The sequence below is a fragment of the Platichthys flesus genome, chromosome 17 (assembly GCF_949316205.1).
Source record: "Platichthys flesus chromosome 17, fPlaFle2.1, whole genome shotgun sequence".
Classification (NCBI taxonomy): Eukaryota; Metazoa; Chordata; class Actinopteri; order Pleuronectiformes; family Pleuronectidae; genus Platichthys; species Platichthys flesus.
Genome location: NC_084961.1, coordinates 19,493,450 through 19,565,538, shown reverse-complemented (window position 1 = coordinate 19,565,538; position 72,089 = coordinate 19,493,450). Strand labels below are relative to the sequence as shown.

Sequence of the window (72,089 nt, the reverse complement as noted above, 5' to 3'; positions counted from 1 at the left end):
AAGTGCAAAAGCCTCTAGATCAGTGATGTTTGATGGCTTCCATGCTGCAACTGCCTTCTTTAAATCCCACCATGGATTTTCAATCAAATTTGAATCTGGTGACTGTGAATGCCACTCCAGGACGTTCCAGGATCTTTTTCTCAACCAAGCTTTGGTGGATTTGGAGATTTTTCTTTGGATCATTGTCTTGCTGGAAAGTCCAATGATCACCAAGGTTTAATTTGTCAACAGAAGGAATCACATTCCTCTTTAAAATGGCCTGGTATTTCTGTGAATCCATGATGCCATGTACACAATAAAGGCTAGTTCCTGCCGCAGAAAAACAGCCCAACATCATCTTTGACCAACCTCCATGCTGGACTGTGGGAATGGTATTCTTCTGGTCATAAGCTTGGCCTTTCACATGCCAGACATACCGCTGGTCCATACGTTCAAACAGTTCCAGTTTGGTTTCATCAGTCCATAGAACTGTCACCCAAAAGTCTGTAGGCTTATCCAAATTCCTCCTGGCATATTCTAGTCGACTTTTGATGTTGCTTGTGGTCAAGAGCTGAGTGCGTCTTTGAGCCGGCCATTAAGTCCTTTATTATTCAGTGCATGTCTTATAGTTGCCACTGCAGCACTTGTACCAGCCTTCATCAGGTCATCCTGTAGGTGTCTTGTAGTCACACAGGGGTTTATCTGAGTTGTTCTGACTAAGTTGCTAGGGTCCTTGATGAAATGCTGGGTTTTCTTCCACGGCCAGGCATGTTTGAAGCTGCTCCATCAGTTGTAAACTTCCTTATAATGTTACCAATTGTGTCTCTTGGAATATAATTTTTTGGGGAATTCTTCTTCTACCCAAGGCCTTTCAGGTGTGATGAAATAATCTCCTCTCTCAGCTTTTGTGTAAGATCCTTTGTCTTTCTCATGATTGCAACTCACCTTGAATACCTTCATGGGTGGGGTTTATATAAGCATCACAGCTGAAGCAAATGAAGGATCAGTATAGAGTTCCCAAAGGCTTAATAATGTTTCAACTCAACTTTAGGACAAAAAAAACTGTCAGACAGCTTTAAAAACAACAATTTTATATAGGGGTTGAATAATTGTGACATGGCTATCTTAACAAAATATACTGCTACACACAAATACTACATCATGCATTTTCCGTGTTGATTTTCTGTATCACTCAACTCATGAAGAAGGCATCCGAAGCAGAATCTTGATCAAAGAACAAGATTCTGTCTACTTTAATTGATAAATCCTTAAAATCTTTGTGGGGTTGAATATTTCTGATTGCAACTGTATATGAAATCCCAGAATGTTTAAAGCTTTGAATTGAATCTGCCCTGCTTCTTGCTCATATAGAATTGTTTTTTTTAAAATAACACTAATGAAATTAAGAGATTTTTTAGTGCACTGATATTTTACCAATTAAATCACAGCACCGATATCATTAGTACCAAAGTGATCTACCTCAGAAAACAATGTTGGGGCTGCTCTTACTACAGAGAAACAAATTAACTCAATTATTTCTGGTAATTACATCTTTGGCCAAATAAGGGCAAATTCAAACACTGAAGGACACATATACTATATATATATAAATGTATTTTGTGTATTTGCATTTTGTTAAGCGAAAACAAATTTCACAAAGACTTTAAATATTTAAATATCACAAACATAGCACATAGATTACATTTAGGATTCCCACTAAAGGCAGCATTGATCCTATGCAGCCTGATTTACCAGGACTTTACCCATTGATCAGCCCCTACTGGTGGGAAGGGGCTGCGGGGTCCCAATGAAACCAGTACATTGATCCAGAGAAACAGAGAGAGATTAGACAGATGTGAAAGTGAACATTGATCTCCAGCTGCATCCAAAGGGCACTCCTGTCCTTATAGGGTGAGGGAGATCCATCCCCCCTACTCTTACTCCCCTCCTTCTCCCACTCCTTCACTTTGCTCGCTGGACCATGCATCAGTATTGTGTTCCTCTGACCATGTGCTGCTCTCTCACAGTGAATGAGCTTTCGTTCAGTGGGAGGCACCACCCAAAACAGCAACAACACAGAGCTGTGTACCGCACATCTGCCTACACTGTAAAGATTGTTAACCTTTACCTCGTGCTTCATCTTTGAACAAATAAAACACCTGCTTCATCGATAAAGTGGAGTGTTTTCATGTCTGTTGTAGCGCAGTGGTATTCCCTCCATATAAGAAGGAACCACATGTGACTACAGTGCATGCACCATTTCTCATCAGTTGCACACATGTCAAACTGAAATAAATGAGCCAAATAGTAGTACTGGGCAGCCGAGGAGTCCCATATGCTTCAGTCTAGAGCGAAGGAAGTACAGCCTATAAATGGGCAGCACAACCCACTCCTCTAAACCTTGGTTATGGGGTAAAGAGACATTCACCTCAGGGACTGCAGTAAATATGTTACCCCACTACACTGTAGCAAGATGGCTCCAATGCATCAACCTCTGCCACATGCATCTCTGCAGAAAATGAGGATCAGGAAAAAACTTTTGCTTTCATTTGTTAGTTCCTCTTCCTCCTTGCAGGATTATTTGATGCAATCATTAAAAGTGAACAATAATATAGAAGCAAAAAAATACACTTTGAACAAGTTCAGCAGCTCCCATTCATCATGTTATGGACACAAACATTTACATATTAATATTTAATGTAGGGTGCCATAGTAGTAGTGAATGGGACAATCATCTTCTCCAACCCTCGGAGTAGGTAATGAAATAGTAGAAGGTGGACCATACCTGTTTGCCAGATGTACAGGGGTTTATTTTCCACTGCGGTTTGTGCATTCAGCTCCCAGATGGAGAAAAAGAGCAGTGCTAACCTCCAGAGAGAGAGGAGAGGTGCCCCACTCAAGACTGCCGGTGTCCCCACAGCTCTTTCGGTCAGCCCCATGGCCACCGCACGGCAACTACTGTAGTTCCCACTGCAGTCAGTAGGAAAAAAGCAAGCCTGTCCACGAGGAAGAGAGCTGGACTTAAGTGTGTTTTCTGCTTTGTCCACACCAGCGAGTCCAAGAAGTAATCCCGGATGAACAGGGCTGAAGTCTCCTCTCGCTCTCCTCTTCCTCTCTGTTTCTCTGTCTCTCTTGGCTCCTCAATGAGAAAGAACGAGGTCTAGCAGCAATAAAGCAGGGAACAATAGATCCCTAAGCCCAGCCTGCTGCTGCTGCTGTATGTCGGGTTGATGCAGCACCTCCCTCTCTCCCTCTCTGACAAGGCAGACACATGCACACACGCCCACCCTCTCTACTCCCCCTCCCTCTCAATTTTCTCTCATCTCTATCTCAAAGGAAGTTGTTCTGTTGTCTGACTGAGGTAGGCAGTCGGATCAACAAGGTGAAGGTGTGGAAGTGTATAAGTTGGTGAACTAGTGCCTTAAAATACTGTAAAATGTAATAATAAAGAAATAATTAAATCCTTATCTGGGGATAGAATTGGGATAAAACGGGATTCCACAGGGCTCTGGCCTCGGTCCACTGCTCTTAAGTTTATATTGTAAATTAATTATTTGCCAATATGTTAAAGAGCAGTTGTTAATGTCTGAACATCACATTGTTATATGGATTTGAGGGCACCACAGTATATCCCAAGTTTCTGACCTCTCATTGCAAAACTAAACAAATTGTCAAACTGTTGCAATTGCAATTAAATTCAGAAAACCATGGCATTGTTTTTTCATCCAAGGACCATCCCTCTGCAGAACTCAGTGCTCAAGTTTGAGATTTAAACTGGCATTACATTCAGTAGAGTCCATACATCCACACAAGACCTATAGCACTCACTTATAAAACCATATTTAAATTCACTAGATGAAGATTTGTATTTGGATCTGTCCTAAACTGAAATCCATGATATATCTAAAAATATGTAAATCCTAAATCCTTTCCCTGTTCCAGATCCACACCAAAATGATAGGTTATTCCCTTATAGATACTGCATCCCTTCACCAAGTTTCGTGCAAATCCATTATTTGTATGTGTAATCTTGCTCACAAATAAACGTACAAACCAAACAACAAACAAAAAGATCTGTGAAAACATAAATCCCTTGGCGGAGGTAAATATTATCCAATTTTTCTGTCTTTGACAGCTTTGAATCCAAATTTCAATTAAGGCTGTGGTTCAGGGGTTAGAGCGTTCGTCTTGTAACAATAAGGTTGGCAGTTTGCTCTACATAGATGCACTGTATGATTGTGTATGTGAACGGGTTAATGGCCAAAACTGTGCTGTAAAACGGTTTGAGTGGTCATCAAGACCAGTAAAGGGCTATATAAAGACAAACCAGATAAAAGACAGACCAAAACATTAGATTTTTCATTTTTTCTGGTGCTACAACCAGCAAATTCAAATAAATCCAGCATAATTTAACTTTAGTATGACATAGATAATAGATATTTTTGTTTATATAAAATCTCATTTCAATTGGAATGCAAATGACACTAGTACACTTGCACTGCTTGCCTCGGTATCCTATTAATGCGAAAGTCCACTTTTGCCTGATCTCTATTATAAAGGTTGTGAGTGTAAAATTAACATGACCCATAGTCAGACTTAATTTGATTGATGAAAACCCATGGTCATTTATGGATTGCAACAGCAGACTCAAGATTTGTTCGCAGTTTTTTTCATACCCTTAGTCAGTCAAAGTGTGAGCATTGTATGATTTTACTTGCTAAAAACAGTAACTATACAATCTATCAATTGGATTAGGCAACTTAAACATTGGTTAAGGTGCAGGTGGTTTTAGGGAAGGTTCACACAGCTTTTTATCTTCTATAGAAATCCCAGGTTTAGCGCTGACAGTACCCAAAGTACTTGGCACAAAAAAAGTTAAATTATTTTCAAGAGTTTTGGAACATCCTCAACAACTAATCAATTTCAATTAACATTTTCAACACTGTCTACAATGCCAGACGGAAAACTGATCAACAATGAAAAGTAACCTTGATCAGTAACCTTTGAAATCAAGTACACAAAGGTATATTGCCACATCTGCTGGAATGTTAAATGAGGTGTCTTGTGTCAGTCAATTTTCTAATGGTTCACAACAAAGTTTTACTGAAGTGCCGGAAGATGGCTCTTGTAACTTAGCAACAATAAGCGCTTGAGAAAAGCATTCAAAAAATTGAGGTCAAAATTGAGGTCACGGTCCAGAGTAAGAACAGCTGCTCGTGGACACAGTGCCTATGGTTGCCCTTAAGTTTCTATCAAAACTTTCTGTTGCAAATGATTGGGTTGTTATGCATTTGTTTTTATTAAGGGCGTATCTGCTGAAGAGGATCAAACATTTGTAAAATATAATATATTGAGGTACTTTTATGAATATAAATATCAACCAGTGTTTTGACGTTATGGAACTGTGGTTATGGTAAAATCAGTAAATCCTGACATCCCTACATGAGACACAGACTGGTGCTGCTCTTGGTTCTGCCTTGTAACCATAAGAAGAGAATGATCACAGTTCAACTGACTGGGACAGGAGGAACTCATGATAAACTGCAGGCAAGGAAAATGGACGGGGAAGTGGACTACACTCGACCCAACCCAGACCATTAGGTACATATGGACTATGTTTGTCACTCTGAGTGGTGAAATACTAACCCAATCAGAACCATTAACACATAATGGCCTTAACTTAATGAATGTTCTAAAATCCCAACATAATCTTATACCTACAAAAGGAAAACTGTATTAGTAACTGTATTTCAAAGGGATGTTATTTAACTATTGTCCTGTGCTTATTTAATTTTTAATGAGACAACCAGCCTGAAATCCTCTTATTATAGATTTAATGATTCCCTGTGCTGCTGTATGATGCTGACATACACACAATTCCCTCTCCCATTCAGTACAAGATGCATGGACAAACAGAATCTTTCATTTCAGTTATTTATGTAATTTCATTGGACAACCTGTAGCATGGACAAGGGATCACATGGGTCATCTCAAGGAGGAAGAAGACAGAGGAAGAAGAAAATGAGCTGGAGTAAGAGCAAGGTGGAAGCAGGGCTTATCTGACCCTGATTAGTGGGAATCTGCTGGATGGGATTACAGTCTCCGTTGCATTTAAGGCAATAAACAGACCGGAAAGGAGGAGTGGGAGAGCTGGTGAAAGTGGAGAATAACCAGTCAAGACCAAAACTGTATGATGACAAACAGTAATAAAGATTATAATGTAAGACTATAAAATATAGAAGCAATAAAAGAAACGTCATGTAAAAATTATCTATGTCTCATTTAAGCTAAACCTTTGGGTTTACTTTTATTTATTATATATATGAAGTACAACATGTGTCCTGGGATTTTTAGAAAGACCCAGTAAAGTAAAATATATTGTTATCATTATTGTTATCATTTTATATATATATATATTGTAATATAGTATACATGCAATGTTTCCCACAGAATTAGACCCTATCAGTGGCTGTTGTTGAAACAGTATATATTTGTTTTGTCACTGCTCCAAATATTTCAATGTTTTGTTCATGTTGACCTGGATCATACATATCTTTTAACAAAGTAAGAAAATAAAGTAGTGTCTGTGACCTGGAAATTTATTCCATGATTTCTCCATTCCTTTTGAATCAAGACATCAGCACATCTTCTCACTGCATCACCCATTCCATCTGGTGCCCTTTCATCATGACATTTCTCCAAGGAGAATAATATGTGCTCCTCAGGTTAAAAAAGTCGTACATTTCCCCGTCTGTGTCTCCTCTCTAACCTCTTTCCATCCACCTCTCCCCCATTTCCTCTGCTCACCAGTGGAGGCAGATGAGCACCCACATTGAGTCGGGTTTTGCCAGAGGTTTCTTTCTTTTTTTTCGCTCCGTTATGGAAGTCTTGATGCATCAAGGAGACAAGAAGGTTGAACAATATACAAATGCTAACAGAGTAGCTTGAGCAATTGCCACACCAAATTCTGGCGATGTGTCCCACAGCCTCAACATATATCTTCCTCTACTTGCATCAACCATTTTAACAGCACATCCATGAAAGGCTAGAATTGCTGTCACTCTCTATGTTACATATAGGTGTTTGCATCCTAATAGATACTGTAGGTAAGCCCAAAGAGTATGCATTTTTAAATCAAGTTGTGTCCCTACGTTTTGCCACTGGTGTAATACACAAAAGAGTTGAATTAGATATGAAAGTCCATGAGCATAGATACTACAATTACCTGTTGGTTGGCCATTTATCTATAATCTGACCTTAACTATTGTTTGGAGAGAATGGAGTATCTGCGGAATGAGACATGCTCTATTTTCATAATGGTGTACAGATGCCCATGGTTCTCATTGGGGAAACTGTTGAGTTGTTCAGGGAGCAAGAGCTGACAGTTTAACACGCCGCAAAGTTAAGGCGGTGCTACCGAGGAAGTTTGCGTAAGATAAATGGGCCGGGCAAAGTGAGGGAAAGCCGGAGACAAGGTACTGGACGAAGTTACGTGAAAGAGCCGCACGCGACGCAGAGGCTGAAAGACTTGGTTCACCGCCTGCTAAAAGATAAGTTAAAGGTCCAATGTATAAGATTCAGTTGAAATCTTTATCAATAAAAACCTTTTTGTGGAGGAAGATTCATCAGGAGGGGTCCTCTCTATGGAGGCCGCCATGTTTCTTGTTGTAGCCCAGACTGGAAAAACTAAGCAGCCTTTGAGTTTTTATGAAAACTGAAGGTTACCACAGGTTCTCTTTCATGTTTGAAAGGGGAAGGTGAGGTGAGGGGTATTCAGCTGCAACATGCAACTTCACCACTTTATGTCACTAGATTCTACACGCTGCAACTTTCAGGAAATTGACCAAGGAAAAGTGTGTGTGAGCCTGTGTTTGTGCGTGCCCCTGACTCAGGGTGCTTCCTTCTCTTCCCTGGTGGCCGCAACGAGGTTCGAGTGAGGAGGGTTAGCGGGACCTGGTGAGGGTGAGACACGGGGAATAAAAAACTAAACCAAATAAATTTAACATATTGATACAGTATTTCTGGTGATTTAAGATGACTTTCAAAATACAGCTAAAGGGATAGTTCACCCAGAACTAAAATCCACAAATTTTCTACTCACCACTATGGTGGTGGAGGGGTGGGTAAAGAGTTGGAGTCCATGGTGTAGCAGCAATTTCTATTTTACTGCTACTGGTGGCTGAGTTGGGTTTGATCCTGACGCATGTATAAAAGATGAGGAGTAGAGGTTTGTCCGGTTGGTCCCTTTGGCCATTTATTGTAGAAAAAAGATGGTTTACAAATTGCTTGAAACAAACTAAATACAGTAAACTAAAGAGTCTCTCGTAGAGCACATTAAACAGCACAAAACATGGTCAAAAAAGTGTTGCCTCGCTCAGCCACGCCCAGATGCTCTTGTGGCTGGCTCTTTAAGCCTTTCCTCTTGGCTCCACCCTTCGCCTCTTAGGTTCCGTTCAGGTGTCCTGTAGGTGGGGTAAAAACACCTACAGACACAGTGTCACTCTCACACACACACACACACACATGCATGGCTAATAAAGAAAGATAACAAAGGTTAATATGGCTCCTACATACCGGCCCCTAATTGTGTTTGTAGAGGCAAAGACAATTATTTAAATTACAAATGAGCCATTTCTACTTGCAGTTTACTTATTTTCAATCATTTGGCAATCTTAAACATAATCTCAAAATATGAACTCAAAGTGAATAAATGAACTTATCTTGAACTCTTTTGGTGTTCAGGATTTTCCTTACAGGAACTGTCATCACCCTCGAGCAGTAAACAGATTTTGGACACTGGCCTCTCCAGTACACTCGTCTTTGTTTGCAGCTTCACCACGCGGACATGGCCTCTGGCATCAGGCTTGGCCTCTAAGACTCTTCCCAGTAGCCAGGAGCTGCGAGGAGCGTTGTTATCTGCTATTAGTACAATGTCGCCTGGGACGAAGTTTCTTCTGGTTCTTGACCACTTTTGTCTTTCCTGGAGGAGGGGGAGGTATTCTAGCAGCCATCTCTTCCAGAATAGTTCAGCTATATACTGGACCTGTCTCCAGCGTCTTCTGTGGTAAAGGTCAGAACTTGAAAAGACTCCAGGGGGCAGAAGTGGGTTAGTTCTGTACAGAAGTATGTGATTGGGAGTTAGGGCTTCTAAATCTTGTGGGTCATCAGATACCTTTGTTATAGGCCGGCTGTTGAGAATTGCCTCTACTTCACAGAAAACAGTGGTTAGGCCTTCATCATCTAAAGTTTGCTGCTTCAATACTGAACATAAGACATGCCTTATCATTCGGATGAGGCGTTCCCAGAACCCACCATGGTGAGAGGCAGTGGGGGGATTGAAGCTCCACTGAACTCCGTCCTTCCTTAGAATTTGTTGGATCTTTCTGTGTTCCATGGCTTGAAGTGCTTCTCTCAGCTCTCTCTCTGCACCTACAAGGTTAGTGCCATGATCTGATCTCATGTGTTGTGCTGTGCCTCTTCGACACAAAAAACGTCTGATGGCATTGATGCAAGAGTCTGTGGTTAAAGAACAGGCCACCTCCAGATGTACTGCTCGGCTGGTCATGCAGGTAAAGATGACGCCATACCTTTTCAACATGCTCCTGCCCCTTCTCACCTCAAAAGGGCCGAAGTAGTCAAGACCAACATTCGTAAATGGTGGCAAGTCTGTGACAAGTCTTTCACCTGGCAGATCAGCCATCTTTTGTTCACCAGGTTTTCCTCTGTTCTTTCTGCAAGTCACACAGTGAGAGAGAACCTTTCGTGCAGCAGTGTTTGCCTTTACAATCCAGTATGTTTTTCGTACCTGGGATAGCATATGGTTCCTTCCTCCATGTCCAGTTTGAGCATGGATGTGGCGTAGGATCAGAGTGGACACGTGGTGGTCTTTGGCCAGAATGGCAGGGTGTTTCCTTTCCTCTGGCATTGCTGATCTCCTTAGACGCCCACCCACTCTGAGGATGCCACCATCCAGCACCGGATCCAGTCTGTAGATGCTGCTGCCTTTTCTCACACAGGATGCTCCCTCTTGCAGCATGCTGATTTCCTGTGGGAAACTTTGTCTCTGCACATAGGTAAGTATTGTATTTTCTGCTCTTTTTAGATCTTCAGCTGTTATTGATTCTTTCATGTCACACTTAACTGACCTTGTGTTTATTCTGGTTGCCTTTTGATACTGACAGTCTTTCTTTGAGTCCTTTCTTTTCTGCACCAAGTTCCTCAATGCATTCTTCACTTTCATTATCCATGCAATAGCTACTCTCAACTTCAGCCAATCTGAAAAGTAATTGAGTAACTTGTCTGTGGGCCTTTCCTCACATGTCTGCATGATGGAATTAACTGTTACAGATTTTCTGACCTCTGGGTCATCCATACAAAGCTGACTCCTGTCTATTGGTTCATTTGGCCAATCCTCTTCTGATGACCAGAGGAACTCTGGTCCACAGATCCATCTTTGATTCCTCATGAACCTCTCTGCACTCACACCTCTAGAGCAGTCGTCAGCAGGGTTTCGCTTTGTGTTAATATGTCTCCACTGAGACACTTGTGTGGCTTCCCTAATCCTAGATGTCCTATTCGCCACATAGGTGTGGAAGCGAGTGTGGTCATTTGAGATGTATTTTAACACAGCTGTACTGTCAGACCAAAACACTGACTTATCTCTTGTTGATGGTAGTTCTGCTTTGAGCATTCTGTCCACTTTGACTGACAAAGCTGCTGCGGCTAGCTCCAGCCTCGGGATGGTCTGCCTTTTTAAGGGAGCTACTCTCGCTTTGCCCATCCTGGCTACATGGACTTTTCCCTTTGCGTTAGTCATTCTGAGATAGCTGGCTGTTCCATAGCCTAGCTCACTGGCATCAGAGAAATGGTGGATCTGGCTGTGCACTGACTCACCAAAATGACTTGGCTTGAAACAGCGTGGTACCTCAAAGCCTTCAAGCATTGACAGACTGCTGTTCCAATTTGTCCACTGCTCCGATAGAGTGTGGGGAATGGTCACGTCCCATCCAAAGTTCTGTCTGCAAAGTTCCTGCAACAACAGTTTAGCTGGCAAAGTAAGTGGACACAGAAAGCCTAAGGGGTCGTATATTGAGCTTACCATGGATAGGATGCCCCTTCTGGTAAGTGCACGTTCACTGATTGTGCTGTTGAACTTAAAGGAGTCACCTTGCACGCTCCATTGAAGTCCTAAGGCTCTCTCCATGGGCAATTGATCTTTGTTCAAGTCCAATTTCTTTACCTCTTTGGCTCTGTCCTCTGGTGGAACAGTAGCAAGGACAGCTCTGCTGTTGCTTATCCACTTTGATAAATGAAATCCTCCTCTGTGACAGACTGTGGTGAGGTTTGAGATCAGCTCTACTGCTTCCTTTTCTGTGGACACAGATTTTAAACAATCATCCACATAAAAGTTCTGCAATATTGTCTTTGTTACCTCGGGAGGGAAGTTGCCTGCATTGTCCTCTGCAGTCTTTCTGAGTGCAAAGTTTGCAATGCTGGGTGAAGAGACCGCTCCAAATAAATGAACAGTCATTCGGAATTCTGCAGGAGCATCATCCACATTTCCTTGTGGCCACCAAAAGAAGCGCAAGAAGTCTGTATCACCTTCTGTGACCTTGACCTGATGGAACATGGCCTGTATGTCTGCCATCAGTGCTACTGGCTCTTTTCGGAAACGTGTGAGCACTCCTATCAGTGTGCTTGTCAGATTTGGGCCTTGGAGTAGTTCAGAGTTGAGGGATGTCCCCTGAAATGTTGCACTGCAATCGAACACTACTCTGATGGTCTTCTTCTTTGGGTGATATACCCCATGATGAGGGATATACCAAACTTTCCCATCAGTTCTGTTCACCTGTGCTGGGGGAACCATTTCAGCATAGCCCTTATGAATGACATCACTCAGGAACTCTCTGTACTCCTTTTGATAATTCAGATCTCTTTTGAACTTCCTTTTCAGATTCAAAAGGCGTTGTTCTGCAATCACACGGTTGTTAGGCATCGTAACTTTATCAGCTTTAAAAGGTAAGTTAATGCAGTAGTGACCCTCTATCACTTTAACAGATTCATTGGCAATGTTCAAGAACTTCTTGTCATCTACTGACATTTCACTCTTTTCATCATATGCTCTCTCAATGAAATCAGTGTTGTATTGACTCACCAGAAGTTGTTGCAGGTTAACCAGGGAGATCCTATTAACAGTCACTGTGGTCTTGTCCACACCTTTACTGCATCCTCCCAATGGACCATTGACTACCCATCCTAGTAGGGTTTTTACAGCATAGGGCCCATCTTCTTGTGAGTTGATCACCTGCCAGGGTTCCATCAAATTTGCTGCATTCATGCCAATTAGTAAATCAATGTCAGAGTCTATTTGTAGTAATTGAACTTCACTGATATAAGGCCATTTCCTTAAATCCGCCTGTGTTGGGATGTCGTCCTTTGTCACTGGCATAGACCTTTGAGTGAAGACCTCAGGTAAAGGAAGGAAATTGTTACTTTTCAGTTCGCACACTTCTAGACCTGACACCAACAAACTCTTGACAGGCCGTTCTTGTGCCATTGTTTTTAGCAAAACAGTTGTTGGTTTCCCTTCCAGGCTCAATTTCTGCGCCAGCCTCTCCGTGCAGAATGTTGCTGAACTGCCTGGATCGAGAAAAGCATAAGTTTGAATGATTCTGTTGCCTTTCACAGACTTCACTTGAACAGGTAAGATTGAAAGTGCACATTTAGAGTTCCCGGCCCCATTATGCCGACAAACATTGGACTTCACCTCTTTGATATTCTTTGGTGGCTCTGCTAACTTTGAGGTCTCACATTTGACCTGAAAGTTGATGTGAAGCACACTGGGATGGCTTAGGTTGCAGATGTTGCATGACAGACGCGCATGACAGTCTTTGCTTCTGTGTCCTATACGCAAGCATCCAAAACAGAGTGCCTTTTCCTTTAAAAGATTCAACTTTTCCCTGTGTGTTTTCTTCTTGAAGTCACAGCAGTGCTCCAGACAGTGAGCACCATCACAGCAGAGGCATGGGGATTTGACATCACTGTCCATTTTTGAAGTCACTGGAGTGGTTACTGCCGCCACATTGGCTGCATAATTAACCTTGGGCCTAAACATGGGCTTGCTTTCCTCTGGCCTTTTACTCCTACTTGCAACTGAATCTTGGATTTCTCCAAATACTGGGTTGGAACATATCTTTGCCTGTTTCTCAATGAACTGTACAAGATCTGCAAATGTTATCCTGCTGTTGCCATCCAGTTTCTCCTGAGCTTTAGTCCTCCACTTATCCCGAAACTTGTAGGGTAATTTCATGACTAAGGCTTTCAAGGTAGATGCAACATTCAGTTCACTCATGTAATCCAGTTTTGTCATGGCATTACAGCATCCTTTCAGAAACAGAGCATAGTCATTCAATGCCTTTGGGTCTTCAGGCTTCAGGATAGGCCAATTAAGAGCTTTCTTAATGTAAGCGGTGGAAATTTTAAACTCATTGCCAAAATGTTCCTGTAACAAGCGTTTGGCTCTGAGATAACCCTGATCTCCATCCATGTGATGACAGCTCTTTACTAGGTCCCTAGCTTGGCCCTTTGTATATTGTTCAAGGTAAAACAATCTGTCTTGTCCATTGTCCGTTTTCCTCTCAATGTTATGTTCAAAAGAGTTCATAAATGACCTAAACTCTAAGATATCTCCATCAAAGACAGTAACACCTTTAGGTGGCAATGTAGATAATTGCTGCTGTCTGAGAAGCATAGACGTGATTTCATTTTGTCTATTCAAGATTGCAATTAGACTAATGGGATCTACATTGTCCTGTAATGACCTGTACTGCCCTTTTTCAGGCAGCATAGGACCTGCCATGTCTTTCCTGGAGTTTACAAGATCAACTAGCGGTCTGTATTCTGTACTGAGCTCAACTCTGTCAGAGTGATCAATGGATTTCTCCTTAATATGTTTCAGAACATCATTACCTCCTTGAGTTGCACGATCTGCCTGTAGATTCAATGTAGACTGTGACCTTTGATCTGGACCCACGGCCTCTGGGGTTTCCTGGAGTAACCAGTGTCCTCTATGGTCACCCGGTTCACCTTGTCTGCTGCGTGCTTGAAACAAAGGTATGTGTTTCACTTGATCCTTTGGTCGAACAATCCTTTCCTCAAATATGTTGGTTGTGTGAGCCACTTGTTGCAGTGTGTCGATGTTGTTGAGTTCCAGGTTCCTTTCCTCGAAGTACACATTCATGCCATCAGCTGGGGTAGAAGCCACTTGCTCCTCAGCACCAGCATACACTGCAAGCCTGGCATTTGTAGCAGACAATTCAGCTTCAAAATTCAAAGTCTCCATTTGCCTTCTAATTTTTTCTCTTTCCTTCGTTAAAAGTTCTTCTTTTTCTTCTAAAGCTTGCCTTTCTTTCATAGCATCAGCCTTGGCTAAAAGTGCTGCCCTCTCAGCCTGTGCCACCAGACGAGCTGAAGCTGAACTTGATATTGAACTTTTAGATCCCCTACTAACTGAAGAGATGCTGTCTTTGGGACTAATTTCATCATCTTTCTCTGTTGGAGGTGCAACAACAGGACATGATTGAATCCATTCTTCAGCCCTTGTCTTAAACTCCTCAAAATGAATCCTTTTCGGTTCATACCACTCTCCTGTGTCTGTAACACATTCATCCTTTGATAAAAGCTCTTGATATCCTTTGTGTAATTCATTAAACTCCTCAAACATAAATATATATTCCTGCAAGTTCTTCTTTACTTGCTCCAGGTTTGCTGGATCAGACATGAGTTCAGTCATTCTATTCATTTTGCGAGTCAAAGCAGCCAATTTATTCCTTCTAACTTGTTTTGCTTCCTTTTTCTCAAACTCAAACATTTCTCTTTGCCTTTCAGAATCAACAGCATGGTCAGCCATATTGGAAACTGAAGCTCTTTGTTCAGCTTGACAAACTCAAAGTCCTTTTTTCTTCAAAAATATAAATCAATATTCAACAAAAATGATTCTTCTTCAGGCAATAAACAAGATTCCTTTAAAGTTTCTTCATACACATACCGATTTCTGCAGATTCAGTTGGATTCAATCTTGGTCCTCTACCACTCCCGAGTGGCACATGCACCTGAATTCAGACTTGAACTTCCTTTGTTCCAGTATCCATCCATCCAATTTTGCTTTTTTTTACCAAGGTCATCCATCCAAGGCACTTTTTTGACTAAATGTAGCAGCAATTTCTATTTTACTGCTACTGGTGGCTGAGTTGGGTTTGATCCTGACGCATGTATAAAAGATGAGGAGTAGAGGTTTGTCCGGTTGGTCCCTTTGGCCATTTATTGTAGAAAAAAGATGGTTTACAAATTGCTTGAAACAAACTAAATACAGTAAACTAAAGAGTCTCTCGTAGAGCACATTAAACAGCACAAAACATGGTCAAAAAAGTGTTGCCTCGCTCAGCCACGCCCAGATGCTCTTGTGGCTGGCTCTTTAAGCCTTTCCTCTTGGCTCCACCCTTCGCCTCTTAGGTTCCGTTCAGGTGTCCTGTAGGTGGGGTAAAAACACCTACAGACACAGTGTCACTCTCACACACACACACACACACATGCATGGCTAATAAAGAAAGATAACAAAGGTTAATATGGCTCCTACACATGGAGTTCAGGACTAACCAGTGTAAACAGTATTTTACAACAGAAGTAACTGGTGATCAAATCTTGTAATAATAATATTGTAATAATAATAATTATAAAATAGAAAAATCTGCTGGATGGGATTACAGTCTCCGTTGCATTTAAGGCAATAAACAGACCGGAAAGGAGGAGTGGGAGAGCTGGTGAAAGTGGAGAATAACCAGTCAAGACCAAAACTGTATGATGACAAACAGTAATAAAGATTATAATGTAAGACTATAAAATATAGAAGCAATAAAAGAAACGTCATGTAAAAATTATCTATGTCTCATTTAAGCTAAACCTTTGGGTTTACTTTTATTTATTATATATATGAAGTACAACATGTGTCCTGGGATTTTTAGAAAGACCCAGTAAAGTAAAATATATTGTTATCATTATTGTTATCATTTTATATATATATATATTGTAATATAGTATACATGCAATGTTTCCCACAGAATTAGACCCTATCAGTGGCTGTTGTTGAAACAGTATATATTTGTTTTGTCACTGCTCCAAATATTTCAATGTTTTGTTCATGTTGACCTGGATCATACATATCTTTTAACAAAGTAAGAAAATAAAGTAGTGTCTGTGACCTGGAAATTTATTCCATGATTTCTCCATTCCTTTTGAATCAAGACATCAGCACATCTTCTCACTGCATCACCCATTCCATCTGGTGCCCTTTCATCATGACATTTCTCCAAGGAGAATAATATGTGCTCCTCAGGTTAAAAAAGTCGTACATTTCCCCGTCTGTGTCTCCTCTCTAACCTCTTTCCATCCACCTCTCCCCCATTTCCTCTGCTCACCAGTGGAGGCAGATGGGCACCCACATTGAGTCGGGTTTTGCCAGAGGTTTCTTTCTTTTTTTTCGCTCCGTTATGGAAGTCTTGATGCATCAAGGAGACAAGAAGGTTGAACAATATACAAATGCTAACAGAGTAGCTTGAGCAATTGCCACACCAAATTCTGGCGATGTGTCCCACAGCCTCAACATATATCTTCCTCTACTTGCATCAACCATTTTAACAGCACATCCATGAAAGGCTAGAATTGCTGTCACTCTCTATGTTACATATAGGTGTTTGCATCCTAATAGATACTGTAGGTAAGCCCAAAGAGTATGCATTTTTAAATCAAGTTGTGTCCCTACGTTTTGCCACTGGTGTAATACACAAAAGAGTTGAATTAGATATGAAAGTCCATGAGCATAGATACTACAATTACCTGTTGGTTGGCCATTTATCTATAATCTGACCTTAACTATTGTTTGGAGAGAATGGAGTATCTGCGGAATGAGACATGCTCTATTTTCATAATGGTGTACAGATGCCCATGGTTCTCATTGGGGAAACTGTTGAGTTGTTCAGGGAGCAAGAGCTGACAGTTTAACACGCCGCAAAGTTAAGGCGGTGCTACCGAGGAAGTTTGCGTAAGATAAATGGGCCGGGCAAAGTGAGGGAAAGCCGGAGACAAGGTACTGGACGAAGTTACGTGAAAGAGCCGCACGCGACGCAGAGGCTGAAAGACTTGGTTCACCGCCTGCTAAAAGATAAGTTAAAGGTCCAATGTATAAGATTCAGTTGAAATCTTTATCAATAAAAACCTTTTTGTGGAGGAAGATTCATCAGGAGGGGTCCTCTCTATGGAGGCCGCCATGTTTCTTGTTGTAGCCCAGACTGGAAAAACTAAGCAGCCTTTGAGTTTTTATGAAAACTGAAGGTTACCACAGGTTCTCCTTCATGTTTGAAAGGGGAAGGTGAGGTGAGGGGTATTCAGCTGCAACATGCAACTTCACCACTTTATGTCACTAGATTCTACACGCTGCAACTTTCAGGAAATTGACCAAGGAAAAGTGTGTGTGAGCCTGTGTTTGTGCGTGCCCCTGACTCAGGGTGCTTCCTTCTCTTCCCTGGTGGCCGCAACGAGGTTCGAGTGAGGAGGGTTAGCGGGACCTGGTGAGGGTGAGACACGGGGAATAAAAAACTAAACCAAATAAATTTAACATATTGATACAGTATTTCTGGTGATTTAAGATGACTTTCAAAATACAGCTAAAGGGATAGTTCACCCAGAACTAAAATCCACAAATTTTCTACTCACCACTATGGTGGTGGAGGGGTGGGTAAAGAGTTGGAGTCCATGGTGTAGCAGCAATTTCTATTTTACTGCTACTGGTGGCTGAGTTGGGTTTGATCCTGACGCATGTATAAAAGATGAGGAGTAGAGGTTTGTCCGGTTGGTCCCTTTGGCCATTTATTGTAGAAAAAAGATGGTTTACAAATTGCTTGAAACAAACTAAATACAGTAAACTAAAGAGTCTCTCGTAGAGCACATTAAACAGCACAAAACATGGTCAAAAAAGTGTTGCCTCGCTCAGCCACGCCCAGATGCTCTTGTGGCTGGCTCTTTAAGCCTTTCCTCTTGGCTCCACCCTTCGCCTCTTAGGTTCCGTTCAGGTGTCCTGTAGGTGGGGTAAAAACACCTACAGACACAGTGTCACTCTCACACACACACACACACACATGCATGGCTAATAAAGAAAGATAACAAAGGTTAATATGGCTCCTACACATGGAGTTCAGGACTAACCAGTGTAAACAGTATTTTACAACAGAAGTAACTGGTGATCAAATCTTGTAATAATAATATTGTAATAATAATAATTATAAAATAGAAAAAACATAGCATGCCTCCATACTGCTCATGTGCTGGCATCCCTCAACATTCAAATTTCACTCGAACGAGGTCATTTATCAGAAATTGCAAAAAAAAAAAAAAAGGCCCTCCTTTTAGGAAGCTATTGGGATGGTAGATCTTTGCTTATGTTTAGAATTCAAATGTGATCTTGGGCTGGAAAACGTTGGTGACCACTTGTGTAGTTGATGCAGTTTCGAGTCGAATATGAATGTCAGGGCTTGCAGAACCTTGGACGACACACGAGCAGAATGGAGCATTTTATGTTATTTTTGTTGTTTTATTACGTCTGAAGAAGGACTTACCGTTGACTACAATTGTATTGGACTCTGCTCTAACACCGTTTGCCCCTGAGACTACTAAAGTGTTTTGTGGACTTAAACACTTATACACAATACCCAACCCTCCATTGGCATAGTGGTGAGAAGATAACAAGTGAATTTTCATCTTTGAGTTATCTATCCTTGAAAGGGCCCTTTGCAGGTAGCAACTCGTCTGCAAAAAATTAAATAAATCACCTCACCTCAATGTCACAATCAAAAAGAATAAGATGCTTGATGCAATGTCTTAGAGATTCTCCTTCCTTCTGAATCAAGACACATTTTTTTAATGCTGTGTCCTCTAGAAGAGATATTCAATCTATTTTTTGAAACAAGATTATCAGCACAATCACAAAATGAGCTGCTATTTAGTGCACACCATTGACACAGAGTATAAAGTACAGCATTGGAATGTAGAGTATTGGCATGGAAATGAACAGTACGGCATGTGCATGTGAAATAGATATTGCAGGTCTCCATAGAGACATAGCAGAGGATTGTAGAAAGGTGAGAGAGAAGGAGGTGTATAAATTATGATGCTGAAGAAGAATATGAGATACAATGACACGCACCAACTAAATTTTTTTTCTATTTCCTCATTGTTCTTGCCTTGAACTCTTTCTCTGAATGTTTTTTGTTAAGCACTTTGGTCAGCTTTTTTTTATTTTATTTACAATAAAACATAAATTGACTTGACTTGACAAACAACAGCCTCATCTCAGATGTTTTTTGATTCAACACACGTACGTATGTTAGTTCCAGTATTTTTAAAACTCTCCTAGCAACTATGTGGATAATGTAAGAAACAGAACCAATCACAATAGGCCATGAAATAAAACCCTCCAGGAACTCAAAGGCTGATGGCAGCAGATAAAAGAGTTATTAGTGTCACTATTAGAGCATCATCATAACTCTGGTTGGAGAACTTCTTTTCTCTGTCTCTCTTTCCTTAATATAATTCAGATTTTAGACACTCTAGTGGAGTTGCATCATCCACAAAACAAAAGGGAAGCTGATGAGCGTTTACGGGTAGGGCTGGACAACCCTAGCTGGAAAATAATATATGTATAGGTATATATGATGACCTCCCCCTGACTTTGAGAGGATGGACAGTGGACAATACCTGCGTAATGAGCAGTGACTATGGGATGCATTTCAAATCTTAAAATCACAAGGAGTCAGAAATGAACACATTCACTAGTGCAGTTCTTACTACTTCATTTGAAAATGTAGTTTTTTAAGTCTCCAGTTCGTATTAATATGTATGTGTATTTTTAGTACTGTGCAGTAATACAAATTCAATACAGTGTGTCAAAATTGCAATTCTTACTGTGATTAACATGCGTTCCTAACTTTCTGTAGTTATCACATAAGCATGCTAGCAACATTTTATTACCCTGAGTGTGGTAATTGCTGTGATAGTGGCTGTATCTCAATTCAAGGACTGCATCCTTCAATGGATTGGTATACCCAGTCCATTAAGACTGCCTCCTTTGTAGGCAATGTAGACTGCAAAGGCCAAACTGAAATGAGATCTGGTCTATTGAGGTGTTTCGTGGTAAGTGTCACCAGTCCTTATTGCTGTTTCCTAGTGACAGTGCAGACATTGGACATGACGAGATTATTTGAATGTTCCTTGTTTTTTACCATGTGTACGGTTAGCTTTTCAGTTGAGTTGAAGCATGATACTCAACTTCAGTTCTTGGGGAAGGAAGGACACATTTGTCAGAACATTTGAATGAGACTTTGCAATGGGACATTTAAGTCACGCTGCTGTGACACGATCAGTCTTCAAATGCAGCCTCCAAAGGATGAAGCCCCTGAAATGACACACAGCTAGTGTTTTAGGTCAGACTAGAAGCTGGATCAGGTAACTGTAGTCTACGTGCAGCATCATGGATCGAACCTCGGAGTTCACTGGTCTTGATCATGTAGTCAGTGCATGCTGCATTCTCCTTGGACTGGCACTCTTTGAAGTATCCCTCCGAACTTAAAACACGAGGCTGAAACAAACCAAGTACATTAGTCAGGATTAGATGATCAAACGCTGCTCCTGACCTGACACAAGTTGTGCAGTGCTCTTTTTACTGCGTGCTCCAGCATATGTGCTTATGCTGTGTGAAGTGTATGTGCTATAGTGCGGAGCTTAGAACACTGTGCGGGAATTCTTTTTGAAGATGGTTTAATGGTATGTTTTTATGAATAAGATATTGAGCTGCATTTGTCCTAGGTATCTTTTTATTTTGGAAGTGGCAACTGTTTAACGGACACTTATCTCATAGTGCTGTGAAGGGTTTTAAGTAAGCTGTCTCTATAGCTCTGTGATAGACTGGCAACCTGTTCAAGGTGTAACTTTCCTCTCGCCTAATGTCAGCAGGGATTGGCCGAAGCTCCCCACAAACCTTCAAAGGATAAACACTATAGATAACAGATGCATGGATTCATATCTATTCTAGCTTAATGGCTAAAATAAAATATAGAGGTTGCATGTTTTGTAAGATTTGTGTTCACAGATCCTGAGTAAATTTAGTTTTAATATCTTTGAATATTAGTTTACCTTTACTTCAGTTTACAATATTTACATTTTGTTCATTGTTTTGAATTGTTTTAATTTGTCAGTTGTGTATTATAAAGTAAGTGATTCTAATAAGAACCACTTGATTAATTCAATGTTGTTGTCTATATATACGGTGTAGGCTCTATGTATTTGATAATGATGGAGTTTCTCTATATTTTAACAGACCCAGTTTTGCTGGTACACCCCTTTAGTTTATAAACTTGCAGAGCTGTAATATGACAATTTATTGTCACTTAAACTTGGTTTAGTTTGATCACGGTGTCTTGTGATCAACACTAGTACTGCAGTGATATATGGAGTTGGTTTGTCCAGATTCTTGAGTCAGGTGCCAGTGTGGCATTGCAGAAGTGACGGAGAGCACAGCAAGAATATGAAAAGCAGATGAAGCTGGTAAACCCCTTTTTTTGACTATTGTTGACTTCATAACTTTTAGCTTGTACAGCCCTCAAGATAACATTATGGCTACAGTATCAGTAAATTAACATCATCTGCCCATTTTGGCTGGACCATACTTGTTTTATTGGGCTTAGATGTAGTACAAATAATGGCCTTATACCTGAATTTATCTGGCCTATTGTTTGTTAAATTCAAAACTTATCAGAGCTGTAATGAGCCTTATAGCCTCTAGTAGCCATTTGACTTTTACTGTTGCAATTTAGTTTACATTAAAGAGGACAAATGTAACATAATAATGAATTTCCGTACCCTGGTGGAAAAAATAATAATAAGGCATAAGGTTATTATTCTGTTTAGTACTGCACGTTGTTTTGCCATTCTTTGGCCTTTTTCTAAGGGGGGGGGGTCTGCTATGGTGGTTTTGTTGGGGGGGGGGGGGGGGGTACCGATGGGCCAAGTGAAGCACATCCAATTTAAATATGCAAATGTTATCGTGGGGAGGTGGATGGAGGAACAATGTGGCAATGAGGGAGAACACAGAACAAAACAGTAATGTAATTAAATGTTTACTATTGTTAGCTTCCATTATTGAGAAATTAATTATCGGTTTTAGAAGCTGTGGAAAAAAGGAAGTCTCAATGGAAAAAAGGATCAGAGATTAGGTCTACAGTGGAATGTGAAGTGACATGTTTGCAATGAAAAGGCTAATTTGTTCATGTTAGAGAAGAAAAATGAACAGGCACAACACGCAGCCATGAAATAGCATGCCGGGCACAGATACTACAATTTAAATCTGTCAGTGCATGTTATGTAGAGCTGCTGTGCTCTCAGGGGCTTGTTTTGACCCCTTCCCCAAACAGGAACAAAGAGACTCAACAGTAATCCGAGCAGCTTATATCACTCAAGGCAAATCATCCCTGAAATGAGTTCAGCTAGGCATTGGCCATGACTCCAGCCAGCCTTTAGCCTCATCCCTGCTCTCCATTGTTGTCTGATTCATTGGCTCAAAGCTGGTAACCAGATTGGGGGAAACAAAGTCGGGGAGAACCCTCCATTGAGCTCTAAAAAAGTCCCACTTCAGGCAGCCTGCTGGTGCACCCCAGAAAGAGGATTTAAGTGTGTTACCATCCACAACACAAGAGCAACCTCTGGGGGATTGCAACACAAACACAAAGCCTTTGTGTAATAGCTGGGCCTAACTATTTGTAAACCTGTTTTCCTGCCATTACTCACCCAGGAGAGGATACCCCTCTGTACTCATGACACACTAATGCAGAGTTTTTTTAAGGAGAGGCACAATTTAATCTTACATTTACCATTTGCTAACAAAAACTTACAAACCTTACATGTTTATGTATCATATACATAATACAGTTCTGATATGTAGCTTTTCTGTGTGTTACAAATAACCTTTGTATTATACTGCATTCACACCTGATGTGAAGCAAATTTGGTCATTGCATTCATTCTCAACACTGATTGACTTTCCAAACCATTGCATCACTGTAAATTTTTGCTCAAGTAAAAATATTGCATCTTGAGCAAGAGACACAAATTTCACATGTATTGTCCGGCGCAAGTGACACAAAGTTTACATAATGCATTAACTCTGTAAGTGATCTGTTTGTGCAAAAAATATGCTTTGTGTATGGTAAGAATAAAGCATTGTTTGAGCTCATTGATTGAGAAATGCTGAAACTAATTGCAACCATTAATAAATGTATAAGCGGAATCATTTCATATATATTTATCATTATATGCATCACCATATTGCAAACGAAATAAAACTGCTAAAGGCCTTTGGATGAATTATAGGTAAACTATGATGTCACTCAGCAGACCTCAACCAAGGCCAATGTCAACACCAAACACTTCCATAAGCCCTTCCCTTGCACATGTCACTCCACCAAGTCTGCTGGTTAGATCAGAGCAGATGCTGACAAATAAATGAACAAACTAACAAACAGACACAGGTGAAAATATAACCTCCATGGCAGGAGCAATAAAATCCTCACTGACATCGGTTTTGTGTGTGGCCATGAGACTATGAAGCATGAACATAGTATTGAGTTTCATTAATGAAAACAAATCACTTTCACAAAAATGGATTTTAATTTAGTCACGCTTTCAAGCTATTTTATGTTGAATGAGATAAAGATGTTGCTTAGGGTCTCACTTAGTGTAAAAGTCCACACAGTGACAAAAAGCGACATGGATCAAATTCCAGGGAGATCATGCTCCACAAACTTTTAGTCTACTTGAAAGGGTCTAAAGAATTAAAAATAACAAAAATGTAGGGTTATATTAAGGTTAGGGTTAGGTTAATGATCAGGGTAAGGCTTTTAGTTGTGATGCTTATAGTGAGGAGTGTCCTGTCTGAGGTAGAAATGTGTGTGTGTCTCCAGTTTGGCTGTCAGGATCATCTCTGCAGTGGCTAGACCTCAACATCTGCTCCCTGTCCCACTGCACAGGTGTGCTTGTGATTCCAAGGCTTTGGTCAGGCTCACTACACTCACAGGGTATCTTCAGCTGTTCACAAATCCTCCAGACTGACCTCATAGAGAGATGGAGCTGACTTTGCCCCTGTAGACAAGGTGAAAGTCTCTGCCTCGTCCTGTCATCTCCTGACAGATGTGCAGAGGCTGTTTGTATAAGACAGAGTTGGCCCTGCTGTGTCATCCCACAACACACAGGGCCTGGTGACATAGACATGTTGCCCCTTGACAGACTGAAAAATGTTGGTCAGCATCTTAAGCACAAGGAGAGTGTGTCCTGCATCTGCAAATAGCTGCTGGTGGGGGAATACAATACAGAAACACACGCTGATGTCAACTCCTGTTCACATTAAGAGTGATCGCTCATGACATGTAACTTCCCTGGTCACAGGGTTAGGGCTGTAGGGTAAGACAAAAGACAACTTTATGCACTGGCCATGTGAATCAACTCTGACCCTAGATGGGGTCCTTTATTAATAGCTCAAACCTATGTTACAACATCATGGAGGAGCACCGCAGCATGACAGGATGAATGTTTTTATATCCTTATCATGGTTAGGGGGTTATAGGGTACGTATGGGGTTAGGGAGCTCAAAGCTCTCAACTGTCTATTCTATCAAATGCTGTCTGTAATAATGCTCCTGACATGCCATTTACAAAAACTCCCATCTTCTACAAATACGTTCATTTGTCTAAATAACCTTTGGTGATGTAGTGAGCCAATGTTAATCCTAGTGACATTAAAAACAGACATTTTCTTTATCACATCTTCAGTATGCTTGGGGTGAATGATTGATTTGTAATTGCACAAACAGGTCCATCACAGCAGCAGGGTTGAAGAGGCCCTTTATCGGGCCTGCTTTGTGCTGCCTCGATGAAAGGCAGCCTTCCGCTAGGACACTAACTTGATTCTTTCCAGGCAAATTGATAACATTAGCTGGATGGTTTGCAACTACACACTTAACACTGGCGTCGGGTCTCCGATCCCCAAGGGAATTTAAGGGGATGCTGATGTTTTACAGACAAGGCTGGGCAGGTGTAACACCAACTCCATGGGACCCACATTACAGGATCTGACTGTTGTTATATCTTATATTTCTTAATGCTCCACTGGAAACAACGTGCAAATGAACAAAATAAGAAAGCTTTGATTTACAATGACTTCTAGTGACAGGTTATTCAGCAACCTCAGGGAAAGATTTTGTCTACCTAGGTCACCTGTTTGGGATTTGTGTTCTGTATCTTACTGAGAATGTGTTAACATCTTTCAAGCAAAGAGACGTTTTCCTCTTGGGTAATGTCTCTTTCACTATTCTGCCCCCATTGCTTCCCCTACACAGCTGTGCAGATAGCTAAATCTTCCAATTAATGTAGAAGTAGTTCTCCTACATGAACTTTATTTGTATTTGCCACTCATTATATAGAGTGAAAACTGCAACAAAACATACAAATCACCATCAGTACAAAGTATCCTGTTCTCCATAAAGCAAATTAACTGTTTGATCCCCATGACTGAATTTTCATTTTTGGATGAACTTTCCCTTTAAGCAGGGCCACTAACTCATCTCTGGTGTTCCACAAAATAGGCTAGATTGTTACAGAGACGTTGCAGATTTGATACCCTGAAAATGTGACGATAGAATGAACACAGCTTATTGCTTATCACAAAGATTGGTTAAGCTTAAGTGGAAATGTAGGTCAAAATCCTGTTTGAAAACAATCTTGGCCAATGAAGGATTCGTTTTCTCGATCCAATTTAAGCTGTTTAGCTACTTTGCAGCTTAATGCTACTAAACTGCTATTAATCAGGTTTGCTTCAAGCTAATGGTCAATGTAGGAGTCTGTCTCAGGCTGCATCATGGTAAATCACTGACGAAATTAATAAGGGGGGAAGGCATTTATACAATTGGGGTAACCTTCTTAATCCGGTCCTTAGTAGCCTCCATCACACTCCTTGTGTCCTTCCTTCCTTCCGTGTGTGATTGAAGAGCCCAAGAAAAAATTCCCAGTTGGGACAATAATGTGCTTGGATCACTTTTATTCACAGTATTCTCTGGGGTTTATTTTAAGGTCTTGAACACAAACTGATATGTCCTGTCCATCAGTTCAGCGACAATTCCCAGTATAATGCCCACTTAACAGTCCAACAAAAACAACAAACTCATTCACATTTTAAGCAACCTCTTATTCAACTGCTACTAGCTGTCTGGTTAGCTGCACAACTCAGGTGGATTTGCAAGGTATAACGTGAAACTCCCAAATGCTATGCTATTGTCAGTAAAACACCATGTTGCTACCTTTAGGGGGGTCAACATTAAGCTGTGAGTAGGACTTTACAGTGCAGATGTGATCCGGTAACACGAGTTTAGAGGAAACTAGAAAAATGGTTATAAGCACTTCATGAAGTCAACCTCAGCAGGCTCATGATCCAGAGTCATACATCTATTTTTAAAAAGTTCAGGTTTCTACACTAGCTGAATAATTCTTTAAAGATTTGTATTAATTAAGTCACTTTAAGTAGGTTCAACTTAGTATTTGAAATGCCTCTGCTTGAGTTAGTTCAGCATCAAAATGTGAAACTAACCAAAATAATAGATTTTTGGTTACTTAATTCATTCAGCATTGTTCATGATTTTACAAATGTCAAAGTTGAATAGACCTTTAATTAATCAACAACATGCAATTTAGTGGAGGGTTTTTGAAAAATTGAAGCAGATATACTGTCATGTTCTGTCGTGCATGTTCTTCTTTTCGATGAAAAATCTTTAGATAAGACATCTTGGATGTTAATGAAAATGCTTCAGCACTGCTCATGCCTTTTTTATTTAATTTCTTCCTTTTTAATTATGTTTATTTTGGGGGATTTTTATTTATTTGTGATATCAAAAATAAGGGGGGCAGAGGGAGAGTGGGGGATGACATGGGGCAGAGTGCCACGGGTCGGACCCGGGTCGCTGCAGATGAGGTGGAGCCTTGTTGGGACAGCAACTCTAACGCTAGAGCTTTACGGCGGCCCTCCTTTTTTTTTTGAATGGTTGTGATTGGCCCGACCAGTTTCATGACAGATAGAAATGTGTTTGAACAGGAGGAGACCAGACTCATCTGTGACAGCAAATGAATATGCGATTGCTGGTCTCATTTCTAGGCTAATGCCAAATGACCTACAGTGTACTGTCAATTCTGTGTAGGCCTGGTAAACTGGAGCTGCCGCTAGTACTGTGCAGCTTTCATTACACAACCTATTTAGACATTGTGCAATACTTTCTCACCATGCGCCCTACATCCTAAAGCTTGCCTGGGTGCGGGTCTCAGGTCAACATTACAGGGTTGTTAAAAGAGACAAATCAAATCTCATATATATATATATATATATATATATACCCATATATATATATATATATATATATATATATATATAAAATTAATAAAATTAATAAAATTATAAAAATAGTTTTTTATTGAAATTCAACACAAGAAGTATTTTTCAATCAATTTTTACAAACATTATGGAAATATTGAATGTTAAAGATCAAATGGTGGTGTCTAAAATTATATTATTTATATGTATTTTTTTTAATATGTATATATTTATATCATACAATATTACAAAGGTTCAAATGTAATACTAGTGAATATTTTTGTAAAATATCTAAAACTCTTAGTATCATTTCAAAAACTCCATATCAGAGCGGCCTTTTACAGCTCCAGATGGTGCACACACATTTATATTTTCAACAGTGAAATTTAGAAATTAAGATGTAGCCATGAATATTCTTCTGGCAGTGGGTATATTTATAAAAGGCATGTTTTGAGCTGAAACTAGGTTGTCACATGCTTTGCAGCAGTGTAATAATAAATCCTAGTCTATCGAGACCTCACTGACAGAACTTGAAATGATACAAAGTAGCAATGGCAATCCTGGCTGACGGGTTATTAGCTGTAACAAGGTTGGAGGAACCATGCGGTCTTGTTTTTCATCTTTCCTTCATGCTTTCCCCAACCATCCTTTACCCATCCCCCAACACTGGAACCCCCCACTGCACTCACCACGACCCCCCCAGGATCTTTGGGGCTCTACCAATGAGAGAACTACAGCGGCATTCCTTCCTAGAGACAGGAGCCTCCAGGTCGGGTGCATCCTTTCCTCTGCCTGCCATGCTGCTTAACACCAATCACATGCTTGGCGCCAAATGATTCCGCATCACAGAGTTACTGAATTGGCAAATCGCACACTGTATGGGTTTTCATGGTTACTACCCCTGGGCATAACAACAGCCAACGTGGTGAAGCTATGCACAAGAAAAACAACATTTACCATGTTTATGGCTCGTTCTACAAGTTAGAATTTCAAACCCTGCATCAGCCTGCTTCGGACATTTGATTCAAATTCAAAGTCAAACCAAGGACTCTTGTGGGCAACACTGGCTTGTCTCACATTTGCAGTCCTTACTGCTGGGAATGTTCTTGTGCATCAGAATGAGGCTGGGGGGGATATCAAGAGCAACTTGCTTTGGAATAAATGAAATCAGCTCAGCATAATGTCAATATCAGTGTCACAATATGCCAGTTTGGGGAACTGAGATTACATTATATTTATAGCAACATTCAATCCAATTTCTCAAATGATGTTTGTGCAAAGCCAGAGCAAATCTGCTGATGAGAAAAATTCAGCGGCATTACGCTGTGCATTAAATAACATAATTGGGATTTGAATATCAAAATCAGAATCAGCTGTTTTTATGACCTATTCCAACTTGAACAATAATGTTATCACTTGCCCATAAATAAATGGGTCAACATATTCTGTTGGGTTTTGTTTGCACTCTTAATTTCCATTGGACTTCATAGTAGGATGTAAAATCCAGGTCATGCAGAGGAAGGCTTAAGTTGTTCATTTCTGCAGAAGGGTGTTAGTGGTGAAAGGTTATCTCCAGTGGCCCAAATCAACTTCCTCCATGTTCATCAAGTAAAAAGGTTCCATTCCTTTGAGGAATTCAGTTTACACTGTAATAGGTGTTTTAATTCATTTTAAATTTGAAACTTAAGGGGATTTAAATATTTAAATAATATTGTGCTTTTTAAATAACTGGCAGGAATATAATACCACTTAATTTATTATAATCATAGATTACTGTAAAATTTTGATGTTGATCTTGATAGTCAGGCAAAAAAGTGCAATGACCTTATATTGTAGTTTATATTAGTGTTCACCTCTAGTGTGATTATCCAGTGTTTTTGTTTACTGTTAGAATCATTCATTTTCTGGGTAAGCTATTGTATAACTTCTGGTGCTGTATTGTTAATTCAAAAGTATTTTGCATAATATGCAGCTTGAATATGCTATTCAAGCTGCAATCCTTTTAAACTGCAGAAATAATTGAACAAACATTGTATTGGACATTTGAGATGCATATATACTTCACAGTCTTTGGAAACCTGAGTTGTCACTGTTGTAGCTGGTCTTTGTTGTCGTAAATTAAAAGTAAATTGCAGGCACTGACTTTCAGGAGGGTTTAGAAATATTAAAATAACATCACAGTGAAAGCGAAATGAAAAAAAAACACAAAGTAGTTTACCATTTAACACTTTACCATGTGAACAGTTTGTTACATAACTGCATGGAGTCATTTATTTCTTCACTTTAAAAAATGGTAGCTTCCTAGCTGATCTTGTTTTCTCTGGGGATCTTTCTTAATACAAAAAATAACTTAGCATCACTGGACACCAGTGTGGAAAAATAGTAGGAAAATAAGAAATAACTATGAGACAACTGACATACATAAGTGCATGGCACAACTGTTCTGTTTAGTAAGTCAGCACATATAAACAGCAATGATAAACAGCCTGTGTCTCAAGCTAAAGTTACAGTTAAAGTCTCCTCGATGTAGTAGAATTGTACATTTAGGAATTTTTTTCATAATATTTAGGATTAGTTAGCGAAGAGACTCTTTACTGAAGTATGATGTGGTTCCACGAAGAAAAACCTCAAGTGGACATATCATGTCTAGGGTTAAATGCGGTCACCAGGAAGGAATCCTTCAAACGTGGGTGACATTACACAGTGCTAACTTGTATTGCTTGTATCTATACACAATGACCTATAGCTTCAATTAAAGCTTCTGCTCTGAGGTCTTCGTGAAACTTCTTCAATCAGTTCACAAGATTTCAATCAAAGTCTGAGGTAAGCGCCATGCGATGAGATATTGATGTTGTGCGGAAAGCAATCAGTTCTTTCATGTCAGGTGTGCTGTTTTGGTGAGGAAATTACCACTTTATCTCACCAAGGATGCAGGGAAATGGGAGAGTGCTGGGCCGGCTGTGAAAACACAGCAGGGTTAATAGGAGCCACTTGTTTTTGCATGCTGTACACACAGGTAATTGATGTCCCAAGTTTGCTCAGCTGTTGAATTGGAAATGTCAAGCTCTTGGTGTTCAGCTCGCCATGATGGTCAGGGTGGTTTGCTGAGACTTAGAGGTAGGATCCAGGAGTGTCGTGGAGGACGGCCGGTAGGGGAACACAGGTGTTCAGAGAAAGAGAAGAAGGTGATGAAGAAACCATGACAAATTTTAATAGAAAATTAAAAAAATGCTCATTTCTATTTGATTTCTCATCCCATCTACTGGTGTCTGAGCAGCAACAATATTTTCTATAGGTGCTAGCTCTATATGGGATGCACTGACGATCCCATGTGTACTTGTGACAAAGTATGTATTATTCAGGTACTGAGGGGTGATATTCCTAGAATGTGGGTCACCCATGTTTTTCTTCTCCAACTGAGGCATGGCAGCAGACCACTCCCATTTCTACAGGCCATACAGAGGCTGAGGGCGACAGCCATGCAGCGACCGCCCAGCAACACATGCAATAACAACTCCAGCAGCCCAACACCTCACTATCGGCCCCTAGAGGTGAAAATACTAATGATACATAACTGATAGTGTTTTTGACTCTAGCACAGAGCCATATTTATAGAATTATCTAGGTGAGGGGAAAATAATCAGAGATGTTGAGAAATAGGTTGAAATATTTTGAGAACACTATATTTTCAGGAAAAAAGTTCGGGTGAGAGCAGTGTTAAGAGGAGGGATGTGAATGACTTGAGGTTGTAGGTTTTACTAATTCGTACTTTATTATAAAATGTTTCACTCTAATGACATTAAATTAAAAACAGTCAGATGATGTAGAAGTCAATCAATCAAATTGTATTTGTATAGCCAATATTCAAAAATCGAAATTTGTTTCAAAGGGTTTAACAAGGTGTGGTAGAGTCACAGAGTTAACAGGTCAGTGGACACACTCACCTGAATTGGCATCTCAAAAATACAAAGCAATTTTTCAATACAAACTATTCAGAAAGACATTCCTTTAGGTTTTGCACAATAAATTCTATTATTATGCAAAGAAAACAACCTGAACTCGACACGGACCTCATGTGTTTATGAGATTCAGCTTATGACTCACCCCAGAGGGCTGTCTTTCCAATAATGTCCCTGACCATCCAGCTCAGATAACTGCTTTGATTTTTTTTTACTTTTGTTTATTTATTTATTTATAAACACGGCTCATGCTATTTTATATGATAAATTGTTTGCTGCTCACCTCCTAAAGCACTACGTCCACTTGAGAACTACTGTTTCGATTCTGCTATTCCATCATCTGTAGATTTTGTGTATTTTTAACTTCTCTCTCTTCCCTCTGTCTCTCTCTCTTTTCAGTTTCTGTAAGAATCCACAGCCCTGCAGTCTCATGTCCTTTAGGAAATGGCCATGCATTTCCCTTTGCTACTTGTACAATGGGGTTCATCCTTACAAGAATAAATGTATGGTTTAGTAATGCATCATGGCTCTGATGTAAACTGTTTTGGGGACTTTTTCTCATGACAGAATAAAAAAATAAATAGGGGAAATATTGGTAAATGAGGCCCATTGTCTTAAATATCAAAAGAGATAAACAATATCCCTGTCCCTGCCAAATTGGACAGAAAGACAATGTGCCGGTAAGCTAGGGTGTGCAGAGACCACATAAATCATAATAATCATAAATGTGCTTAATTGACCAATCCCCATGATTCTGTTACTAGTCCGATATTAGTTTTGGAATAAGTGTGGTTGTCAATCTAGCTGTCAGGATTTTAACTATTACAACATGTGTTTTTATGGTAGTTTTAAAGTGGAAAAAGTAGGTGGATCACTTTACCCCGTAGCCGGGGTAAAGTGGGACACAAGACCACTTTTTAAAAAACAATCATATTTTCACTGCCCTTTGTCCTGAAGACATTCTGATCATTTCCATTGCTATAAAAACATCCTGAATTAATGGGAAATGTGTAAATTTTACTGATATATAATTTTAGCTCACCTAGAGGGGAGCAAATGTAAAAAACTTCTCACATTACCCCGCTCTCCCCTATGCTGTATGACACTCTCCTTGCCCATTATACACTGTATAATATGGTCAATATAGTAAATTAAGAGCAATATATTGTTTTGTTGTACCTATTAAGAATACAAATAAATACCCTATTAAAAGCAATAAAAACCCAAGTTTAAATATAATGCTGGTAATATAACACAGTTTACATTAGATAGATGTTAGACTGCAATTAAAGCTCCATGTGATAAGATTACCCTTCAACAATGTTGCATTTACTTTCAATTTCTTCTCTAGCTCCTCTTGTTCTCTTGTTCTAGTTCTTTGTTGAGCTTCTCAGATCTGGACATCACATTATGGCTTGGTCTCACCCCGTGAGACCAAGCCAATAGGCCGCTTGGCCTATTGGGGCTGCCTATGGCTTTGGAGGTAGAAAGGATCGTCCACTAAAACAGAAGGTCATTGGTTCGATCCCTTGTTCCCCAGTCTGCAGTCTGAAGTGTCCTTTGGCAAGATACTGAACCCCAAATTGCCCCTGGTGGCTGTGTCCACAATGTTTGAATGATGTGTAATAGAAGCATTGTATGAATGTGCTTTAAAGCAGTTTGGTCAATAAGACTATAAAGGTGCTATATAAATGTAGAAAATTTACCATGTACTACACTGAGCGAAAATGTTCCAGTACACTATGCCGGCCACCTAGTTAAAGCATGCAATGTACACCTGACCTGCCTGTGTCTTGTAGCCTGCTATTATGTACTGTGTCTCAGGGATACTTGCTGCACACACATACAGACACAAACACAAATATTATAATATTGTATATGTAAAATCAGATAGAACCATATATATGCATATTTGCATCCACAGTAATCTATAATCTACAGTTATCTACAGTAATTTAATGTCGAGTCTGACCACTATGAGGGCACTGAAATCCCATAAAAGTTTACAAACAAAAGTGTTTTGTTTGTAAAGGGTGCTGAGCGGGCCTCATGGCTTTCATAGTACTGCAATACGAGCCAGTAGCCAGTCAGATTTTCCATTAGCCTCAGCCAAAAACCTAGATGCATTAAAAAGATAAATTAATTCAACAAAATGCTTAGTTGAGCCTAGGTTTTATTTTCATGATGTAAAACTCAAAAATGTAATGGTATTATTAGTCATTATATTTAGTCTCAAGTAGGATTAAGCTTTGTACAACTAGAAATGTCTTGTTGGTTTCACTTAAAAAAATCCCATTTTAGAACATAGGACAAAAAAACAAAAAATATGAATCCACATCAACAAGGGAAAGCCAAAATAAAAATATAATGCATATTATATCAGAAATCTGTAACCCGGTTGCATAAGAAATCTTGACATCTTGATTTGCAACAGAAGTGCTGTTGCACAACGTGCCACTGGTGTAAAAAAAGGAGCATCTGGCAACATGATTTAATGTGGGAACTTTACATGAGTGTACACTGGCCCTGGTATTATGGCTATGCTGAGAATGAAGCACTGTAATCTGAAAGCACAAGTATTTAAGAGCATAGCCATTAATAATATTAAACCTATGATTCAGCCTCTGTTGTTCTACTCTGAGTTGTACTGGTGGCAGTCCTATTTTTTTGACTTCCTCACTGACAATATGAGTAAGAGGGGATGCATTTAACAAACAGCATATAACATTATTTTGTATAACATGGCAAAGGGGTCACTACAGTTGGCTTTCATGAAATTATAAACAAAATGTTTGTGTCAAAGAGAACCTCCAGCTGTGCGTACCAGGAGGAAAATTCAAACTACCATCAGGAGACACTGACAGACACATGAGAGACGGTCACAGACACAGAAGACAAAGAGAAAAAGAGGAGCTGAAAGCTGTTTTGAAGGAGCTGAGGAAGAGGATCAGGGAGGGGAAGAACTGCTACAAGTTTCAACGGTTTCTGGAGGGATCTGAAAACCATCTCTGGCTACAAGAAAGAGTTCCAGGCTGCAGGGGACCAGAAGTGGGCAAATGATCTGAACCTGTTCTCCAACCTGTTTGATCAGGCACCTGCAGTGGACTGTGATTTATAAAGGTTACATTGCCTTCAGGTGTGTATGTGTGCTTGGTTTTGTAAATGTAAAAAAGGTTTGCACTTGCGCACCGTTTATAAATGAGGCCCCAGGTTTGAGAAGTGAAACTCACTGTACAGCAGTACGGGACTGCAGTCAAACCAGCCTCTACTCTGACACTCTTGGTCAAACTTGCCCCCACTCATTTAACGTAGTGCATTGTTTCTAAGCATTTAGTTACAGGCGTTCAAAATACAATGACCTTCCTATACATTTGTTAAGTCTGTGAATGCATGAATAGATTAATGAGGTAAAAAAGTGAATATATTCTAACATGATATATAATTAAATTCATGCAATAAATTAACAGACTTTCATTGCGAAACTACCTGTTTCACAGTTCACCACCTCGTCACCTTGTCTCCCAGACAATATCAGGACAAGCTGATGTAGAATTTCAAAGTAAAAGCCCTTGAAAATATATATTATTTTTATATGGGGCACTGCCCCACCAGATCCAACCCTGTTGTGAAGAAAGTTCAATACATCTGTACTTTGTGGCAAAATATATTTTATTTAATTTTTTATGCAAAGTAGCGTGATGTGTGTGTGTGTATAAACTTGACTCACAAGCATTATGGCCTGGTTTTGGAGTAATTTGATTTGTGTGTGTGTCTGTCTGTGTGCTTGCTCTGTGAAAAGCTTCTCTCTTGAAGTCCGTTTCTGCTCTGGGGGCAACGGCCCAAGCTTAAGACTGTTGCCATGGAAACACCAATGAGCGAACCACACAGGCCAAAGTTAAGATTGGGAGTTGGGGCACTTTCAGATGTCCCCCACGAAATCTGCCTAGCAACTCAACTCGCATAATGCGAAACCCGACTCCAGCTTCTACCCTAGCCACAGACTCTAGCCAAGTCTGTGGAGAGGTTTCACTCACATAGCGGATGAATAATATGGTTTTATCTTCGGTGTGTTCTCCTGACAGAGAAGCTAAAGACGTCTGCGCTCCCGTTTCTGTGGTAAGTCAAGTTTAGTATTGTATTTATGTGTTAGTGATTAGCAGGTACCTGTACATGGCTTTTTAGTTTAGCTCCGCTAGCCTGCAGGCGATGCTAACGGGACCGTACAGAGTTATTGACCCGACATGAACCGACATGATCCGGTTGATGAGGATGAGTGTGATTGGCGAATAAGCTCCACCACGTAAGACATCTAATGGTATGTAAAGTTGTTTCACTCGCCAACCCATCTGACTTGACTACGCTTCACAGATTATTATTCTGCAGAAACAGATTTACTGTGATCAACTGAAACGTGAGTATTTAAAGTCACATCTGAATTTTAAGAGCAGCTGTTTAAAGTAGCATTACGTCTCCTAAAGCTCTTTATTCAGAGTATTGCTGTTGACGTTGATGTGAAGCTATGTGTCTGTCTAATCTATTAACTTTGTTGCAATCATTTTACTTTAATGCTGTATTATAGGCAACATCTTTGTGTTGAGCTGAGGGCTAAAGCATGTGATTTGTATTTGAAATAGGATTTCTACTCCCTGCTGGCACTCAAAATGCAGCCCATAGTATATCTTACTGGTCTTTATAGGCCTACTGCTTATAATAATCAGCTACCTCTATTTTTGTGACGTGACATGACGTCATACAAAATTGCCCCACCAGAAATTTCAGGCTAAAATTGCCACTGGAGAGGATATTGTTATGGCACTTGACAAAGATCACGTCATTGAAAAGATATCAGAGGGTAGTGAGTTATCAGTCTACTAGTCTGGTTAACATTACAAAAAATAGGGTTAGCCTACAAAATTATAGGTCTGGTGCTTTGATTGACAAGGGTGGCCTGGAGAGTAGTCAAATGTACAGCCTGAATTATTGTCCCAGTCCGCCCCTGGAAGGATCCCTCTAAATATGAGTACATCTGTCAGGAGCTCCACAAATTTGTAAGACTTAAGCGAAGATATACTTGCTGTTAACTACAAGTGCATGTGCGCATGTTGGCTGCCTCGTGTATCCTGCGTCCATTTGGAGTTTGTTGTGCACATACTCAAAAATGAACACCACGTGTTCGCCAGATGCAATATGCACTTGATCGATAGGGGCAGTGTAGTGGAAACTTTGTGAATGTCAGGCATATCATCAGCCGGCTAATCCAGCAGGGTCAAATCATCAAACGTCCTGGTGGACAATCTAAAATACCTGTGGCGTTTTTTATTAACAATTTCTCTCATTGGCAGGAGAAACAATAATCCCCATTGTCTCACCATGTTTGAATTAAGGGCTTTATAGACAATCTACGACAGCGCCGCGGTCCCTTTTTCTGCCGTGATCTCAGAGTGAACAAAATGGTATCCTCCATGAGTGTCGCCATGTTTACATAATGCAAATCCGAAAGTTCTATACAGTCAGATTTCTCTCCTGTACCCTCTAGTCGTAGCCTCCAGTAACACGCTTAGTACATCGGCAAGTAAGTGAACGACTACGTTCACGATGCAGCCGGTTTTCTACACGAACGCGTGTTTAAACATACCTGTATATCTCCATTCTTAGACTGACACCATGCAGGGAATTCAAAATGTGCATGTGATTACCCAAACTGCAAACTACTCCCTTTGTTGGGACAAAAGATACGATATTGTATCCTTCTAACGGCCAAAGACAGTTACTGATAAGGTTAACCTAAATGCAGACTGGCTTACCACAAAGTGGACGGAACTTGTCTCACAGCTTTGACCATCAGACATGATTGTGTATTTTAACAAACTCTTCTTTCACAGATGATGTGCAACGTCTTCAACATCTTAAAAAAAATTGGCATCTGAGAACTTGGGAAAGCTGCCAACACCACAAACCTTTGGTGAACTTTGCAAAGATAATAATATTAAACCATAGAAGTGGAGGAGAGGTTTCAAAGATGCAACTAAAAAGTTTCCTCAGGAGGGACACAACTGCCCTATATACAATATTGCCATTGGCTTACGAAGTTTGAGTAAATCTCTGTAAACACTTCAGTTATGTGGAAATTAAGGCTAACCAAGGGCACACAGTTGCTGTGCTGCTAATACTAGACATGGTGGATGCCTGAATGTGCCCCAGAAACAAAATAGGAGATTGTGAAGCTCAAGAAGAAAAACAATTCCTGTTTGCAAGACCTCATTGTTCTTCTCCTATCACAGGAGAGATGTTAATGATGTTTCACATTCACTGTAAGGGATCAAATAACAAACAACTAAATCCATATAATTTACAAAAATAAAATAAAAACTACAAAATCTGGACCCAAACTTAAAGAGGTCAATTTAACAATAAAAAAAAGTATATTTTCAACATAAGTAACATTCCTCCTTTACAAATGACACACATGGGGTATATATACACAGGTAGACTAGTCCAGGCAGGCACACAGAGGAAACCTCATAAACATACATTAACTACCCAAATGAACTATCAAAATAGAAACATAAGCAACCTATCATAATACGTAGATACACAAATGAACAGGATTCACTTTAAACAAATAATAACCAAGACAAACAAAAAAGTCTAAATCTACCTCCCTTCCTCAATCATGCTTTGGCCCCCTCCACTTCCTGTGGGTTAGGGCTTAAAAGGCCACTTCCTGCAGGCTCAATACAGATATTTACATTTGTTGTTAGCTGAATTTTGTTGGTTTGTATCAAGGTTAGGATAAGAAGCATCCCTAGCCGGCATTTTTGCTAAACTATATTATTTACCTTTACAATATTCAGCCTAGCGACTTTGATTCATTAAAATATCCCAATAAAAATGTCTTTATTTTCTCATCAGATATGTTTTTTGTTAGATAATATAGATGAACCATGCTGGCAAAACTAAAGGCAGTGAGGCTAAGGAAGCAGATCCCTCCACACATATACAAACAAAGAAATAACAAAGATTCCTTAATTCATCATACTGAGTTTAGGGTGATGCACTTCAGATGTGTGTGACATTTCAGATATAGATACAGTATGAGCATGTGATATGTGGAATGGATAATGCAGTATAACACTGTTATGGAAAGTAGTTTTCCTCTCGTACATATCTGTATGTGTGTGCAGCTCTGTTCCTGCTGTTAATGTGGCATATCAAAAAACACTATCTTGTAATATGTGGTGAAAAAATGTAATTAAAATGGGAGACACCAAATAAATGAATTTTTTATTTCAGTTCTGTTGATCTGGGGGCATGGTTTGAACACTAAGTAATCAGCAAATGCTCAGTAAATTAGACTGGACGTAATCAATTTTCAGGGTAAAGAGATCCACCACTGCCTCTGTCCCTGGTCTCAGCGTTGACCCCTACTGGATTGCTCATGATCTGCGAGTTACATTATTTATGATGAACAAAAACACATGGCTTAAACGGTTTTTGCCATATATTCCAAGTCCTTGCAACCAATTTTAAACCCAAAGTACAGCATTTTCTATTAAATATGATAATGCTCAGGTAACCCTTAAATTAAATCTCTTAACTAATGTTGGATATCACAGATTGTGTAAAGAATCATATTATTAAACAAAATAAAGGGCATTTCCCTCCTCGGGCTTTAAAAATCTATTTCCTGTATGAATTTGCGCCGCAAGGATCATTATCAGAGGGACCTGTTTATTTAGATTAGCTATGCCAAGCACACAGGGCAGTCAGACTAACTGTGCCAGGCAAAACTGGAATTGAAATACCAATAGTATACAATTGGTCTATCATTAGACACCGTGAGAACCGAGGATATGTAAGGAGTGGTTCTCTGAGGGGGTTTGATACCCCACAGCTGCATGAATATTTAACACTGAGCACAAAGCCTCTCATGCATGCATTGTGATTCTGTTGGATAATGAGATAAATCACTTCCCCTCAAAATATTTATGCTTTTCAATATGATACTGCAGAATTTCACTGCTGCATGGGAAATGGGGAAAACTGAGATTGAACCGCCAACCTCATGGTTAGAGGATGACTCGCTCTTCCCCCTGAGCCGCACAAGAAAACAGGATACCTATTGAGGAGTGTTGTTAAACCAGTAGATGTCTAAGCCAGAGTGAATAGTTCCTGTCTCAAAATTCCAAATTTGTAAAGTTTGTTGATGCAGTGAATGATAGATTGTAAATAATTTGCCACTCAACAGACATATAACTTAAAGAAACTTGTAGTTAGAGCAGTCGTCCTCTAGAGCAGTCGTCCTCTAACCAGAAGATCGGTGGTTCGATCCCAGTCTTCCCCATTCGGAATGCCAAAGTGTCATTGGGCAAGATACTGAATCCCAATTTGTCCCTTCTTATTGTGAAAAGTGCTGCCCATAGTTGCACTTTTTGAGTGGGTGTGTGAATGCTAAAGTTTACTGCAAACCACTTTGAGTGGTCGTCTAGAATAGAAAAGTGGTAATATATAAATACAGACCATTTAACAGCTAGCAACTGGACGTTATTCAATGTGCTCCAGAAGCCAGAAATGTCCACACAATGGGGTATGTGAAGATGGCAGCAGGAGGTTCTCCAGTCAGGTGTGTTAAGAACAGACAAATCTCAGGAGTGTTCTACATTCTTTGGTCGCCATGGTTTTTGATTTCACTGTCCACAAAATTCCAGCTAAGCTGGAGAGGGAACTCCAAACTTCTCACAACCTGCACTGTGTGCATTTGTCATTCACCCAATGCATAATGGGAGCCTCTGCCTCAGTTCAGCTGCATTTTTGGACCAGTTGACAAAGGCAATAAGGGATTTGGTTGTTAGTAATAATCCCACCCTGCTTGCATAATTCAGGCAAATAAATGAATAAAGCCTCCATGTACATCCACTCAGAGTTGTATTGTGTGCTATGGTGGAGGAGGGCCTGTGACCTTGCTCCTGTTAGTAAAGGTGAGGAAACATGTGCTGTCTGCACATTTAATCCCACTCAGTATTCAGCAAGGACAAAACCCAGACAGGCCTACTTGTGTGGCCAGCAGAAATGACAGCAATTTTACCATTTGTAGCAATCAGAAGCTAATCAGAGGAGCTGCTGATTTGAACTGCAGCTAATCAGAGACACTCTATGAAACAGTCCCTTGATCTGCATTGAAGAAGGTCAAAGTGTCAAATTTTCTCTTGATGCAGTATGAAGAATCAAAGCCATTGTGAATTGGGACTCACTGGACTTGCTGCTGAATAAATAATTACGAAATGAATGAATGTAAATTCACTCATTATCTTCTCACCACTATGCCGGTTGAGGGGTGGCTGAAGTGTTTGAGTCCACAAAACACTTTCGGAGCTTCAGGGGTAAACAACGTTGCAGCCAAATGCAATACAATTGGAGTTAATGGCAACCACTTCTTCAAATGTAAAAAAAACACGGAAACAAACATAATATGCCTCCATACTGCTCCTGTGGTGTCATCCAAGGTTCCTGAAGAGAAGGGATGGGGTCAAGGGGGCAGGTGGTTAGGCCGGCGGAGGTTACCAGGGTAAGAACTTGACAGGGCGGCTGTGGCTGAGGGATGTAGCGGTCATCCTCCAACCTGAAGGGTCGGCAGTTCGATCCCCAGTCTTCCCCATCTGCATACCGAAGTGTCCTTGGGCAAGATGCTGAACCCCAAATTGCCCTTCATAGAACAACGTGCTGCTAATAGATACACTGTATCATGGTGAGTGTGAATGGGTGAATGTAAAACTGTACTGTAAAGAGCTTTGAGTGGTCATCCTCAGACTAGAAAAGTGCTGTATAAATACAAAACCATTTACCATTGGGACACCAGGGGTTGGAGTATGAGGACTGAAGTTTTGTCTGATAAAAATAACTTTTGGCAGCAGAAATAGAGGCAGAGAAGGTGGAGAGAAAAGACTAATATAGCAGGTCGTCAGAGTGTTTTGATTTCCACCATTTCCTTTCTGACAACCACAGAACTCTGGAAGACTTGCATACCTGCAGTGAAATAAGAGAAAAGAGAGAGGAGGAAAGAGTAGAAACGAGAGTATCTGTTGATGAGGTAAGATGCATCAGTGAAAAAGGGTCAGATAAAGGGAGGCCTCATAAAATGGATGGGGCCAGAGAGGAGGGATAGATGGAGCGAATGTTGCAATGTACAGATACAGAATCTGCTGATCAGATAGGGATGTCAGATTGGGAGAGTGGGAGAGAGTAGGAGATGAAGAAGTGGTTGGAGACGTGACGTTATAATGAGGTTGGAGGTAGAGCAGTTTCTTGTCATCATCACCATACAAGATGGCATGTTGATGGCATTTAATAGTGGCAAGAAACTGGGAGAAGCCTTTGCACAGGCTGGTGCTCAGTGTTTACTGTAGCTTCCCGGGAAATGTTCAAAGAAGCACTGGAAAGTTGCCATAGCAGGGCAAAACACTTACAGTTATTATTCAAAATGATTCAGTAGGCAGGGCCATTTTAAAAACTGGAATGACACTCACAGAGCATATACCTCCGCCAAGGATCCACAGTCCCCTCAAGAATCCACATTTAAATTCACTAGATCCCCCAAAAAGTTGGGGAAATCAGATTGTACACACTGATGAATATATAAAACACAACCTCCTTGGTGGACGTCATAAAGATGTAGTTTATCTCCAACACAGTCTCACAGCTTCTATGTTGACACAAATTTCACCTTTGTTTTTAAGTTTTCTTGTGCAAAACTCTAAAACTAATTTTGCAAACCAATGTCCCAACACTTGCTGTTTGGAGAGAACATTCAACAGTCAGAGTTGACCCAACAGTTTTCAGTGTACAACACAGTTACTTACAAAAACACACACAATTGCAGTGACAGCGTGTCAGTGAAAACAAACATTTTCTTTACATGTAGCTTGCATAATTTAATGACTTTTTTCAGACCAGATATCAAACATTCATGGAGTGAGGGCGCAACAGGCGGTTACTCACCTGAAAAATCTACCAATCTTCCATTAAATGTTGACACAAATTCAAACAAATGGGGGATCCAGGAATAGGATTTTTTTTTTCACAAATTTCCTGGGAAATAATTCATGGTAATTTATATACTTGTATATTGTCCACAGTGAATGAGGGACCGTGGTCGTAAACTGCTACAAGATCATTATCTCAAGAGCTGAGAATCTGTGTTGACACTGTTAACCAGAACTATAGGTTGCTGGTGAAGTGAGGCAAAATGCAGCAGCAGCAGCAACAGCAGCAACACAACCATTAGTCAAAGTCACACAGTGTATAACAACTGGTGAGCAGTGAAGTGGTTGCATGAGTGATTACACTTGAGCAGCAGCAGCATGGGCGCTTATGTTTAGCAAACAAAAGAGTGTTTCTAGAGTCAATGCTGGATGGGTACAACGACTCTCTCAGCCGACAGCTGCTCTTCAAGTTTGTGCATGAAGGGTTGAAACCTCTGCTGTGATGTGATTACGGCTGACCGACCTGTCGGATTTCCAGCAGGATGAAATATAACAGCTTTCCACTGCAGAGAATAAAAACATAATACTTCAGCTTGTGCCCTGACATGACTGGATAGACTCTGGAAACCAGTGTGCAAAGGAAACAAGGATGTATGTGTGACTCAGACTGAGATTACTCACACATAAACCCAGTCTTCACATCTGCTGGTTTTTAGACCACCTCAGAAAAAGTATTTCAGATTGTGTATATTTTACACTACTGACCACAATAATTGTTTAAAATTCTGTGGTGTACTGATCCAGGTTATAAGACAAAACAGTAAACAATAGTTCCTGTTAACAAGGTAACTAAATGCCTTTGAATTTGCTTCTACATGTGTTTTAGCTGTCTTGTAACTTTATTGGGAAACATGTTGTGGCTCATAGAACCTCTTAAATCAACCTAATAAATGATCTCTATCTATATAGCGCCTTTCTATCCTTGATGACCACTTAAAGCAAATTTCAATACAGTTTTACCATTCACCCATTCAAACACACATACAGTGCATCTGTGTGCTGCACTTTCTCTATTATACGTTACTCATACAATGCCCGGAGCTATCAAGATGTACAACTTCAGACTGTAGAGTCCTGGCATTTAGTTGAGTACATAGGGTACTTGTATTCAAGGAAAACCAGTGGTCGTACCAGAAACTCATGCAGCAGCTCTGCAGCAGACACACAGCAGACACACTCCCAGTGTGAACAACAGATGCCTGTGACTTGCGGCACATCAGCAACACAGCCGTCACACATGCTGCACATGCCCCCACTGTGGCCCAGGCATTAGTATCAACTATTTCTCACATGCCGTCTTCATCCTTTTCCCATCCTGTACAATATGGCACGCTGACAGATGTTGTCAACCCAAATGTATGGTTCCAAACAGTTCCAAATTAGTTGCATTCCCTTGGACAGTACCTGTTCCATGTTGGTTGGAAAAAGTTCTGACAAAAAGGATGGACTGATGGGTGAAACATAAGAAAGACACCCACATTAACTGTATCAGCAGGGACAGATACAACTTTTATTGATCCCCACAGGAAAACTGTTTTGATGCAAAACTCATAGTCAGGAGAGAGGGGGTTAATAAGTATAAATGGAAAAACTATTGTAAAATAAGAACAATAAATGTAGTGAAAAGAAAGAAATGTGTACATTTACAAAAAAGTAGTGTGCGAGATACAGTAGAATCTCCAGGCCTATTCAGCATTAACATACAGCAAGTCCAGGGTCTTGTCTGCTGTGTGATTCATGGTATGCACATAGCCTCACAGTTAACACTTCCATCCTGAATGACATAAACCAAAAAAAGGAGAAAAAGACAAGAACAACCTGCATGTACACAATACAGGAATAATTATACAGTATATACTTGTAAGTAACACAAGTTGCACTGCTTTTTCAAACACGTCACGTATTTCACATGGAAATCATGAAATCTCATGGTAGACAAAAGTAATAGGGGGAAGAAAGCTCTGACCAGACAAATATATTTAAATATTTTCAACTTAACATTTCTGGCCACAGACATGGGACTGTTTCCCTTTACTGGCCCCCAGCCATCTGATATGTGCTGTTGAGTCCCAACCAGACAAGCAAAATGGTTGATAAACACTGGTTTAATTTACCACCACACAACAACGCTGTTAACAATTAAGACTTCTTGTCGAAGCCAGGCCCTAGCCTACGCGTTGACGTATACCCTACAGTACCCTGACGCAATGCAGTATGCAATAGCTGTGATTGGTCCGCTTTGTAGCATCGCATTTCTGGCAGAGTCACTGCCAATTTGTTAATTAAGTTGAAAGAACTAACACAGACAATTTCTTTCTTTTCTTTATCGCATTTCTGTAAGAAAAAGCAATTGCTAGTCAACATCTTTTAACTCCAACTCTAACACAATCTTCTTAGTAACACTCGCCATCGTTTTGATGTAAATAGAGACACGAGAGAATTTGAAAAGAAGTGGACAAGAGACCAGAAGATACTCAACAACGTGCCTTTCGTTTGGGAGTAGTTTCGACACAGAATCATTCAATGGGCTGTTAAATCTAAGTAACAGTGAACACAGCAACACAATGGAGCCGAGGCTGACCTGTGTAAAGAACCTGGATAAACACTGCCATCAAGTGGGCCAACACTGCAGTTACAGAGTAACAGTACAGTGACAACTTCAGAAATTGTCAAAGACATTGTCATACAGTTTACTGTAGTGTTATACTGTCACTTTCTAACTGACTGGAACATAAATAGGCTTCAGAGATAGAAAGTGAAGGCTCTGTAACCATATTGCGAATAACCACAAACAAATTCAAATGAAGAAGCCGCTAAACCCATCAGCTATATGCTGGAGCTCTTCATTAGTTGATTTTGAAGGATTGCACAGACTCAACGCCCAATGTTAGAATACATGACCTTGTATTCTAGTGGGTAGATATATATGTTAAAGGACCCATATTTTTCACCTTTTGGGAACTTAATTTGAGGTATTAGTACCCATAAGATGATATATCAGTGGTTTAAAGTAGAAAAAACTGTTGCAATGTGTATTTCCATGCCTACTGTTCTGCCTCTCTCTTGAGCTGCAGACAGATCTGGCTGTTTTCGCCTGCCTCTGATTGGCTGACTGCACTTTGAGTGACTCACGTCCAGGCCTATCAACAGTCTCATTATGGGGCAATGACGATCTCTCTGTTAAACACAGCTGCAAGTGATGTTGGTATGTTTGCAGCTATAGAAGACCAGCAACATATTTACAGTCGGTTACAACAGGATGTTTCTGAACAGTAAGTTACACCGTCCTCATGTTTGTTCAAGTTTTGACAGTCGAACAATGTAGGAGTAATGTCCCGAGTTACAATGAGGAGTTTCACAACAGAGTTTCAATACTGAGCACACCGACATTAGCCTGATGTTGTCAGACTCACAATTCTAGTCAGAATGTGAGTCTGAGACCGCTCCATTGGGCTGTGATTATGGGGCGTGTTTCAACTGACCAGGAAATAAAATTCCTCTTCGCTCAATTGGATAGACCTACAACCAATCAGAGCAACGTAGTATGTGACGTATGTTAAACAACGCATTTTGAGTTATTTACTAACGCCGGGTTCACACCGGACGCTGAAGCGATGCCGAAGCGACCCTTCAGCCCAGCATCCGGTGTGAAAAGCCAAGCGCCGGCGCGATAGGGATTAGCGCGGTGCTTTGGCGTCGCCTCCACGTTCTCTGTTCCTCTTTCAAAATGAATGCGCTGTCGATGTCTTGTAAAACAGACTCAATGGCAGCATCTACACATCTCAGCTCTCCAGCGGCAGGCATGTTTGTTGAAAACGAATTCAACCCAAGGGCACTTTGATGACGTGGTTGATCACGTTACCGTTGATCATCTGTCCATCATCGTATAAAGCCCGCCCTGACAATCTGATTGGTCCGGATGATTCGAACCGGGCATAATTTCTCCCCAACGGAGCGACTCCAGACCGAACTTCCCGACCTCAAATGTTGTGGGCGGGGCTAAATTCGTCTGGCATCCAGGCTACACCGACATATCACAACTGAAGAAATAAAGCGTAACTGTTGGTTTCGAACAGTAACATTCTTAAGAGGAATATCTTGGACACATTCTCTTCCTTGCATCCTTCCACGCTGCAGTGTTTCTTCTGCGTTGTTTGTTGTGGTTAGCCAGTGTTGAGTTTGAGGTGGATTGGTGGTGGTGGGGAGCAGGGGTGATGGGTTTGGAGGCTGGACTGGTACCGACTGGGTGGAGCTGAATGACGTGGGCGATCCCGAATGACATCACACGGGGAGGAAGTACGAAATGAGTAATTACAGAAGGTAAAAACCCAGGAAATTTACTTTACACAATATGCCCCCTTTAACTATATATATGACTTGGTGAGGTAAACCAAATTTGTAAAATGATCGAATCGTGGCCTAGAGGTTCTAGTGTTCCTGATTTTAACGTCCACAGGGTTGCAAACGGAATAATCAGGCTCAAAACTAAGGACATCTGATGTTGATCATCAGATGATCTTCAAATAATTGCACTGGATTTAAACATCTTACTGTCTTTGCATTATTTGCCAGGGTTGTGGCAACTGCGGAGCCAAAGCCATTTGTCAATGGGCGAGAGGAAGTGTTCCCTCACATAGACGGAGAATATGCCATCTAACAGGCCAAACAGGTTTGACTGGGATTTAAATTTTACTCTGAGGCCACTGAACTAACCACCACATCAATGTGCTGCCAGTCAGTGTTTCTTTAACAGGAAGCTGTTCTGTTTTGATCAGATGCATCAGGCATCCAGCAATGTCAGTTCCTTGAAATATTTATTGGAAGGTTGGTGTTGATGCCAGAGTTATAAGAAAATAGCCCTTATCATGTTTAAAGTACCAACTGAAGGATATTGTGTTCTATGGGATGTTTGATAGCTCTGAATGTCCCTGTCACACTCAGCACACATTACACAGAGACAGTGAGAAGATGTGCAGTTGCAGCCTGTTCTGGGATTAAAAAGGAATTTGACATCATGAAAACCAAGTGCTGTTAAAAGGCTCTGAAAGTGCATCAAGCTGATGGAGTGAAGGTTGTTTCTTGCTCTACCATTTTCTGCCAGAAATGGAGAAACACTTGAGCCGGTGGAAGAGGCACTGGGGCCAGAGAAAGGAGATGGTCAGTGAAATGACAAAATTAATGATGCTCCTCTGTCCAATAACTCTAACATTGATAAATTGTATGTAAATTATGAACCTATCATCAGTGACAAACACAAAAAATAATGCATCATTTTGTAGTCGTACTTTGCCTCTGAAATCATGACGATGGTGACAAGTGTTTGCTTCCTCTTCATCTTTTTAATGAACTTTAATAATAAACGTAGTAGCAGAACAACACAAAGCACATACACACTGACATAACAAACAAATAAAAAATATACAAGGCCAGGGGTTATAACAGTTTCAAATGAACAAATACAAACTGACAGCGATAAAGTAAAAATATATAATAAATAAATTAACAATATTAACAATAATATTAATAGAAAAAATATTTTTTCATATATTGAATTTAAGGCAAGGACTCAATGTTTTAACTGCTATTATATTACAGGAGGTAGACAATGAACCAATATGGAACTCGTCCTCCTTCATAAAAAGAAGGCTACAATTTTTGTACTTTACATTCATTGATGTGAAAGTTGGCCATTAATATGATGAGGTTGCAAAGAAAAGAACATTTCTAATTCTCTCTTGTAATGTGTGAAACCAAACAAAGCTTCAAACAAAGAGTCCGAGTCTTGTCCTGATCAAGTTTCTGCTTCATGACGCAGTCGCCCTCTGTGACGTCACTGCGTCACAATTGCGCATGTGTGTTTCACAGGAGATAAACAAACCTGCACGAGCCTCGATCTGTTGACGTCTTCTGAACCAACAGTCCCATTCAGGTAATGCTTCACCCGTTTCATTGAAATATCACTGTTTGTCTCACCTTGTCCATCTGCTTCACATGGATACCCTGCAGCTGCATGCAACTACCTAGATAAGTTGCGTTATTGGTCATGGCTGAAATTCGTTTTCGAGCGTATGCTAGTTGTCAATTAGCTAGCGAGCTAACCGGTGTTCCTGTTTAACTGGGGAACATGGCAACATATGTTGTTTGTCGGTTGCAGATTCGTCATTTTCACAAAGCGATACTCTGAAGGTCTCGTTGAAATAAACATCAAACAAAAAACCATCACGAGTTCATATGATATGTCCGTGTCAACATCAGGTTTAGACAAAGTGCTTTTGTTTGATGCTGGTGATCATTACGATGCACACACACCGAGCACGAGTCATATACAAACCTCCCTCACATCAACGAGGTGGAAGCTTGTGCGCTGTTTTGTTAGTAAAGTTGGCGATCGTGATTTTATCGGATGTGTTCGGCTGCATGTGTCCTCTTCCTGTCGCTGCTGGCCGAAGTCAGCTGACGGGATTTTAAAAGATGTGCTCGATGATGAGCTTCAGTCATCTGAGAACGAAAATCAACCAACCGCTCATCATAGTTTTTTGTAGTGTCTGTCATGCAAGTGCTATTTATCCGTGTGTTATCAACAGATGATGTGTCTGAAGTCTGTTGAGTGTGTTGTCAACATGACACATGTGTGGCGAGGCAAGGGCAAATCTGGAAAACTAACTTTATGTCTTCATTGTCATACAACGTGTTGTGTATTTCTTCACTTCTGTCAGAGGACACTGTGCTTTGTAGGAACTGTGTCGGTCGCATGAGTGAGTGAAGTACCCCGTGCAAATAGTACAACTCTGGCTGAGTGGATTCACTGATTGTGTATTTCATGTTGATACGGATTGTGGTCGTGTTGTTGGATAAGTCTCCTTGTGATGGAAATAACATGTTCAGTGTAGAAGAGGAAATGCTCTTCCACACTTAAACCCTTTGAAACATAAGATATTCAAACCCCTTGTAATGGACAACATGGGTCAAAAAAGACCTGTATTCATTCCCTGTGTTATTTCATGCATGGCTGGGTGCTTTATTTGCTATCTTCATTTAGGAGAAGGCTCTTTTGATGACATTGGAGACTCATCTTCTATTGAAGGAGCCTTCTTTATTTATGCAAGCTGGATTCCAAGACACACCCACAACTCCAGCTTGATCCTGTAGAATAAAGTCTAGGTCCTCATTTTCCTAATCCTGTTCTTCATACAGTATCTTTATGAACACATTTAAAGCAAGCCTGAAAAGTTTGTGCCCAACCATACATACACTCTGGATAGAGTGTCTTATTTCAAATATACATACAGACATGAAATAACACAGGAAATGAATAAGGGTAATTTCTGACCAATGTTGTGTATCAAAGGGATAAAATCTTGTCTGCTGATTTTAGCCAGCAGGGACAGGTGGACACGTGAATCTTAACACATTCAATAAAATCACGTTCACTAACTTTACTCACAAAAACACTGCAGGAGTTTCTACCTCATTGATGTGAGGTTTGTGTTATGTGCATTGTAATGATCACAAGCGTCAAACAAAAGCACTTTGCGTGGAGTTGATTTATATTGTTGTCTAAAGTGATGTTGGCACGGACATATTATATTATCTCGTGATGGGTTTTTGTTTGATGATTATTTCAACGAGACCTTAAAAAATGACGAATCTGCGACAAAGTCTGCAACCGACCGACAACATCTTGAATAAAGACAACAAATCAACGGTTGCCATGATCCCCAGTTAAACTAGATCCCCGGCTTGTTGTTATTCAAGTGGGATGTGTCTGTAACAGGTCATTTAGCCTGATTGGTCTCATTTTGTGATCTAACGTTACACCCCCATTGACAGTAACTTCTTCCCTGACAGCATATTACAGGACACCAGTTCAAACTGTACGTTTTCAGGCCTGAACTGAGCTAGCGGTTGGAGCTAATTGAAGAACGGACATGCTAACGCCCAATAAGCTAATCCACTTTGTTTGGTAAACAGAGCCTGAAGTAGCTCCTCATTATGAACATCCGAACGTGTTGACCTGTGGATTTACTGACACGGCAGATAACACACTGTGGGAAAGCATCTTATTTACTTTTCATTGACGAACTGATCAGATGACAGAACAGATCCCAGCATCTGAATGATTTACTACTGTCAGTCAATAAATATAATAACTTTATTTGCCACTTATCTCTAAAGAAAATGTGGAAAAACTGCAAAGTGAAACTAAAAAGCTGTTGAGTAGAATCGTATGGCAGACGTGTCATTAAAGTTGAGCTATTTGACCAATAGTTTGTTTGGAGATGAAAGAAGATATTTCTAACTATCCTGTGACACGGGATGTAAAATAGGCTATAGTTGCACCTTGGTCGTTATTTCCTAACAGATGACAGTGACTCATTAGTGTGTGCAGTCTGTGGTTCAGGACAGGAATATGGTAGAAGTGTGCACCTTCACTATCAATCATCAATAAAATTTTATTTGTATAGCCCATATTCACAATTTGTCTCATAGGGCTTTAACATGGTGTTGCATCCTCTGTCCTTAACCCTCAACAAGAGTAAGGAAAAACTATTTAAAGGAACACTATTACCCTTTTAACAGTGTACAAATACGTAGAAACCTCCTCACCCCCACACCCCCTCCCCAGTCATCCTCTACCCCCTCTCTATAACTGATGATCAGGTGAGAAGCCAACTCAAGAAGATCAAGGCAAGGAAGGCCCCGGTATCAGCCCAAGACTGCTCAAGGACTGTGCTGACCAGCTCTGTGGTGTGATCAGGCTTTTGTTCAATCTAAGCCTGAGCCTGGAGAAAGTCCCAGCCCTGTGGAAGACCTCCTGTGTGGTCCCGGTGCCGAAGACGCCGCGCCCCAAGGAGCCAAACCACTTCAGGCCAGTTGCCTTGACTTCTCACCTGATGAAGACGATGGAGAGGATTATCCTGAGACACCTACGACTGCTGGTGGGCACACAGCTGAACCCCCTGCAGTTTGCTTACCAGCCTGGGATTGGGGTGGACGACTCAGTTACCTACCTGCTGCACAGATCCCTGCTACACCTGGAGGACAGCAGGAACACTGTGAGGGTCATGTTTTTTGACTTCTCAAGTGTATTCAACTCCATCCAGCCTTCACTGCTCAAAGTGAAGATGGAGAACGTGGGAGTGGACCAACACCTGGCTGCATGGACAACAGACTACCTCACCAAGAGACCACAGTATGTGAGGCTCCATCAATGTGTGTCTGACGTGGTGCTCTGCAGCACAGGTGCCCCTCAGGGTACGGTGCTCTCCCCTTTCCTCTTCACCCTCTACACCTCCGACTTCACCCACAACACCACACACTGCCACATCCAGAAGTTCTCTGATGACACAGCCATCGTTGGATGTGTTCCTGAGGGGAATGACCTGGAGTACAGGGCGGTCATCACAGACTTCGTCAGCTGGAGTGAGCTGAACCAGCTTCAGCTGAACACCAGCAAGACGAAGGAGATGATCGTGAACTTCCGGAAAAAAGCATCCAACTTAACACCAGTGAACATCAAGGGATTGGACATAGAGGTGGTGGAGAACTACAAATTCCTGGGGGTTCACCTCAACAACAAACTGGACTGGTCTGAAAACACACATGCCCTCTATAAGAAGGGCCAGAGCCGCCTCCATCTGCTGAGGAGGCTGAGGTCCTTCGGAGTGTGCAGGGCTCTCCTAAGGACTTTTTATGACTCTGTGGTGGCCTCAGCCATCTTCTCGGCTGTGGTCTGCTGGAGGGGGGGTAGCACGGACAGAGACAGGAGCAGGCTCAACAGACTGATAAGAAGAGCGAGCTCTGTCCTGGACTGTCCTCTGGACTCCATTGAGGAAGTGGGGGACAGAAGGATGTTAGCCAAGCTGGCGTCCATCATGGGCAACACCTCTCTCCCCCTACATGACATTGTGGGGTCCCTGAGCAGCTCCTTCAGCAGCAGACTGTTACACCCACGTTGTAAGAAGGAGAGGTTCCGCAGGTCCTTCATCCCGGCTGCAGTCAGGCTCTACAACACCAGCACCACCTGATAATGTTATAGTCCCTGTCTATTATCTCTATCTCCACTAAACCTCTCATCATAGCTGTATTTGTATTTTTCTTATTTATGTTTGTATTTTTCTATCTATATTTATATCATGGTCACTTAAAATGGTTACATTGCAATATTTATATTTCCAGTATGCTATCTTGTAGTATTATTTATATTATGGTCACTTACTTTTTAATTATTTTTAATTATTTTCTGTATCATGGTCATTACTGTTGCATATTTTAGTTTTTATTACAATAACACTTAACATCATTCCACTTTATCCCCAGCACCTGCTTTTGCACAGTGTCTGTTTTGCAGGTTGTTTGTTTCTGTACTCTTATTATGTGTAGTTTTAGTAGTAGTGTACATATTGTCATCTTTTTTTTTATTGTGCTTCGGCACTGTTACTTTAATTCTGTTTTTCTATTATTGCTGTAACAAGTTAATTTCCCCATTGTGTGGATAAATAAAGAAATCTAATCTAATAGATCCACATGTGAGGGATCCCTCTCCCAGGACAGACAGAAGTGCAATAGATGTCATGGTTAAAGGAGAACATCATCAAGATTAAGTTTTTAGCCTCATGATTCGATTTTATGATTCAGCAGTTTAGACTTTAGACAGGTGTGGCCTAGTCTAGACGCCACCTGGCCCCAGATTGCCCCCCTGAGCAGCACTACTGCACTGGGGCCCATTACTTAGCAGGTCAACAAGTGACTCGGCTCCTCCGTTGTTTTCCAATCACTGACATTTTGACCTGGTCTTTATAAAAACTGCTGAGCTCATATTTATGTTCCTGGATAAACAAGGCGTTGCTTCTTCTGCATCAATGAAGTTAAAACATTGCGTTGCTTCACGCTCTGCGGGAAGAAACTTCTGTCTGCTCGTCTTTGTCCCTCTTCACGTCCAAAAATTTACATGTATTTAGTTCACTTTAATCCTGATGTCCTGATTGTGCCTGTCATGTTACGTCCATTGTTGTGTAGCAGGTTTAAACATGTGTTTTATAAACTTGAGAGCCAAATCAAACAAACACAAAGTAAAGCTCAGCCTGTACGTGTCTTAATAACTTCTGATCTATTAATTGTTAAAGTGTAAAGCGAGGGCAGGTCAGAGGGGGAGTGAGGAGGAAGCAGACTCTGACAATAGACTGACACAGGACGAACGGACCTTTTTATTTTGGGTCTGTCCTGATCCTGTAGCAGCACTGGTTATAGTTATTTAGCAGTGAAACAAAGAATAGAGCGGAAAACATTAATCAATTTTGTTTTGGTTTAAAGCATTACTAAGCCCAGGTGTGGGCAACGTTGTAATATTAAGGTTTACTGCGAACCACACACTTCATTTGTTTGCCTTCCTTGTTTTCTAGGAGTGACTATGGGGAAGTCAATTTCCCACCTCACCAAGCAGACAAGCGATGACGAGGACCGGCTCTCCTCTCCTGAGGACGATCAAACTGAGGATGGCAAGGACGGAGACGTCTCCCAGTTTCCTTACGTGGAGTTCACAGGAAGGGACAGTGTGACATGTCCCACATGTCAGGGAACAGGGAGGATACCCAGAGGTAACACACCTGTGTGCACAGCCTGGGTTGAGAAAGTCAAGCTCTTATAGAAGCAGAATGAAGACTGAAAAGTGTGCTGTCTTACATGGCCTGGTCCAACATAATTAGACAGTAACCAGTAGAGATGAGCCGGATACTCGGCTGAAACGAGTAACCGGTACGGATAAAGCACTTTTGCCGAGCACGAGTATTATACGAGTAATACGAGTCAACATCTGTGCTCGGACTGAATGCATATCCTCACACAGCGTCACAGCGCTCCTCCCCTTCACACACCGCTCTGCTCACTCACTCACAGAACAGCTCTCTGTCTCTCAGTCACTCAGGTTCGCGGGTCTTTAAGTTTGTTTTTATTTCAGTTTGTACTTACTTATTAACCAGTAGAGGTCTGTTAAACGTGGGTTCGTTCAGACGTGGTGCTGGTAGAAAGGGACTCGCGTTGCGTCTTGGCCTGTCGGAGATTTTTTTTTTTTTTTTACTTCACGCATTGAGTGTCTGACTACTCTCTAGCGTCTGGCTACTCTCTCTCTCTCTCTCTCCCTCTCTCTCCCTGCCGGTCGTTGGAGTTTTTTTTTTTTTTTTTAAACCGTCAGTTGGCTCTAACCAGTTTTATTTTACTTCACGCACTGAGTGTCTGACACATTCTAGGTAGAAGTGGTATAAAAAATATTACAAATTAAGCTACACACACACACACTCCCCCTCTCTCTCTCTGTCTCTCTCTTACTCACTCATACGCACACTCACACCCACACTCCCGGGTTAAATCACACCCACTTCCGGGTTAGGCCCCGCCCACTCCGAGTACGGATACGGATACAGATAATTCATATATGGTTAACAGATACAGATACAGATACAGATAATGCTGTACTCGCTCGTCCCTAGTAACCAGTGATAACCCAGAGATAAACCAGGGGGATGTTGTAAAATAGGCGGTAATTGTGCCATGGACTCAGTTTCTTCACAGCTAGTAGTAACTCATCAGTGTTTGTTCTCTGTTTTCAGGACAAGAAAATCAATTGGTGGCATTGATTCCATACAGTGACCAAAGGCTACGGCCCAGGAGGACGTAAGTACTTGCATCTGTGTGTGTGTGTGTCATTTGTAGAGAACAACCCACATTATTTAAGATTTGAACAATTTCTACATCACAATCAACAGTTTAATGCATGAATAGAGATTGCAGAATTAAAGCTACACGGCTAATGCAAGCAATATAATAATTTCTCTGTTTTTATCATAATTTTTTATTAACTACATTTTTTAACTTGTAAATGTGCTTTACTTTGGCATTGGCCACAAGAAACACATTTTAAAAGCAAAAAATTAAGAACTGAATTAATGGTTCTCACTATGGTTCAACAGAAAGCTTGATTAGATGGTATCACAGTATTAGCTTATTGCCCAGGGCAGCGGTCGGCAACCTGCGGCTCCGGAGCTGCATGCGGCTCTTAAGCCCCTCTGCAGTGGCTCCCTGTACAGTGCATGTTGCGCATATTTTTCACGAACGGTGAACTTAACGAATCAGTTTTAATATGATGAACGTGAGTGAACGTCACGTTGACGTTAATTTTTTAAATAATCATCGTATCAGGCCATCATGAAATACCAGGAGCGGGTGAATGTGTGTGCTTGTGTGTGTGTGTTTGCGCGCTCCCAGATAGCCGACACACGCAGAGCCAGGGCTCCGCCCCCCGCCCTGATCCCCGCTCACTCGCTCAGAGAGACACAGTGAGATCGGAGCTCGTTCACATGGAGCAGCCTCTCAGTGACTGACCGGCTGCTTCACAACAGTGGAAACAGTGAAAACATCGAGTTTCTCTGGTCTCACCTGATCAGAGATCAGCGCAGCAGCTTCTTGATCAGAGCAGAAGCTGCAGGTGGTTTGTACCGATCTGCAGTTTCTGTGTCGGCCTCCAGTCTGACCTGCTCTCACGTTTTTTCAGCAACTAAAATATGCGTCACATCCTGTTACGTCCCGGCGCTCTTCCCTGCAGGTCGCTAATTTATAGTTACGACCCCCGGCCTCGGTAAACTAATCATGGATAAGTCCCAGAAAATAAAAGTCTGGGAGGAAAATAGAGTTTAATTCTGCGTGGACAAATTAATTTTGCTTTTACTGCCACCGATGCTGTCTTACATGTATGCTTGATATGTGGCGAGGAATTAGCAAACAATAAGAAATGTAATGTTGAAAGATATTTCCAGAGCAAGCACATAGCATCTGCTGAAAAATTCTGTGTTTAATTTATTCCAAAGTAGGCCCACACATGTATTTTGTTCTCCAATTCATAAGAGTTTGGTGTTTTCCTATTTTGTAACAGGTTAAAATAGCAGTAAAATGTCAACAGTTTTTTTTGTCGCTCTATTATTTAATAAATGCAACCAACCAACGTTTTTATAAATATTGTATAACTATATATATATATATAACTTTATAACCTGTGTTATCAAATATGTTGTACGGCTCCAGACAGATTTAATTTGGGGGAAGAGGGGGCGAAATGGCTCTTTCGATAGTAAAGGTTGCCTACCCCTGGCCCAGGGCTATTGTCCTTCTTGATATTTCTTGAGTGGCGCAATTAGTACCTGGACTTAATAACTGTTGGACAATGAGAGCAACATAATAACAAAAAAGTGTGCACATTTCAAATGAAACTCGTCTCACAAATTTGTTATCACTGTGTGATTAGGAAGGAAATTAAGCAGTTGTCTATGTCTCCTACAGGAAGTTGTATGTCTCAGCGTCAGTGGTGGTCTGCCTGTTACTGTCCAGTCTGGCCGTGTTCTTCCTCTTCCCTCGTTCCATCGACGTCTCCTATGTTGGGGTGAAGTCTGTTTTTGTCAGCTACGACCAAGACAAGCGCAGCGTCTATCTCAACATCACAGTGAGTTTTTCCATTCCTGAAACTGCTTAAATCTGCAGTGTGATTCACGCCTGTGCAGAAAACCTCCTGCTGTGTTGTGCATGTGTGAAACGCAAACTGCCTGTAGGGCCGTACACAATTCTCCAGACCCTACCGGAAAACGTCTATGTGCGGCCCAGAAAAATCAATCAATCAATCAAATTTTATTTGTATAGCCCATATTCACAAATTACAATTCATCTCATAGGGCTTTAACAGGGTGTGACATCCTCTGTCCTTAACCCTCAGCAAGCGTAAGGAAAAACTACAAAAAAACCCTTTTAACAGGGTAAAAATATGTAGAAACCTCAGAGAGAGCCACATGTGAGGGATCCCTCTCCCAGGACGGACAGAAGTGCAATAGATGCCACGTGCAGGAGAACATCAGCAATAATCAAAGTCTCTAGCAGCATTGATGAAGCACAGTCCATGCTCAGCAACCATCTAGACCACGATCCACCATCCAGACCAGACGCCACTTCAGTCCTCAGTCACCGTCCACCGCCGCCCACCAGGAGGACCCATCACAAGCCACCACTGCGGTCCTGGTCCACCGCCCGTGCCCAATGCCAACGCGACACAGGGTCCGCCACCAGCACCACGATCAGCCCACATGACTCAGAATCCGCCACACTGGATCCAACACCGCGACCCCCGGTGCGCGATCCACAAACCGTAATCCATGGTGCGGCCACAGAGGCCCTGGATCTGCGGGTGATAAAGCAAAGGGATTCCGGGGAAGGGGGATAGGGATGGAGAAGAGGAAGGAGAAGCTGGAAAGAGAAGCTCCGTGTGTCATGTGTCATAAAATAGAACAAGTAACGTTCTGGCGCACTAATTAGCTCTAACTATAAGCTTTATCAAAAAGAAAGGTTTTGAGCCTACTTTTAAACGAACAGATGGTGACTGCCTCCCGAACTGAAAGTGGTAGATTATTCCACAGCCGAGGGGCTTGATGGCTAAAAGCTCTGGCTCCTACTCTACTTTTAGAGAATTTAGGGACGACAAGTAGGCTTGAATTCTGGGAGCGGAGTGCTCTAGTGGGTTTATAAGGTATTAACAGCTCTTTAAGGTATAAAGGCGCTATATTATTAAGGGCCTTGAAGGTGAGGAGGAGAATTTTAAATTCTATTCTAGATTTAACTGGAAGCCAGTGTAGTGATGCTAATATTGGAGAAATGTGCTCTCTTCTCTTTGTTCTCGTCAGGACACGTGCTGCAGCATTTTGGACAAGCTGTAGAGTCTTTAACGACTTCCTGCTGGAGCCTGATAATAATGAATTACAATAGTCCAGTCTCGATGTAACAAAGGCGTGGACTAGTTTTTCTGCATCTTTTTGTGAAAGGACATGTCTAATTTTTGAAATATTACGCAAGTGGAAAAAAGCGGTCCTAGAAATTTGTTTTAAGTGACTATTAAAGGATAAATCAGGATCGAAGATCACTCCCAAGTTCCTGACTGTTTCATTGGAAGCAAGGGCAATGTCGTCTAGCGCAGCTATATCATTAGATAATGCATCTCTAAGGTGTTTGGGGCCAAGTATTATAACCTCTGTTTTGTCTGAGTTTAATAAGAGAAAATTGCGGGTCATCCAGGTTTTTATGTCCTTGAGACATGTTCGAAGTTTAGTTAATTGATTACTTTGTTCAGGTTTTATTGACAAATATAACTGGGTGTCATCCGCATAGCAGTGGAAATTTACCGAGTGTGTCCTGATAATGTTTCCTAGTGGAAGCATATATAATGAGAATAAAATTGGGCCGAGCACAGAGCCCTGTGGAACACCATGATTAACTTTGGTGCGCACAGATGACTCATCATTAATTTGCACAAATTGGGAGCGATCAGAAAAATACGATTTAAACCAGTTAAGGGCGGTTCCATTAATGTTAATTAACTGTTTTAGTCTTTGTAATAAAATTTGATGGTCAATTGTGTCGAATGCTGCACTGAGATCTAACAGAACGAGGACAGACACAAGTCCCTGATCTGAGGCTATTAAAAGGTCATTAGTGACTTTTGCCAAGGCTGTCTCTGTACTGTGATTGGCTCTAAACCCCGATTGAAAGTCTTCATATATATTATTTTCCTGGAGAAACTCACACAGCTGATTGGCTAAAAAGGATGTGAAGACATTTTTCTGATGTATCAGAATGATCACAAATTTAAAACTGTAAACATGAGTGATGCTGGAGTCCGTTGAGTAATAATGTACCAAATGAGGTGGTGAAAAACACAAGAGTAGTACCCTCCCCATTTGCAAACATCATGTGTTAGTGTTTCTTTTTTGCCGACTGTCGCTATCTGCACGGTCGATGCCAACAAAGATGAACTCTGGACTGATGCATGCGGGAATTTTTACAATCTGCTGTCTTCAGTTGAAGTGAATAGCAGGTAGGAGCAAACATTTGTAAGAAATATAATGTTAGGACACCTTTACAAGGGGAAAAAAGAGCACCCAGACACTATTACGACTAGTATGCTTGGAGTTTCTAGATGACCACCAGTTGCACCAGATATATTCAGGCATTGATCTACTTAAACGATTCTGAGTAGGTGGTGAGCTTAAGATAGAGACAAGTGTTAAAGAGCAGTTATGTGTCAGAGCTTTAAAAGGGGTGGGAGTAGTATTTTAAATCTAACCATAGCTGGGGTCATGACGTCCAGACTGGCTTTAATAAAAATGAGTCAAGTGAACACTTGAGTCTCGCTTTAGTACAGATCAAGAATGAGCCTTTCGGTCAAACTCCAGTCAACTGCTGTAAGATAAGATTTCATCCAACTACAAACAAATGATAATACTGAGAGCAACAAAATAAAAACGACAACACATCCAGACATGAAAGAGGTTAAAACAATGAAGTCTGAAAAGAAAAAAGATCTTTAGCAAGGGCGGGTTGATGTAAAAAATGTGTGTCATTGACGTAGACGACAGAGACAAAGATGTCTGGAGAGTTTGAGCCGATGAGGTGTCAGGGTGTAAACATGAGCACATGATTTATGCAGCAGAGTTAATACGTCACTTCCTGCCTCTGTCTGCTTCCCCCCCCCTGCTGCCCCACCTCTCGCCTGAATAACATTGAGGATTTGTTGCTATTTTAACTCGTCTGTGCAGAGAACCTCCCATAACATATTTTGTGCAATGTGAGATGATTTTCATAATTTCTTAGATTTCTCAGAGAACAATTCATGGATCATGACAAAAAGATTATACATGTTTAGGGCATTGACATTTATGAATGTGTAAAATATCAAATCTAATGTAAAATCTAGTGAATTTAAATGTGGATTCATAAAGGGACTTTTGGTGGAGGTATGCACTCTACTGACCGTTCTAGTTTGAAAACGGAAATTGAATTTGTCTTAAAGGTTCAGTGTGTAGAAATAAGTGACATCTAGTTGTAAAGTGTTACGTTGCAGCTGAATACCCCTCACCTTACCCTCCCCTAACAAGAGAAAATGTGGTAGCAGTAAAGTTGTCATAAAAACTCAAACATAAAAATTTGTTTAGTTTTGTCCAGTTTGTGCTACTTTAAAAACATGGCGGCCTCCGTAGAGAGGACCCGCTCCCGATTTTAATATAAAGTAGTTTCTAGGGTAAATAAACAAGTTTCTGCCAATAGATCCCTTTTACCTAAATCTTAAACACTGGACCTTTTAAACCTTTCTGCTACTTCTCCTTTCAGAACACTCTCAACATTACAAACAACAACTACTACTCAGTGGAGGTGGCCAACATCACAGCCCAGGTGCAGTTTGCAAAGACAGTAATCGGTAAAACCCGCATCAAAAACATCATTGCCATCAGCCCTCTGGACAAGAAACAGGTACAGCCCAGTGTTTGTTCACCAAGTCACCACCTGTCCCTGTGGATACAACTCTACAGCGCAGTTATTATTAACTGCTTTTCTTTTTCTAGACTGATTATATGGTTCCCACCATCATCGCAGATGAGATGAGCTACATGTTGTAAGTATTGTGTGTGCAGAGCATGGGAAGTAATGTTGATTTTTAATTTTTTTTTAAGCTCAGCACCTCTGGCTGTTAAGTAAATAGGGGAGGAAATAGATAATTTTTTTCAAGCATCTTCCTGTCAGTAATGTGCTGTCATTAGCTATTATTTTCTTCTGTTTAAGAGATTCTTACCAAAACATAGCCAGTTGAATAATAGTAAAATATCTTTTATAAGCAAATCAGTAGAAATTATTTTTATATTTGCAGGTTCAACTCTAACCACATGGTTGCAGTACCAGCTTTTCATAAAAATCACTCGAAAAACTAGAGCATTGCTCATTGTAAATGGGATATCATTATTTACCTAACTAGTGTTATGTTTTCATACAATGCATGATGACTACTTCAGAAGTCCGGCCTTTAAGCTTAAGGTCACAACTCACAACTGCCAAACAGGAGGAAATTCTATGAATGTTGCAATGACATCAGCACCTAATCTAAAATCAATTATCAAAATGATGTGGCTGCAAATTTGACCCGAGGTTTGACCCAGTTACCGACCACTGCTTTAGTTTATCTAGGGTTGTTGAAGAAGAATTGTTCAACTTTTTCAGTAGACTGGAGGCGCACTGGCTTGCCCCCACTGACTTCTAGTTTCTTGTTTATTCAAATTGTTTTAATATTGAAGGTACAACATGTTCAAACTCTGCACTTCACTTCCTTGGGCAATTCACATTTCACATTTTAAGTGTAAAGTACTGCTGGGCGATATATGGAATATACTCAATATATCGCGGCTTTTATCAGGTGCGATGTATAAAATTACATCAGCCCGATCGAGTGTAAATTGTCACATGAATGTTTTAAGCAGCATGAAATTCTCCTTGAGTTACGCTTTTCTCTTCTCTCTTCTCATGCTCCTCTCACGCAGACTGCTCACTCGCTGGATGTTCGGGGGAGTGAACTTTTTGTATCAGGAGGGAAAGGACTCAGAGCATGAGAGAGCGAAAGTGAAGAGTCCCAATGAGTTGACGATAGTTAAGAGACGGTTATTGACAGTTTGTTCATATTCTTTGTGAACGCTGAACCAAACAAATGAGTTTACAAATGATGAGCATGAACGGCGTTCACTCCAGCGAAAGTGATACGTGAAGCAGCCTGTTAGTGACTTTGTTCAAGAACATTAGAAACAAACAGTGAAAACACAGAGTTTATGATAACATTATATATTAATATCAGCTGCTCAATTATCAGAAGACCCCGACATTTATATTTGACTCGTAACAATGTCATTTACACCTTGTTTTAAGCCTAAACGCTTAAATAGCTGCCTGGCGAGGTGCATTCAGGGACTGTCGGAAAGGCTAACGTCTGCTAGCTTAGCCACTTCTTGTGGACTTTTATGAATTCTACCTTTGTACAGTGATTTAGAGGAGATTTCAAAATATCAAGATTTATATTGTGTTTTAGGCCATATCGCCCAGCCCTAGTGTAAAGGTTAGACGATTAGATAAAGAGTTTGTAAGATATGCTTTCCACATACAGTCAGACAGGCACGTCTAGTAAATCAGTAGGCAGATATATAATAAATGCTCAGAAAGTAGTGCAGGAACCGATTTCAATTTGCACTTTCGTTCTCCTCGCACTTGTCTCTGCAAGGGTTTAACCTTTTGTAAGCATCAGTGTGATGTGTAAGAGTTGATCTTATGTAAGAGTTTCTACAGTCTTATGGCCTCTTTTCACACCCCCACCATTTAAAGTACCTCTATTAAGATAGATAAGTAGAACCTTACAGAGCTGCCAGCATGGCTGTTCTTGTGTCCCTCACAGCAGTTGTTAAACAATGTTTAGTAATTAGGTAAAAATATTGTATTGCTGGAATGCAGCTGAAATTATGATTCAGACATTTTTTGTTAAATATCAGTGTTATTATATGATGTGACCCCACCCTGAATTTGAGAGACCCACCTTAGCTGTGACTTTTAATCTTTACTGTTATTAATCCACTCAGACGTCACATGTTTTTGCAGTTTCTCCCTGCTTGAAAACATTATCAGTCATTTTCTAATTGCTCCACTATGCACAAGTACTAATATTTGTTTTGTTTCCCAGTGACTACTGCACCCTGCAAACCATCAGGGTTCACAACATTGTCGTCATGATGCAGTAAGTTGTGTCGATCCTCCTTCATTTATTCTAATCAAATCTGCACCATTGAGTTGACTGTGTAAGCTCCAACCTGTGCCTTACCACCCTCTGCAGAGTCACTGTCACAACAACGTACTTTGGCCATGTGGAGCAGGTGTCTCAGGAGATGTACCAGTATGTGGACTGTGGAGGGAACACAACCTCTGTCAGAGGGATGCCCCAGCCCTTTAACATCCCACACCCTGCTGAGTAACCCCCACCTGTGTGTTCCTCACTGGCCCTGACTCAGGCCCTGGATGGTCACCTTAGGTGCTTTGCGGTGTTCCCTCTTCTTCCTACCTGCAGGGTCTAACAATCTGCTGTTGACATGAAAGTGTGGAGTGGAATTCAAAACCAACACAAACAAAGTCTACACTGAAATGAGAATTGCACCCAGAAAATTTTGCAAAGCAAAAGTGTTGACTTGTGTGTGGAGGATCACTGCATTCAGCAAAGAAAGCAAATCAACAGGAGTGCTTTGCTAATTAAGAGATCTGTATCCAAAAGATGTTTTTGAAACAATTACAAGTGAACTGTTTTTTAATTAAGAGCTCCTTATCTACTAAGTACAAAGTTTCTCTTAACTCGTGTTTGAAATAATACAAAGGTGTTTCATACATACAAGATCCCTGACTCGTAATTATAAGAAAACAATTAAGCAAAAATAATACTTGTAGTTATGAAAAGACCACTGCAGTAAGTAGTAAACAGTGCAATTGCAGATACACGTGTCATAACTACCAGACCTGTATTTGACCGTTGGGAGAAAAAATATCTATAATAATCAAGTTTTTGCAGAAAAACCCAATCCCAAAATAAAAAAAAATCTTTTAAAATTTCAAAATCATTACCTTGAAATTAAGAGAGGAGAATTTGCTACACTTTAGTATAAATAGATTTAGTTTAAGAATTATATCGATAATTCATAGATTAAACAAAATATTTTTTTAACTCTGGGATCCATATTTTTTAATATGAATCATTATGAGATGCTAATATATGATTCTAGCGAATGTGGCAAATCTTTTTCTCTTTTAAGAGTGCAGTGTGCACTCCACAATGTTGACTGGTTTAGGTGGCCCGCTATTCAGCTGCAAATGTGGGTGGGTGTGTGTTTGATGGTCCAGTTTCAGCTCGGACTTTTCAGTTTCACTTTTCCACCTCTTGTGTGTTGTAGTGTATGAGAATGTGAGGCGATCTCAAAGCTGAGAGCAGTTCATTGTTTCACTAACAAAAAGTTTTTTCGCTGCTTCATTAAGTTGTCTTCTTTTGTTTATGTAGGCCTGCTGATTTTATCTCTAATATAAGTGCCAACATGATACCTGAATTTCAATCCCAACTTTGTTTTACGATATCTTTGTTTGCAGTGTTGAGGTTTGATGCCAGCACCAATTTCAATATAAGAAGTGGTGGCACATCTGTCGTTTCCATGATGTAAGATTAGGTTTATAGTTACATGAGTCACCATCATATCTCAACTGTAGTTATATCCAGAGTATCTAGTAGCCTAAAGGGTTGCTCTGTTTTCCTGCCTGACATGCTGAAAGTAAGGTATTGGATTCAATGCTTTCTAATGTCTGCTGAAATATAACATCTGTTATCATGACAATGCTCTTAAATAATCTTGGATTTTCAGAAAAGGGCGTATGTTAGAAAAATAAGCTGAAAAACTTCATTATTATTTATACCATTTAAACCATAATGCACTACATAGGTCTATTTAAAGGGCACATTTTATTATAGGTCTCAAGATCTCTAAAACATGCCTATAGTAGCTTTTGGCTGTCAGGTGCTCAGTATTGGTTTGTTGCTAAAATGGAGGCTTTCCTTTTTTCCAATTTAAAGTTTGAGGTGAACATTCTGATGGGGGCAGGTGGTGACAATTTCTGATGTGTTAGCTCTCTAACTTTTAAGAGAAAGTCTGTTTTGTTTTTTTATCATTCCACTGTCGGGATAGATGTTTTTAATCTAATGTTTGCAAATTAAAGAGTTATGGCTTCTTTACACCAGAATTCAAAATAACATTTGGAGTAAAGTTGGTTAATTTCAGTGAAATCAATAGAATCCCTCAGCTGGGAGGAAGTTAATTTCATCACATCTTGCACATCATCTTCAACTTTGGGAAACTTTGAGATATTTCAGCCAGTAAACAAAAGCAAAAGTCCTTAGGTGATCAGGGGCCTCATTTGTTAAACAGTGAGTGAGATTCATTCGAATTTATAAAATCGTGCCCATGCTGACCTGAACCATTGCTCACTTTATAATTCACTGTCTGGCCGTGAATGTGGATCTGCTGCTATGTCGGCCTTGTACAAGCCCACATTCACCATAAATGGTCAATACAAAGCACCTCATGAATATTAAATTATCCTGCTGATCAAAGGGTTTCCAGCATGAGTCATGACCGTCACGGCATCAAGCGATGAGAAGAGGAAGCTAAACTTTCTGACACTAACATCGAGGTGTTTGTTAGTGAGGTGGAGGTGAAGAGAGATTATATGGGAAAGCGGTGATGTCACTAATAAAGAAAGTGCACTAATACGCTGCAGCTGCTGTTGTTATAATAGTACTTGAGAGTGAGCACGATAGATTGAATCGAGCCTGAATTAAAAAAAGATCCAATTCAAAGGTGCAGTCAAAAGAAAAACACTATCAGAATGTGAGGGGACTACTGTTCATATTTCAATCATCCAAAACTGCAGGATTATTAAATTCAGAGACAGATGTGATGTCCTCAATCTATAGAATTTAACAGAATTTTTATTGTATGCCTGTGTTTGTACTGGGATTGTTGGGTTCGGGTGGTCTGTGTCATACTGAACTAACGCCATCGTCATGGTTACAAAACTCTGATTGCTGAACCCAAGTTTCCTCATCCATTCATTCACGCACAGTGTTAGAGGACATTATTAAAACCTACTAATGACTCGGCTCTGCTACTCCACTGTTTATATGTCTAAACTTGATTTGCTGGTTGGAGTTTGTCGTCTTCTTCAATTAAGTGAAAGTTAGTTTTAGTGTTAATGGTGAAGTGGGTCATTAATATGGCTTCAGTTCACCACCAAGAGCATTGAGTTTATTCTGTCTTCATTCCTAATAGGTTGAGGAGAATAAACTACATATTTTGTTCCAATATAGAAAAGCACACTTGAATTGTTATTAATCCAAAATGCACCTGTAACAATCCCCATGAAAACTTTACTGTAGTAGTAGTATTTATTTAGGACTCCTAACATAGACCTTTAACAACCCACTTGAACAATAACTTTTAAAAAACATGACTCCTACCTCTTCTGACATGTTGTTGCTATGTATTTGTTTTGAGTAAAGTTTTACAATCAAGGAGTGAGGTGTTGTTTTTTTTACATCTTCTAACCGCACCCTACTAAATTGTAAAAGGCAAACGGACTTTTACTGTTTCTCAATTAATAACAGATTGTTATCAACGGCTCATAGGGCTCCACACACTACGTGTTCACAGTTTACTGTACCCATCATACATCTTTCACGCACAAAGATGCCCCAGATTATTGCACTTTGATGTCCCCCTCCACTCCCCCCTGCACAATCGTACATGTTTGGTGTCAGCTAAGGCTAAATGGCCTTACCTCTATAATGACATTATTCCAAATCTGCTCTCAAGCATTTCTGTTTTATCTTTATGATTAGATATGATTTTAAAAAACCTAAAACCTAATTTATTATCATACTCAAAACACTGATAACATCACTTCTTTGTATGTGAATTGTAAATCAACTGAAATAGTGCAGTGCTGAGATTGGTGCAATTTGGAAAAACGATACAATCAATGTAAATAATTGAATAAATAAGTGACCATTGGAAAGGACATTTCAGCCTGAGAAACAGAAAAACAGCAAAGGCACAGTAAAAGCACAACATCCCTTTTGTTGCTATAATGTTCCATCTTGATTTTAATTACAGAGCTTTTAATTTTAAAAGTGGACTAGAGATGTGTAACAGACCACTGACATAGCATACATGAAATGTATGGAAAATACCAGCAGATCTGTAAATCATTGAAGTTATATGAGCCACACACGGTGATAAAGTAAAAATGTTATGGAAAATAGAGATTATATAATGTTCATTACAGATTCCCCTCATCCTTTACTGGTTCTCAATTACTGGCTACAGCTCTAGTCGCATCAGAGAAATAGTAAGAAAAGTGGAAAATTAGAGTAAAAAATAATCATCTTTCTGGCAACAAGGTTCGCCTCAATGTCATCTGGTCAGTCTCCAGCTGAGGAAGAATCCGAGAGCTATGCCGGCGAAGAAGGGGATGATAAGGCCTCCTCTGTGAGAGCTCATGGATGACGCGGTCTGCATGGACGCCACCGCCAGTTCAGAGAAACTGCAGATCCATCCTCCTCGTCCCAGAATCCAGCCCAAGAGATCACGTTTGAAAAAGTCCACGGTCCACTCCAGGATCTCCATCACTGACTGAGGCAGATGAGCCTCCACCATTCTGATTGCCAACCTGCCGGCAACATAGAAGAGAACAGCAATCCTCTCCCAGGTGATCCCCTGCTCAAACACCTTGTTTGCCATTTCCTTAAATCTGTCCCACTTGAAGCCTCGAGCAAGCCCATCTATTGCATCTTGGATCTCCACGTCGTCCTTTATTTTGTCACCAATTTTGCGGACCAATGTGCTCAGCTGGTCCACACACTTGTGCTCCTGCTCATTCTTTAGTTCCACAGCAGGGAGGGTGGGGGACGGGACTTCCTCTGAGGGTCTGTGTTTCAGCTCCTCCTCAATGACCCCCCTGATCAGGGCCTCTCCTATCCTCTCATCAGACACGCTGGTACTTTCGCACGCCATGGTTAAAAAGTTAAAACCTACTATTAAAAACTTCAGGAGAAACTTCGTCAGAGACTCTGCTTCTGTTCAGTGCACTTCCTCTTCTCGACGGTTCAGTAGGCGGAGCTTTGCGTGTGTGTGTGTGTTTGTGTCAGAAGTGGAGTTGCTAGTAGATGAGTCAAAACGCCGGGTTCACACCTAACGCGGAAGCCCCCCTCCGATTCTCTTTTTATATTTATGGCTGGTGTGGCTGTAGTGGATGGGCAGAGGGAGACATATAATAATGTCATTGGTAAAATTAAGACCCCAGGACAACAGTTTAAAATCCTTTTTCAATGTGTTTCCTGGCGCTATACGCTCGCTGCCAGCGAAAAAAATAGACAGAAACGATCGCTTCACGGCGCGGCGCTTCCGCGCAGGGGCGGTTCTGGGTAATTTGAGGCCCTGGGCAAAGAACAATTTTGAGCCCCCCCCCCCCCCCCCAAAAAAGAAACAAACAGAAACAATCCCCTCCAACCCCACACCCACCCAGACACACACACATTTAATAAGCCATGTTATGTGAAACTGACATTTATTGTGAACAGAAACAACTAAACAATTATTTACTTCATAATGATTAACTTTACAGCAAAACGGCTGACTTTAACAGCTATTTTGACTGTGTGTGTGTGTGAGAGGGAGAGAAAGAGAGAGAGAGAAGTGAGTGAATTAGTGTGAGTGAAAGGGAGACGTGTGTGTTTGTGTGTCTGTGTGTGAGAGAAAAACGGAGACGAATGAGTGAGTGAGTGAGTCAGTGAAAGGGAGACAAGTGGATGTGAATGAATGAGTGCGTGTGTGTGTGAGTGTCTGTACACATTTGATTCAAATCAATCAATCAATCAAATTTGATTTGTATAGCCCATATTCACAAATTACAATTCATCTCATAGGGCTTTAACAGGGTGTGACATCCTCTGTCCTTAACCCTCAGCAAGAGTAAGGAAAAACTACAAAAAAAACCCTTTTAACAGGGTAAAAATATGTAGAAACCTCAGAGAGAGCCACATGTGAGGGATCCCTCTCCCAGGACGGACAGAAGTGCAATAGATGCCACGTGCAGGACAACATCATCAATAATCAAAGTCTCTAGCAGCATTGATGAGGGTAGACATCCCGAAGGACAACCCCAACATGACATGCCAAGCAGTCCCGCTGCAAGCACAGTCCATGCTCAGCAACCATCTAGACCACGATCCACCATCCAGACCAGACGCCACTCCAGTCCTCAGTCACCGTCCATCGCCGCCCACCAGGAGGACCCATCACAAGCCACCACCGCGGTCCTGGTCCACCGCCCGTGCCCAATGCCAACGCGACACAGGGTCCGCCACCAGCACCACGATCAGCCCACATGACTCAGAATCCGCCACACTGGATCCAACACCGCGACCCCCGGTGCGCGATCCACAAACCGTAATCCATGGTGCGGCCACAGAGGCCCTGGATCTGCGGGTGATAAAGCAAAGGGATTCCGGGGAAGGGGGATAGGGATGGAGAAGAGGAAGGAGAAGCTGGAAAGAGAAGCTCCGTGTGTCATGTGTCACAAAATAGAACAAGTAACGTTCTGGCGCACTAATTAGCTCTAACTATAAGCTTTATCAAAAAGGAAGGTTTTGAGCCTACTTTTAAACGAAAAGATGGTGACTGCCTCCCGAACTGAAGGTGGTAGATTATTCCACAGCCGAGGGCTTGATGGCTATAAGCTCTGGCTCCTACTCTACTTTTAGAGAATTTAGGGACGACAAGTAGGCTTGAATTCTGGGAGCGGAGTGCTCTAGTGGGTTTATAAGGTATTAACAGCTCTTTAAGGTATAAAGGCGCTATATTATTAAGGGCCTTGAAGGTGAGGAGGAGAATTTTAAATTCTATTCTAGATTTAACTGGAAGCCAGTGTAGCGATGCTAATATTGGAGAAATGTGCTCTCTTCTCTTTGTTCTCGTCAGGAAACGTGCTGCGGCATTTTGGACAAGCTGTAGAGTCTTTAACGACTTACTGCTGGAGCCTGATAATAATGAATTACAATAGTCCAGTCTCGATGTAACAAAGGCATGGACTAGTTTTTCTGCATCTTTTTGTGAAAGGACATGTCTAATTTTTGAAATATTACGCAAGTGGAAAAAAGCGGTCCTAGAAATTTGTTTTAAGTGACTATTAAAGGATAAATCAGGATCGAAGATCACTCCCAAGTTCCTGACTGTTTCATTGGAAGCAAGGGCAATGTCGTCTAGCGCAGCTATATCATTAGATAATGCATCTCTAAGGTGTTTGGGGCCAAGTATTATAACCTCTGTTTTGTCTGAGTTTAATAAGAGAAAATTGCGGGTCATCCAGGTTTTTATGTCCTTGAGACATGTTCGAAGTTTAGTTAATTGATTTCTTTGTTCAGGTTTTATTGACAAATATAACTGGGTGTCATCCGCATAGCAGTGGAAATTTACAGAGTGTGTCCTGATAATGTTTCCTAGTGGAAGCATATATAATGAGAATAAAATTGGGCCGAGCACAGAGCCCTGTGGAACACCATGATTAACTTTGGTGCGCACAGATGACTCATCATTAATTTGCACAAATTGGGAGCGATCAGAAAAATACGATTTAAACCAGTTAAGGGCGGTTCCATTAATGTTAATTAACTGTTTTAGTCTTTGTAATAAAATTTGATGGTCAATTGTGTCGAATGCTGCACTGAGATCTAACAGAACGAGGACAGACACAAGTCCCTGATCTGAGGCTATTAAAAGGTCATTAGTGACTTTTGCCAAGGCTGTCTCTGTACTGTGATTGGCTCTAAACCCCGACTGAAAGTCTTCATATATATTATTTTCCTGGAGAAACTCACACAGCTGATTGGCTACCACTTTTTCTAAGATTTTAGAAATGAAGGGGAGGTTAGATATTGGTCTGTAATTGGCTAAAACCTCTGGGTCTAGGGTGGGTTTTTTGAGTAGGGGTTTGATGACAGCTATTTTAAAAGACTGTGGTACATAACCTGATGATAATGACAGATTGATAATGTTAAGTAACGAACTATCAATTAGGGGCAGAATTTCTTTAAGTAATTTGGTAGGAATGGGATCTAAGATACAGGTTGTTGGTTTAGAACCTGAGATTAATTTGGTAAACTGATCACGGGTGATCAGAGAGAAGCTGTCTAAGTAATGGGTAGGATTCTCAGCCGTTTCTGAGATCTCTGTTGTTGGGAGGGTATTAGTGCCAATTGAGGGAAGGAGATGGTTGATTTTATTTCTAATAGTTTGAATTTTATCATTAAAAAAGGTCATAAAGATATTGCTATTTAGGGATCGAGGAATACTGGGTTCTGTGGAGGTGTGACTCTCTGTCAGCCTGGCTACAGTGCTGAAGAGAAACCTGGGGTTGTTTTTATTCTCTTCTATTAGTTTTGAATAGTAGGCGGCTCTTGCCGCCTACTATCAAATTCAGTCTTTGTATGTGGGGTTCGGTGAAAAGAGTGGGCCAAGGTGGGGATGGAGTCGGAGGGCAAAGGAGGTGCAGCTCCCCATTCTTCAATCTGCACAGGAGGCGAGCAAATACCTGAAGAAGCAGACAAAAAGAGAGAAGGAGCATATAAGTTAGCATTCAGTATAGCATTTTAATGAAAATGGCATGAATTGAAAGGAGTTATAACTGCCACTTACTGTGTGTGAGTGTTGAGTGCAGGATTAAATCCTGATTCTTCGTGCTTTAGCATTGGCAAATGCAGTGATGACATGTTCCAAGTCTAGCTTTCTCCTCACATATTGATCAATGGATATTAATGCCAGATCTGACAGTCGCTCCTGAGCCATGGTGGACCTCAGATATGTCATGATTAGTTTCAAGGCAGAAAAACTCCTTTCCCCAGAAGCAACAGTGACAGGCAGTGTGAGAAGTAATCGGAGTGCAATGGTTAGGTTGGGGTAACAATCCAGTTAGTTCTCCTTGTATATGTAATCAAGCATTTCTGAAGGGGAGGAGATGCAGTCTAGAAAGGCTTTAACGGCAGCCCTTATCTCGTGGGGGGCGGCACGAGCACTTAAAAAAAAAAAAAACGCGAAGCTGTTTTCTATTATTTATCATATCACTGTGTGGGGAA

At 40.8% G+C, this 72,089-nt stretch overlaps 3 protein-coding genes across 3 annotated transcripts in view; 1 reads left to right on the top strand and 2 right to left on the bottom strand.

The window, feature by feature from the left end:
• LOC133972728 (thrombospondin type-1 domain-containing protein 7A-like) overlaps positions 1-3,116 on the bottom strand; it is a 132,957-nt gene extending 129,841 nt beyond the window's left edge. The window contains exon 1 of the mRNA XM_062410306.1: positions 2,765-3,116. Coding sequence (XP_062266290.1) covers positions 2,765-2,918 — 154 coding nt within the window. The 5' untranslated portion in view covers positions 2,919-3,116. The remainder of the gene's footprint in view (positions 1-2,764) is intronic.
• Positions 3,117-48,249: 45,133 nt separating this feature from the next.
• tmem106bb (transmembrane protein 106Bb) lies at positions 48,250-66,473 on the top strand. The gene is made up of 8 exons (XM_062409757.1): positions 48,250-48,413; positions 53,887-54,081; positions 55,090-55,153; positions 56,813-56,972; positions 60,677-60,817; positions 60,910-60,959; positions 63,057-63,110; positions 63,207-66,473. The coding sequence occupies exons 2-8, from the start codon at positions 53,895-53,897 to the stop codon at positions 63,343-63,345; spliced, it is 795 nt and encodes a 264-aa protein (XP_062265741.1). The 5' UTR covers positions 48,250-48,413; positions 53,887-53,894; the 3' UTR covers positions 63,346-66,473.
• A 562-nt stretch (positions 66,474-67,035) lies between these two features.
• Positions 67,036-68,134, bottom strand: LOC133972347 (apoptosis regulator BAX-like). Its single transcript, XM_062409758.1, has one exon. The coding sequence runs from the start codon at positions 67,972-67,974 to the stop codon at positions 67,375-67,377; it is 600 nt and encodes a 199-aa protein (XP_062265742.1). The 5' UTR covers positions 67,975-68,134; the 3' UTR covers positions 67,036-67,374.
• Positions 68,135-72,089: the final 3,955 nt, after the last annotated feature.

Bases quoted from the DNA above. Each gene is read 5' to 3' on its own strand.
- tmem106bb (XM_062409757.1), top strand. From the start codon at position 53,895: ATGGGGAAGTCAATTTCCCACCTCACCAAGCAGACAAGCGATGACGAG. The intron at 54,082-55,089 runs GTAACACACCTG...CTCTGTTTTCAG, and splicing joins AACAGGGAGGATACCCAGAG to GACAAGAAAATCAATTGGTG. The intron at 55,154-56,812 runs GTAAGTACTTGC...TGTCTCCTACAG, and splicing joins AGGCTACGGCCCAGGAGGAC to GAAGTTGTATGTCTCAGCGT.
- LOC133972347 (XM_062409758.1), bottom strand. From the start codon at position 67,974: ATGGCGTGCGAAAGTACCAGCGTGTCTGATGAGAGGATAGGAGAGGCC.